The sequence below is a fragment of the Cajanus cajan genome, chromosome 10 (assembly GCF_000230855.2).
Source record: "Cajanus cajan strain Asha chromosome 10, NIPB_CcT2T_4, whole genome shotgun sequence".
In the NCBI taxonomy this organism is placed as follows: domain Eukaryota; kingdom Viridiplantae; phylum Streptophyta; class Magnoliopsida; order Fabales; family Fabaceae; genus Cajanus; species Cajanus cajan.
Window position 1 is genome coordinate 14,959,737 of NC_138526.1, and position 72,089 is coordinate 15,031,825.

General features: G+C 32.2%; 4 protein-coding genes and 1 long non-coding RNA gene across 6 annotated transcripts in view; 3 read left to right on the forward strand and 2 right to left on the reverse strand.

The window, feature by feature from the left end:
• The window catches only part of LOC109806173 (protein ASYMMETRIC LEAVES 2), a 1,985-nt gene extending 1,459 nt beyond the window's left edge, over nt 1-526 (forward strand). The window contains exon 1 of the mRNA XM_020368553.3: nt 1-526. This exon is cut by the window's left edge and continues 1,459 nt beyond it. The gene's annotated coding sequence lies outside the window, so the exon portion shown is untranslated.
• A 1,964-nt stretch (nt 527-2,490) lies between these two features.
• LOC109806427 (uncharacterized) lies at nt 2,491-12,842 on the forward strand. The gene is given in 11 exon segments (XM_083064674.1): nt 2,491-2,538; nt 4,557-5,053; nt 5,055-7,846; nt 8,132-8,685; nt 8,800-9,538; nt 9,878-10,029; nt 10,134-10,262; nt 10,464-10,521; nt 10,603-10,931; nt 11,019-11,117; nt 11,990-12,842. Coding segments are annotated over 11 exon segments (6,165 nt in total). The 3' UTR covers nt 12,758-12,842.
• Nucleotides 12,843-16,806: 3,964 nt separating this feature from the next.
• Nucleotides 16,807-31,098, forward strand: LOC109806119 (uncharacterized). Of its 2 annotated transcripts, XM_083065647.1 has the most exons (13): nt 16,807-16,937; nt 17,545-17,643; nt 18,641-18,784; nt 19,835-20,746; nt 21,629-21,716; nt 21,806-21,876; nt 23,424-24,516; nt 24,984-25,273; nt 26,040-26,146; nt 27,066-27,216; nt 27,582-27,734; nt 27,809-27,903; nt 30,683-30,821. In XM_083065647.1, exons 1-12 carry the CDS (start codon nt 16,881-16,883, stop codon nt 27,881-27,883), a joined length of 3,240 nt encoding a protein of 1,079 aa, XP_082921773.1. In that variant the 5' UTR covers nt 16,807-16,880; the 3' UTR covers nt 27,884-27,903; nt 30,683-30,821. The 2 variants fall into 2 exon arrangements, with proteins under 2 accessions (XP_082921773.1, XP_020224080.1); XM_020368491.3 differs by lacking the exon at nt 27,809-27,903 and having other exon boundaries at nt 30,683-31,098.
• Nucleotides 31,099-52,423: 21,325 nt separating this feature from the next.
• On the reverse strand, nt 52,424-53,587 carry LOC145952329 (uncharacterized). Its single transcript, XM_083064675.1, has 2 exons — nt 53,545-53,587; nt 52,424-52,809 (listed from the first exon to the last, which is right to left on the reverse strand). The coding sequence occupies exons 1-2, from the start codon at nt 53,585-53,587 to the stop codon at nt 52,424-52,426; spliced, it is 429 nt and encodes a 142-aa protein (XP_082920801.1).
• Nucleotides 53,588-69,265: 15,678 nt separating this feature from the next.
• On the reverse strand, nt 69,266-70,009 carry LOC109805405 (uncharacterized). Its single transcript, XR_002240288.2, has 2 exons — nt 69,722-70,009; nt 69,266-69,577 (listed from the first exon to the last, which is right to left on the reverse strand). It is a non-coding gene; the product is annotated as an uncharacterized LOC109805405 (long non-coding RNA).
• Nucleotides 70,010-72,089: the final 2,080 nt, after the last annotated feature.

The following is a 72,089-nucleotide window of genomic DNA, read 5'->3' on the forward strand; positions in this document are numbered from 1 at the left end:
ACCATTATTTCAAAATTTTTGTTATAGACTCTCTATTCTTAATTTTTTCGGTAATATAAAAAAGATTAAAAAAAGTAAGCTAAAATTTTATATTTTGAAAATAAAAATTAAATATATTTATAACTTTGAAAAACAATTTCAGACACTGGATTATGAGTGCGGTAGATGGAGTTAATAAAGCAACTGAAGGTGGTCCATTTCCCTATTGTTAATCATTAGTAAAGGTGGGATTTTGAATCTGCCAATAAAACATGCATTCTACGGATCCAGAGATGAAGCTTAAGTCTGAAAACTATTACAGTATCATAAAATAAAGGTTAAAAATCTATTTTGGTCCCTTATAATTTTTTTTTGTTTTAATTTAGTCCTTCATTAATTTTTGGTCTCAATTTGGTCCCAAATTAATTAATTGGTTTCAATTTAGTCCCAAATTAATTAATTGGTTTCAATATGGGACTTTCCGTCCAAATTACTTTAACGGTGTTAACTTTTGGCTACGTGGACGCCACGTAGATGCATACGTGGATGCCACGTGGATGAGAATTTTTTTGAAAACACTTGGACCTAGAACGGCCCGTTCTGAAACCGGAACGGGCCGTTCTAGGTGCACTTTTGGTGTGTTAATTTTGCATCCGGAACGGCCCGTTCCAGGTGCAAAATTAACACACCCAAAATGCAACCAGAACGGCCTGTTCCGGTTTCAGAACGGGCCGTTTCGATTTTATTTTATTTTATTATATATAAAATATTAATAATTTTATAAAATATATATTATTAATTATATTTTAATTATGTTATTATATCTAATAAAATAAATATATTAATATTTTTTTATATTTTATTTTATTATTTTTATCTTATTAATTTTTATCATTTTGTTCCTTTAATCTTAAATAAGTTGCAAAAAATTATAAAGTGATATTCCTTTTATCTTATTAATTATTATATTTTTTAATAAAATTAATCAAGAATATTGGTTAATTGCATTTTTTATCCCTCAAGTATTACAATTGTGCAATTTTGTGATCTCCAAGATTTTAATTGCATAATTTTAGTCTTTAAAGAATTGCAATTGCGCGATTTTGGTCCTTCAATTTTTAATTGAACAATTTTAGTCCCTCGAATATCATAATAATATAATTTTTGTTTCTCCCATCAAAAATTAATAATTTTAATATATATATATATATAATGTTTTAAAATTAAATAATTATTTATCTATTCAAATTAACGTATATTATAATTTTCGATATTATATCAATAATATTATTAATATATTTATAGATAAACTAATAATTTGATAAATATAACTTGTTATATATTAATATACTTTTACAAAAATATAAGTATATTAATTAGAAATATATATCTGATCTTATATATTTATATCTTTGTAAAAGTATATTAATATATATTAAGTTATATTTATCAAATTATTAGTTTATTTATAAATATAGTAAAAATATTATTAATATTAATTTATCAATAATATTAAAATACTAATAATATATAAAGTTTATTTATTTAGTAATAATAAATATATATCATTTGATACATTAAAAAAAAATAATATACGTTAATTTAAATAAACAAATAATTATATAGTTTTAAAACATTATATATATATATATATATATATATATATATAAAATTTTTAAAATTATTAAATTTGTAATGAGAAAGACTAAAATTGCACAATTATGATATTTGAGAGATTAAAATTATTTAATTAAAAATTATGAGACTAAAATTACACAACTATAATCTTTTAAGGACTGAAATTACTCAATTAAAACCTTAGAGATCAAAATTGCATAATTATAATATCAAAAACACAATTAAATAAAGAATATTTTATTCACAGTTTTAGAACGGCCCGTTCTGAAAGCAGAACGGTCCGTTCTGGTTTCAAAACGGCCCATTCTGCTTCACTGGTAGTGTTTTAATTTTGCAACCAGAACGGCCCGTTCCGGTTTCAGAACGGGCCGTTCCGGGTCCAGGGGTATTCAAAAAAATTTCTCATCCACGTGGATGCCACGTAGATGCATACGTGGCATCCACGTAGCCAAAAATTAACTCCGTTTAAATAATTTGGACGGAAGTCCCACATTGAAATTAATTAATTAATTTAGAACTAAATTGAAACCAATTAATTAGTTTGTGATTAAATTGAGACCAAAAATTAATGAGAGACTAAATTAAAATAAAAAAAAATTATAAAAGATCAAAATAAGTTTTTAACCTAAAATAAAAAACAGAATCATGACATTAAATGTATATCTACTATCGTGAACAAATCATATTACCATTATAGGAAATCTTAGCTACTCACAGTCACATGTCAAAAAGCTTAGATCTTGTCCACCAGTTACCTGCATTAATTGAATATAAGAATATCAGAATCATTGGGAATCTCATCATGACTCAACCAACCAGGGAGAACTAGGAAATGCATATAAATAAGTCCGAGAAAGGACCAAGAGGGAGAATATGGAAGAACCAATTGTGACCAACCCATTAAAGGAACCAAAGATCCAGGTACTGTTGTCACCCTTAACAACTTTGTGACCATATATAACTTTTACACCGACTATTACCATTAGTCATTAATAACTTTAAATCGTTCAAAATCTTTCTAATAATACCTTGTTTATTAGATAATTAAAATATATATTTTTTGGTTTTCAAGATATTAAATATAATTACTTTTATATTTAATATCTTCATAAATTTATAAGAAAAACCAAAATATTATTCATTAGTCATTTGTTAGAGGAGTGTTAACATGACACTATACACAGTTAAAATTCATCACGAGTTCGATGAATTTGATTTTTTTTAATTTTTTTTTTGCTGAATGGGTTTGGCAAAATGAATTTGATAATGAATCTATATTCAGTTAGATTCACATAAATTTTAGTGGATAAAAAAAAAATCAAACATAAAATATTAAAAATGTATAGCTCGCAGTTTTATTAATTGTTGTCCCAACATAATAGTCCAAGTCAATTCACTACAGTCTACGTTGTAGATAATACCACAAAATAAAAAAATAAAAAAAGACGAAGACTTCAGCATTCTTACAATGAATAAGACAAGAACCGAAGACTTTGTAATGAAAGTCTTCAGAGTTTCGAATGAATAAGAAGACGAAGGCCCATGGCTTTATTATTTTAGGATGAATGATGAGTTATTTTATAATTTTTGGAGATTCTAGCTATGGAATTCACCTCTGAAGGTGGTCTCAAGCTTGTATGCAAAATATGAAAAATAGTTGCCTTAGTTTGCAATTTCCCTTTCTGTGTGCTAACATCACTTACTTTTTAATTCTGCAGATCATATGTTAATATGCTGTAACTGTTTTTCATTTCTCTGCCTATTCAGGAATTCAGCAATTTCTGCACAAATAACAACATTATTTCGAAGAGGTAAGCTTACGTATTTTGGCTTGTTTCCTAGTTGCCATTTTTTTTCTTCTAATGTTTTCTTAATTGCTCACAGCTCAAGCATTAGAGAGGGTTATCAATTTTTTTTTCTTTTGTAATTATTTTAGAAAATCTTATTCTTTTCATTTCAAAATAAAAAACATTTTAACACACAAAATTTCCATATTAAATAATTTTTGAGTTTTTTGAACTAGTTTCTAATCTTTTCTAAATTTTGTAATTAGATATGTAGGTATAAGTTAACAGTATGTAAACACACCATTGGCCTCATAATCTAATTAAAAGAAACAATTGAAAAGATTAAGGATTGAATTACAAAATTTTACAATTTAGGGACATTTAGAAAAAAGAATCCAAAAAGTTATTGGACCAATAGATATATTAAAACTTTTATTTTTACTTAACCCCATAATTCTATAAAAATGCATGTTTTTGATTCTTGTTGTTAGATTTAAATTATGATGTGACATCATTAGATTGTATTACATGTAACCATCTATTTATCAAGTTATCATTTAACAAATTAAAACTAATCATAGTGACTAAAAACATTTTTTTTTCCATAAAATCACATGTCGAGTGGAAAATTTTTTGGAACCAAAAACGAAATTATTCATTTGATCTTTATAGTTGGTTAAGCTTTATCTTTTAATTTCCTTTTGGTCTGTTATTAAAAAAAAAATTAACAGTGATAATGATGAATGGAGTGATCCTAACGTCACACATTAACATGTTTTGCGTTTGGCTATTTCCTATTTGCTACGACTAAAATGTAAGAACTAAAATATAAGACACGTAAGTGCTGCATCATCCACTGCTAACGTGGGTTAACTTTTTTTTTTTTTTTTAAGGTATGGACGAAAAGAGAACTAAAAGTGTTTGTAAAGGAATTCCAAAGGATGGTTTTCAAGTGCATTGGGACTAAAAAGTAAAGTTTATACAATTTTAGGGATAGAATGAGAAATTAAAACTAGAACTTATTTTCATGGTTCTGACTCTGAGTTCCATTGCTATTGTTCTAAAACATTATACGTTTTTCATAATTGATTATAAAACCTACTGTATAGAAAGTTCATCTCATTTTTTTCAGGTTAATTGAGTTGCATTTAGTGGAGTAAATTAATGGATTACCTTTACGGTTTTGCGTCTTCTATTTCAAAAGATTTGTTATGTGGAGCTGTAAATCAATTACGTTATCCTTGTTGCTTTAACAATTTTGTCGAACAACTTGCAAAAGAAGAAGGTAATTTGATTGCAACAAGAGATAGTGTCCAAAACCGTGTTGCACATGCCAAGAAACAAACGAGAAAGACTTCTGAAGTTGGTGACAAGTGGCTAAAAGATGCTAACATTGAAGCAAGCAATGTGAATCAGTTGCTGAAAGAGGCAAGAATTGAAAAAAGTTTTTGTTTTGGGCACTGTCCAAATTGGTTTTGGAGATACCGCATAGGAAAGAAGTTAGCAAATAGAAAAGGGGACATTGAAAAGCGCATTAAAGAAGGTAGAAACTACATAGAATTTGAGAGTGTTGCTACACTTCCTTCAGGCACACATGGTTTTCTTTCAGAAAGGTGTTTGAATTTTGAGAGTAGACAACCTGCTTATGAATTTTGAGGTCACCATGATTGGATTGTATGGGATGGGGGGTTGTGGAAAAACCACATTAGCAATGGAAATTAGGAAGAAAGCAGAAGCAGAACAGCTATTTGATGAAGTGATTTTTGTGCCTGTGTCTAGTACAGTAGAAGTTCGAAGGATCCAAGAAAAAATTGCAAGTTCAATACAATATACATTTCCAGAAAATGAAGAACTGGAGAGAGCTCAACGCTTGTACATGAGGCTAACCCAAGAAAATAAGATTCTTGTGGTCTTGGATGATGTGTGGGAGAAGCTTGATTTTGGTGCTATAGGGATTCCCTCCGTTGAACATCATAAGGGTTGCAAGGTTCTCATTACTACTCGATCAGAAGAAGTTTGTACTCTCATGGACTGCCAAAAGAAAATCCAATTGCCAATCTTAACGGATGAAGAAGCTTGGACTCTTTTTCAAAAGCAAGCACACATATTTGAAGGAACCTCTGATACCTTGAAGCATTTGGGAAGAAAAATTTCAGATGAATGCAAAGGATTGCCGGTTGCCATTGCAGCTGTTGCTAGTAGCTTGAAGGGCAAAGCTGAGGTGGTATGGAGGGTTGCATTGAATAGGTTCACAGGTTTGAAGCCACTGAATATTGGAAGGGGTTTGCAAAATCCTTACACGTGCCTACAGTTGAGCTATGATAATTTGGATACTGAAGAAGCTAAATCACTCTTTTTATTGTGTTCTGTGTTCCCTGAAGATTCTGAAATACCAGTAGAACTTTTAACAAGGTTTGCAATAGGGTTAGGTGTAGTTGGAGACGTTCATTCATATGAAGAGGCAAGGAATGAAGTGATTGAAGCCAAAATTAAGCTCTTAAGTTCTTGTTTGTTGTTGGGTGTGGATGATAAAAGTGTCCAAATGCATGATTTAGTTCGCCATGTAGCTCGCAGGATTGCAAAGGATGAGAATAAAATAATTGAGTGTGCATTGGAACAAAATGTAACTTTGGAGCACAATTCGATGAGATATTTATGTTGTGAAAAAATTCCAAATGAATTGGATTGTACCAAGCTTGAGTTTCTATACTTGTATACAAATTTGGATGTGCCAAATGGAATTTTCAAAGGAATGAGAATGCTCAGAGTTTTGTTTCTTTACAATAAGGGTAGGCGTAGAAGGCCATTGTCGGCAATGTCATTCAAATCATTGACAAATCTTCGCTGCATACTCCTACGTAACTGGGAATTAGGCGACATCTCATTTCTGGGTGATGTGAAGAAACTTGAAAGTCTTACATTGCACAATTGTTTATTTCTTGAGTTACCAGACGTTGTGGTTACACAATTGAAAAATTTGAGATTGTTGGATTTGTCCGAATGTGACATGAAACATAGTCCTTTTGAAGTGATTGGAAGACACCCACAATTAGAAGAATTGTACTTTGTTGATCATAGATCAAAATGGGATTTTTACAATGAACACACTGCTGAATTCTTCCAAAAGTTTAGAGTCCCCCAAGTACTGCAAAGGTATCATATACATTTAGGAATTATGTTTGCTGGTTTCCAAGAAGAGTTTCCTAATCGTCACAGAACCTTATTTCTTAGTTATTTGGATCCATCTAATGCAGCAGTTAAGGATTTGGCCAAAAAGGCTGAGGTTTTGTGTCTAGCAAATATTGAGGGAAGCGCAAAAAATATTCTCCCTGACATATTTCAAATAGGAGGAGGTATGGATCCTTTGATTGAACTTCTCATACGTGACTCTAAGATAGAGTGTTTGATTGACACCAACCATCATTTGAGCGAGGTAGGAGCACAATTCTCCAACTTGCATTGGCTTAGAATCGAGCACATGAAGAATTTGGGAGCCTTGTACCATGGTTCTCTGCCTCCTATTGGCCATTTTGAGAAATTACAGAACCTGCATTTAAGCCATTGTCCAAAACTGACATGGCTTTTCACACATGCGGTTGCTCAAAACATGGTACAGTTGGAAAAATTAGAAATAGCATCTTGTCTTGAATTGAAGCATTTAGTGACTAACTATGATGACAGAGAGGAGATAAGTACAAATGATAAAAGGTTGTTGTTTCCAAAGTTAAAAAGGCTCCATGTCAGAGAGTGTGACAATTTAGAATATTTAATCCCAATCACTTATGCTCAGGGTCTTGTACAATTAGAGTGTTTGGAAATTGTATGCAATAATGAGTTGAAATACTTGTTTGGCCAATGCACAAATGGAGATCATTTGGTTGGTCAGGATCAAAATGAACTCAATATTGAGCTTACTTCCCTAAAAGAGCTTACTCTCATTATGTTGCCAGAGATGATTAGCATTTGCCCTGAAGTTTATCTAACATGGCCATCTCTTCGTCAGTTTAGTCTGCAAAATTGTCCAGGCTTCTACATTGTGTCAATCAATACTTGCTTGGCTTTACATAACAATCACATAATTAATGAAGCTTCACAACTAACAGTGCAAAATATAAAAGAAGTTCGGGTCAATAATTGTGAGTTAGAAGTTATATTTCAATTGGCAGAACTAAACATTGATGGAAAACAAGATCCGCTAACATCTTGTTTAGAAATGTTGTATTTGGAGAATCTGCCTCAACTGAGGTTTATATGTAAAGGCGATTTACAATCCAGAAAACTCCTCCAAAATCTTCAACAAATGGAGGTAACTGGATGCAAAAAATTAAAAGCCATCTTTTCAGCCTGTATCTCAGGTGGCTTGCCTCAATTGAAAGAGCTGAAGATAGAAAATTGCTATCAGCTACAACAAATCATTGAGGATACGGAGCTTCAAAACTCAGGTAAACATTGAACTATATATGTGTGTTAGAATGAGAAGTTGTTTGTTAAATCATTGTACAAGACCCAAATAAAATATGCTTCGGAATATTGGCATAGTATTGTAAATTCCCTGAAAGAAGTTGTACGTTTTGAATTGAAGAATTAATCCACTTTTTCTTGCTCTTGTTAACTGTCAATAAAAACACATAAAAATCCATTTGAAACTTGCTTAAATAACATATCTAGTACATGTGGTGTTTATACATTGTCTAACATGCATGGACATCTATTCAACTATTTTCCAGGACCATTCAATTTGCCAAACCTTACAAGGCTAACTCTAAAATCATGTCCAATTTTGGGTTCATTGTTCACAACTTCCACTGCTAAAACCATGACTTCATTGGAAGAATTGATGATAGAAGATTGTCGTGGTTTGGTCCATATACTAACTTATGGAAGAGCTCATACGAATAAAAAAGAGGAAATGATTCAAGATGATCATGGCTTTCAGAGTTATGTGCCAATGTTTCCAAGTTTGAAAAAGTTGAGTATTTTGAGATGTAACTTGTTGGAGAAAATATTCCCCATCTCATTTCCTAGAGGCCTAGGGCAATTGGAAACCATCGAAATTAGAGATACTCCTGAGTTGAGACATGTATTTGGTCAAATCATTCATTCTTCCCATCAATACCAAAACAAGTTCCAAATTGAGTTTCCTGTATTGGAAAATGTTGCACTTCGTAGTACACAAGAAATAATCGACATTTATCCAGAAAATTATTCTACAACACAGTCACCTATCGATAATTTGATGGTTGATTCAGAAGAAACAGATTCTGATCATAGTTCTAAAATGGTACCACTCTTTTTCTTCCTTATAAGCATGCTGCGATTTCTATTCAGCCATTTCTCTTAAAATGTAGAATATTTAATATTTTTATCAAACTTGATGGTTAGCATGCTTTTGCAGGATTCAAGGGCAACATGTATGATGATTAAGCCAAAGTTAGTATCTGTTATTATTGACAACAGCTCCAAAGTCAAAGATATTTTCCATCTAGAGGGATTTCCTACCAATGGACAAGAAGTGACTTCGTGCTTAGATACCCTAAAGTTATTTAATTTACCTGAGCTAACGTATGTATGGACTATTTCAAAACATTTTGTGAGCCCTCAAGTTCAACATCTTCGTGAACTACACATTTGCAACTGTCCAAAACTAAAGGCTATCTTCTCTGTCTCTATCTCAAGAGTGCTACCTTTATTGAAGATCCTAGTTGTAGAACATTGTGAAGAATTGGAGCACATCATCGAAGATGAAAAAGAAAATGAAAATGTCTCAAATCCTCAAGCTCCAAAAGTATGCTTTTCTCAACTTAAATTTCTTCTTGTCACACACTGCAACAACTTGAAGCATTTGTTCTTTATTTCCATTTCCCATGAGTTTCCAGAACTAGAGTATCTGATCCTAAATCAAAATTCTCGACTAGTGCAAGTGTTTGAAAGTGAAGCAGGTGTGAGAGAAGGGAGGGTGGAGATTTTGCTTCCAAAACTGAAACATGTAGTATTAATGCAACAACCAGACCTCATTAACTTCTGTCAAGGGATTGAATTTCAGATTGTGATTAATCTTCTTGTGCATAATTGTCCAAAGTTCTCACTGACTTCAACAACCACTGTTGAGGACATGCTGCAAATCTCTAATTCGGGTAAGCATTATACAGAATTATACTATCAAAGATGTAAGTAATTTTTCGCTTTTGTTTTTTTACGTGATTGGTCTAAGAAACATGTAACAAGGCTCACACATTACCCTAAAAAAGGATATTCACGCAGCTAGAAACACAAATCCAAACTACTCTTTGAAAAAAAATAGTTACATTTAATCCTAGATTCTTTTAGAAACTAGCTGTCACCTTTCACTTTATACCTTCAAATTGCTCGAGATTTGTAATAGATATTATCTCCATTTTTTAACCGCGAATATATTATATTTTGGTTTTCCATTTTTTTTTTCTGATTTAGCCTTCTTAAATTTTCTGTTTCAGATAAGGAAATTCACTTCTACCTCCGTCCTCACTTACTTGACATACGTGGTATCCTAACAAAAGGAAAAGAGGTCCTTACATTGAAGAAAGAAAGCAAAGGGACACAAGATTTGCAATCATTGGACCAGAAACTACCACCAAACTTGATAGATGTAAGGAATAACTCTTTTTTTTTTTTTATATGAAACTCGACATATTAGATGGAGAACAATTTGATAAAACTAATAGACCAAACCAAACTTTTGGAATTATGCAGCACATTGAAGAAACAAAAACAAACATCATTGGCAAAGTTTCGGCATTAGCAATACCAACTCCTGCTTCAATACTTAGTAGGCGATCTTTCACTTCTTCTGCAACTCATCTGTATAAAATACCTTTGGATGTAAGTTTTTATTTATTTAGAGCTTCAAAAAAAAATTTCAGAATAGTGAGTCTAATTCCTTCTTGATTCTTTAGTATTTGAAATAGAAGTTGGGCGATCAAGAATACCATTGTTAACTTGAAAAGTTTTAGAGTACAATGTGGCCTTTCAAGGTCATAATTTAAAACAACTCAAACGTATTCTTCCTTTTGTGACATACAGGATATTGAGGACATAGTGAAAGACATCATTCAGGATGATGAGGCTTCATCTGATGAAGGTATGAAAGTAACTTTGTTAGCTAGTGTAAAAGCCACTAGCTTGGATGTTGTTGCAACTTACACCAAGTTTGATTGTGCAGACACGGTACCAGATTCCCAGGTGATTGAACAAGGTTATAGGCCAAATGAACATAGGAGACAAATTTCACCATGTCAGAAGATCCAAAATGTTGATGACAACGTCCACGAAGGAACTAACTTCGTTGATAAAGAAGGTGAAATAGGTGTTGTTTATAATGATAACATTATGACTCAGAGAAATGAAGAACCAAAGAAGGAGTTTGTTACAGAAGTTTCAACTTCAGATATACCAGGAATTGAAGCTTCGTTAAGCAACTTGGAACTGGTTGAAAGGCCATCTCCGAGTTATTTGGATGTTATTCTATATAAAACTCACCCAAAGACAAATGTGAGTTTACAAAATCTTTTTCTACGTATTAAATGAAATAAAAGGATTGATACCAATGCTTTTTCACTTGTTCATTACTTTGTGTAGGGGTTGATGGATGGAAAATCGATGAGCAAACCATGTTTGGTGAACCATTACCAACAAAAGCCACTTGGAGAAATTGAAAGTACCGTTGAAATTCCTAAGGTAAATTTTTGATACCTGATACCACCTACGACCTTACTGTACACACTGTAAGAATTTGACAGAAAAAAATAGTTGTATAAATAATAGACCAAACCAAACCATACCAAGCACGTGTATCAAAGAGTCCATGGTTGTTTAATCTTAATAAATGATCTTGAGTTTGAATCCTAGTATGTAATTGAATCAAATTCTTATATTAAATTCTTACAGGAAGAATTTTGTCGTTCATAATAGTCTTATCTAATTTGAATAAAATTATCTCTTGTAAAAAATATTTGTGTTGTCTATACCAAAATAAAAAACAAGGGATCAAGAAAATTAAAAACATTAACAATAATTTATTAAATTAATGTTGTATAGATAAGGTAAAGTACTTAATTATCACGAAGGCACAGACAAAAATAAGATAAATATTTTAAATTAATATGCTTGTCCACTAATTGGCATCATGTGGCTAGTACATTTTAGAATTAGACTTCAAGTCTACAACTTATTTTCCTTTTTGTGCTACATAGTTTCTCAAAGAAATCGAAGATTTTAAGTATTCACGAATTTTGTTACCATCACACAACACACTTGTAGTTTAACTTCTTTCTCTTCTATCCAAATTATGGTAAAAACAACCAACGCCGGCCCAATAATAAGTAAAAACTAAAACAAATTTTGAAAGAAACTACTGTACTTTAAATAATAGTTTTATATGTTGGACCTTTTTGTTTTATAAAAACTAACAACAAATAATTTTTTTCTTTATTTTGAACCTAAAGCTTAGAGTCTTATCCTTGGACTAACCTTTAATAAACTAGTTACTTTGTAACTGTTGAGGCTTAATGCTAATGTTTTTCTATTATGTTTTCTTTGATTCTTCCCAGAGTGAAATTAGTGGGCACAGCCAAACTGACACAAACAGTGCTAAAGAAAGTGAAGGCCACCCTATAAATATTCTAGAATTTATGGCCAATGATCTCAAGAGTTTATTTCAACCTGTGGAGGAAAATGGTGAAGGTCTAGTAAATTCATCTTCTATTACTGAAGATAACCATGTTGTGCATGCCCTTGCTGACCTTGAAAGGTGTCTAAAGATGCCTCTGAAGGACATAGCTACCTCTGAGACTAACAGCATTCTTCTTTTGACTGCTCTTAACTTCTTGTCCAACCTTCCTCTAGAAGATGTAACTCTACCAAATGGACTTAAAGATATTATAGACTTTATGCACAAAGAGTTCCCAAGCATTCTATGTTCCTTCAGGCAAGCCTTTGCCACCACTGACAAGTTGGTAGTGCTTGAAGCTCGTGGGAAGGAAGAAGCCATTACTCTTGCTTGCAAAATTTCAGATGCAAAGAATTTTATGGATGAAGCTCTAAAGAAGGAAGCGGTTTTGAAGGAAAGAGTCATCAGACTGAAGAAAGAAATAAAAGATTGTGAGGCTGACTTATCTTCTCTTCAAGAGGAAAAGAAGAAATGCATAGCAGAAACTATGGGGTACCAAGAGGAGTTTGAAAACATGAGGAAAGACAAATCTCAAATGGTGGAAGATCAAAGAAAAGTTCGACAAGAATTATTTGAGCTTGGTTACAAATGGTCAACTTTGTGCAGCCGATTTGAGCACAATCGCATTGTTGCTGGAAATCTCTCTTGAGCATTGTTCTTGTATTGTTTGAATTGAAATAAAGATTAAAAGATGTTGGATGTTAATCAATAAAAAATATTACTTTTTTGAAGAATATTTTTTAAAAAAATGTTTTGTTTGAAGAAAAATTCTTGACAAATATTCTTATTCAAAATTCTTATTCTTGAATAATATATATATAGATAGATAGATTATTTTATCATTAATTATATTTGTACTTTATACTTATGAGTTATTATATTTTATAACAATATCTTCTCTATTTAATTTTAAAAGATATAATTTAATATATTTTATATTTTTAGTTTAATCTTACTTTATTTTGTATGGAAAATTAATTTAATAGCATAATGCATTGGTAATATTTAATTTTAAAAGATATAATTTAATATATTTTATATTTTTAGTTTAATCTTACTTTATTTTGTATGGAAAATTAATTTAATAGCATAATGCATTGGTAATATACTAAGTTATCATTTTAAGACCAGTATTGTGTTTTCAAGAATAATTTGATTCATTTATAAGTTTTGCCAATTTGTTATTTATTTGGTTAATTGTAAATTGTGTAAAACAAGTTAATAGAAATTTTTTTGACACATAACATAAATATTTTAAAAATAAGCGGAAAAAAAAAACATATACTACTAAAAAAAATTTCTGTACACTACAATTTAAAATTCCATGCAGATTTTGCATGTGGATTTTTATCCACGCATAATTTCTTTCTAGATAATATATTTTTGTAAATTTTAAAATTTGCAAGAAATTTTTTGTGAAATTTTCTAAAAAAAATACCTACAAAGAAGTTTCTTGTGAACTTTTTCTCAAGAAATTTTACAAGAAAAATTCTTGCGAAAAAAATCATTGAAATTACAATTGAAAATGTTTTGTGAATTTGTTATTTGTAGATATCTTTCTTGCAAATTTAAATTCCGCAAAAATTACAAGTAATTTTGGTAATTATAAGCAACTTCAATTAATTTACAGACCCTAAAATAAGCTCTAGGGTCATTTTGGATAATCTTTTCCAAAATTACTTCTAAGAGAAAAAAAAAAATATATTGAAACTTCAATAAAAAATAAACTTTTTTAAAAGTTAAAACTAGCTTGTACTCAAGTTAAAAGTATAGTTATGCATAACCCAATTTTAAAAGTAGTCATTTCAGCTTGTGTATAAAGACATTTGCAGGATTTGTTACTATGTTTGGCTTTGTTGGAGGAAGAAAGAAGTGAAGATATATGGTGTCTATTTGGATTGTAGTGACATGGAGTATTTAGTTGCATAGGAATAATATTGTTTTCAATAACGTTGTGTTAGATTGTGAGGAAATATTAAATGTTATCAAATACAAGTTTTGGAAATGATTGTTTGTAAGGTTGAAACATGGGCACTTATTGTTTGTAAATTGACATGCTAAGCCTCTAATGAGTATTGAGCAATTGCCTTAAATGTGTATATATGTTGGAGTACCCTTTGTTCTTTAATTGATTTTTAATAATACATTTTTTGCTTATAAAAAACACTTATAAAAAATTATTTTCTTTTTTCTTTTTCACTCTTATAAGTGTTTATAGAGGAGTTTATCCAAATATATCTCTGGTACCAAACAAACTTAATTATCTAGGTCAAACTAATTTATAAACTAGATAAAAAAAAAACTTATAAGTTCCATAAATGACTTACCAAGAATGCCCTCAATTGCATAAACTTTATACAATACTCGGAGCTCTTTTTAATTTGTAAAAAAAAAAAGAGAGAGAGAGATAAAGATACATAGGGTGTAATGGATAGTTTAGAAAGTGATTAAACGTAAAATAATAAATAGTTGGCGAGTAATTAAAGAAATACTAGGCTAATAAAAATGGAGATAAAAAAGAGTATTTTTTTTATATGTTATAATTATAAATTGTAGATAAAAGTTTAGGAATTTATCAAGACAAAGTTTAAGAAATTTTAAGATATTTACTTGTAAATGGTATAAACAATAAAGTTTAAGGAAATACTACTACCAAAATATAATAAATGTCTAATTATTGAACTTTCAAGTCTTCTCAAATGGATAATCTTAATGAAATGGTTCACTTGCAAAGTGGACTTCAACAATCAAGTTAATTTTTCATTTTTTTAAGTATTAAAATATATATCTTGCCTTTCCCTTTGTCTTTAGTAACAACTCAACTTCTTAGTTTTTCTTAGTAATTGTGATCAACGTAGTTGTACAATTTTATGATCAAGCATAAATCGTCTAACCTTAGTATTGCCTACATAGTACATACAAGTACATCTTTAGGGTTGATTTGTTCAATCTCTATGTTAGTATGTCCAAACTAGCTTGAGCTTGGTTAGTACATAAGTCCCCAAGTGCCAAACTTACAAGGAAATGAGGGAACTTTATGCTAATGTTTCAACCTCAACAATTTACTAATATTATTAGGGTTGCTACATTCAAGATATTGTTCATTTTGTCACTTGTTAGACCATCACTATTTTGTTTTCAAAATAGCATCTCGTTGGGTTATGAAAGGATGATGTTTATAAACGACAAGTTGTCTTGATTCCTAAGTTATATGTGAGACTTAATTTTAGGTGTATTGATACATGCTTCTCAATTGAGATTAATTTTAGGTGTATTTATAAACGACAAGTTGTCTTGATTCCTAAGTTATATGTGAGACTTAATTTTAGGTGTATTGATACATGCTTCTCAATTGAGATTAATGAGAAAAAGTGACCTAGACCCTCTTTCTAGTTCTAATGTTTTGATCGGAAATGTACTAACATAATTAGGGTCACAATATTCTAGATAATGTTCGCTTTAGTATTAATTGAATCGTTATGATTTCATTCTTAAAAAGACGTTTCAATAAGTTAAAGGAGGAGAATGTTTACACATTTCGCTTTGATTTCTAAACAATGTGAGACTTTTAGACGTATTAGAACAATACATTTTTTTCTTAAAAAAAATTAAAATTATTTACTTTTAATAACTTAACTATAAGTTAGCATAAAATATTTTCTTAATAAAATTTAATCCATGTGAAAATAAAAATCATTAATATAAGTGATTTGACACTAATATTTCTCAACTAATAACTCAAGTTCTTAAAAATGAAATTGTAACAAAATTTTCATTTTATCTTTAGCATCCTCGCGTTATAGAGTTATACTTATTAATTATATGTTGTGTTTTTTACAAAATTAAATTGATCATTGAATTAATCTAAATACTAGTTTAAAGCTCAACCGTGATTGAACCATGATCAAATTGATATTAATATATAAAATAATAATTATTATTAATATAAAAGTATATTAAATTATCATAATTTTACATCACTAAAAATTTAATTAAAAATTATTTTTATGTTATTAATATTCAATATATATGTAAATTTCTCAATTAAATATAATATAATATTTAAATTTAAATTTAATAAAATATAATTGATTCTTGATTAGATTGATCTCACTGGTTAGTCCAGTCCAATTTTGATAACTATGATTATATGTGTATATCTATAAAATGAGATGATTCTTTTTTCTTTTTTTTTTTTTAATTTTTTTTAATTTTTATAAATTTGAGTAATTATTTTAGAGTGCAAGATTTTTACTATTTCAACTGTGTTAGTTAGTTGAATTTATTTTTATATTTTTCTTCTTTCCGCTTTGCAATAATAATCTCCACGCATAAGTTATATTATGAGCGTGTCAATGATTTTTTTACAAAATTTTATAATATAATATTTTCAAATTAAATTATTATCATTATGAATTTGTTATTAACTTTAATTTTAAATTATTTTTATGTTAAATTCTAATGAATATTCTTGTTATAATCATATTATTATTTTAAAATTTAAATCAAATTAATTGTTATTTATATTCATTTTCTTTGTTAAAAAATAAAATAAAGTAATTTCAATTTATGTAATTAAATAATTATATGTAAAAAATATTTATTCCGTACATATACAAATAATATGTCATGCAAAGAAAAAAAAACCGTAATATTTAATTTAAGTCAAATGTTAAAGAGAAAAAGAAATTTCGTTTCTCAATAATAAGCCCCATAACTTGTGTTTGGTGTCCTTTGGCGCCAAAAAAAATTTCCTTGGTTCCTGCGGAGACATGAGAGAAGGTTCTTCCATGGCTACCCAAGCTCTTCGTCCTCCTCACTTCTCCGAGGTTAGTTACGCTTCTACACTTTCTTTCCTTCAATTAATATATGTTTTTTTTTATTCATTTGTATGCTGACTGTGACCCATAGGAGAAAAGACAAATCGATACAAAAAAAAAAAATAATAATAATAATAATAAAAGAAGATACGTGAAAATTTAAATCTGAATTTAAGTGTGTTGTAGGAGGTAGACAGAAATTGTATTTCCAATTTTTCGTGGGTGTTCCTGTTCTTTAGTTTTCTAATGGTATTAGGGATATTGTTTTAACTTCTTTATGATGCACTGATTTGTGTTTTTTAATGTCGAATGTTTGCAAATAAATTTTTTTAGTTTTTGGGGAATTTGCATGTGTATGTATGTTTAAAATTGTATGTAGGCATAGTTTCAAATTGTGGTTCGCAGCTCAGGTGCAGTAGCTGTGGTTTGGGATGTCTTCACAATCTCATCACGGTTGCAATTGCAGCTGCATTAGCCACATTTGTTAACAACTGATCACTGTGATTGTAAATGTTATGTGTGTGCGGGTTATGGGTGCACATTTAAGACTGTTTCTGTGATTAAGCTTTTTATATCTTCTATTTGCAAGGCTATGTGACATATGTTCATTTTGCAGGATGTAGCTTGGCTTCCATGCTGGCTTCAGAGTCTTGGAACAAATGGGTCTATTGAATTTGTTAAGGAGTCTCAAGCCCCTTCCAACCATGAAGCACAGGTACTGAATTTCTCTTTTTGAGTTTATCCTTTTATTTTTCTTGTGTGGGTACAATGGAGTCAAGTCGTGTTTGCTTTTGAAGTTGCTGTCTTATATTCTTTTGTGCTTGTGCTTCTATGTTAGTTTGAATTTTTCAATAAAACTTGTTTCTCAATTAAGAAATCTGATCTCATGTATCATATTTATCAGCCATGAATGATGTGTTTCATATATTACTGGATCATAGTTGCATTTGCCTGAATTTATAACACCATTATAGATTCGGATTAGGAATGGAAGCATACTTCTTAAAGACATGATTCTTGACTTTGTTTGAGAGCCTTGATCTCTCTTGCAAGCATCTAATTATCTCCAAATGAATGTATACATACACATTCGAGGGAAGGGATAGGATCTTTGGGTAATAGGGAATTATGAAGAAGTTTATAATCAAGTGTGTCCAGGCACATATTTATAAAGTGTCATGGGACATACCCTTCATGACAAGTTTCAATGGTTCATACCATACTTGTTCATGAAAAATTCTAATAGTTCCACTCATTATGAATTCAATACAACTACAGGCTATATTCTATTCTGGTACACTTTACGGATGATATCCAATATCTATAGATCGGAATATGAATATTCTAGGATACATTAAGATACTATCAATGAATGGTTTTATTTTAAATCAACAGAAGCCCAAATCAGAGAAAATAATTTTTTTCTATTATCTAGTAACTGAAGGATTGATGATTGATTTTGTATTTATAAATTCTAGTTATACCTGAGTAAATATAGTTGATCCTTTACATGGATATAGTATAGTCATGATAATGAATATTTAATTGTACAAAGCTGTTTTTCTTGTTTACATTTTGTTAAGTCATGTATTGTTTCATAGTTAATTCAATTTCCACTCTACATTTATGTTTGTCATTCAACTTTGAAAGTCAATTGGGAATGTTAGATTGGTCAAATTCTTTGTTGATGCATTCTCTTTTAAATGAACAAGGATCTAGGACCTTATCAAGAAAATGGTAATGATGGCAAAGACTTCAATGCTATATCAAGTGAAGAAGGTAGATATAAAAGTTGTCATTTATTCTTATCTGGAGATAGTGGTTCACCTGTGAGTGTTGCTCCATCTCCTGAAAATGTGAGTTTCTTTTTTCCTTTTTCACTTGTCTAACTTTCGCATATATTTTCATTCAACATATGGTCCTAAACCAATGGTATCGTTTTGGTTCATTTTCCAAATATGTGTTTTAAGTGTGACTGTTGGCCTAATATATATAACACTATAACTGTCACACACATCCACAATTTCCTAAAAATACTAGTCAGATACTAATAATTTAAATCCATAACTGCCTAAAGACTAATCTCATAACTGTCCTATCAATGCTACTTGGTACAGCAGCAAACATGTCCTCAAAGGTGAATTGAGTGAACTACTTTATCATTAACTAGTTTAGTTTACACCAACGGGTCCACCAATTTAGAACGACAATTGGCTACACCCTTGTAATGTAATACATGATCATTGTCTTCAAAATTTATATTCTTCTTTTTCCAATCCATGGTAGCTCTACAGTAGGTCTCCAACTATTCCACTCCTAGAATGAGATCTACCCCATTCAAGTCCAACACAAAAACATAAACTACTATTGTATACCTTCCCACTTTCACCTCTAAAGCCTTGCAAACCCCTTGAGATGTACATTTACTTCCAAAACCCAAGAAATTTTAACATTGACCTCTGACCTTTCACCATTGAAGTGACTTGATGTTAAATTGACAGTAGAATCAAACTTTTATATTTTTAAAATTAGGAGATTAAATGTCTCTATTTTAAAAGAGTGATGCTACATGGTACGAATGTATTTTAGACGAAAAACTACGAATCCACGTTTTAACATATTATTGGATAAATATTAAATTAAAAAAAAAACTAAGAAAAACAAGGAGTCTGGCAGAATTCATGGATAGTTATCTTTTATTCAGTTTTCTTATGATATGAATTCGTACTACATAGCATTTTTTATTTTAAAATACGGGGACAAAAATTGCAGACTGAAACAATAGGGAGACCAAAAGTACTATTTAGCCTAAATTTTGTTTCTCAACAACTAAGTAAATTACTTAGACTGTTTATATCATTTAAAATTATGTGTTCATTTGATCTAATTATATTTCACTGAAGCAGGTGTTTCACTTTAGTCTACATCTTTCTTCAGATGTTGATTCACTCTTTTGCCCAATCCAAGATTTGAGTGAATCTCATGATGTAGTTATACCAAGTAAAGTTTTGTCATTGCAACCTGTTCAACCGTCTATCGATTTTAGAGAAAACAAGCATTCCATGATGGATCCTCTTTCCTGTGAACCAGATGTATCGGTTGCTTTCATCCCTGAAACTGTGAAAAAGGATGCTTCAAAATCTCTCATTGATACAATTGATTCTATTGGACAACAGAAAGAAGGATCTGAGGTTAAATGTTCTGAAGATGCTGATGTCAGTAATGCAGTTGAACTCTCTATTGCTGCATCTGAGGCATTGGTCATAAATGATCTAGTGAAGATGGACTCAGTTTCAGAAACAATGCATACAGAAGCTGTACTTGAAGTTGCACTTCGTGTGAAGCAGGCACGGCTCAAGGGGTTAGAGGATGACTTCCAATTCTCTAATGAGGAATCTGACTATAGTGATTCTCTTTCTGATTTGAATGATATCATTATGGAAGATGCGTATGAAGATATAGGCTTATCTATTGGTGTTCCTATTGAAAATAATCTTTGCAATTCAACTATATTTCAAGCAAAAGGTGTGTCCAATGTTGAAAAGGGTAGTGGATGCAATAATAAACAAAGTGATGATGAGCTTACATATCAGCTTGCCATTTTTGATGATAAATCTAAACAAAAGCAGTTAGAGGTTAATGTGGAGAGGGAGATGCAGCAAAATACAGACTCACCTCGTCATTCTTTACATTGTGAGAAGGAGATGCATTCTGATGATCCTGGTTTGGGTGAAAACACTCTCAATCCCTTTGATAATAGTCTTCCTATATCTCATCAATGCATAGAGAATAGTACAGATGTTTTGGCCCGCAACCAGGTAAATTAGCTTCTTTTCCTTATTGGGGAATTTTACTCTGTATTTTACTGAATTTTCTCTTGTAAAAATGACTGTTGTCACTGTTAGTGGATTGCTGTCTGTTAGTTTGTTAGGTTGGTGACAGGTATCCCGTATTCCTTTTGTTGTACTCTTTATCATCTGTATGAATAGTTGCACCTCCTTTTGTGCATCTAGGAATATCAATATATTTCACATTCTATTATGGTATCAAGGCAATTTGCAGATATTTTGACTAAAGCTATCTCTCCCACTTGGTTTCAGTATTTCTGGTCCAAGCTCAGAGTGATGGATGTTCATTCATCTCACCCCTGCTGAGCTTAAAGGGGGGGGGGGGGGGGGGTAATTAGAGTATAGAATTTTACTCTATTGACTGTTGTCTCTGTTAGTGGATAGCTGTCTGTTAGTTTGTTAGCTTGCTGACAGGTGTCCCATATTCCTCCTGGTGTACTCTAGAGTACCTTCCTTTATACTCCTTAGCATCTATATAAATAGTTGCACCTCGTTTTGTACGTTTAGGAATATCATTATATTTCACATTCTATTATTCCTTTCCCTTTTTGTTTCACTTGTCTAGAGAAACATCCACATTTTGGAGGCTTTGATACCTTAAAAAAAACCAATTATCCCAAAATCTTAAGTTGTATGGTGAAGATATATGAATGGTTTATATGTTTTATATCTTTACCATATTCAGTGCAACTGAAATTGAAAAGAATGAATAGATGGACAATATAAAATTTTAGCGGTCTCATTCTTCGGTATTGTTTGGCTCCATTATTTCTGATCAACATTGAGTATGTCATCAGTATTACTGGATTTTTCTTTAAAGTAATTGACACTACCTTGATTTCTGCTTTCCAGACAGTTGGGTTGACTATGATTGATTTGAATTCAATCAGACCTCCAAACAGTGTCAACTCGTCACTTGATGAGAATTCTGGAAATTTCAGTAAGTTTTAAGAGCTTTCTCATCTTTTTTATTGCCTTTCTTTCTCCAGTATTTAAAGCTTATCTGTGTTCCTTTGTTAAATTATTCAGAGGAGAATTGGGCAACTTACCCAGCTCAAAAAAGATTTAGAAGCCGCTGGTTAGGGGGCTGGACATGTAAGGTGTGTTTCTTCGTTTTCCTTCACCTATCATTTCTTTAATCATACTAATTTTATCCCCGTCTTTTGATATTCTAGGTAACATATGAATTCATTTGAGTCATGTTTATTTAAGAAATGGTGAGATCTTGTTGAATCCAAAAGGCTATTGCTTATTTTGGAGAAGAGGGGAGATGTGGGGATATTAGCTATTATATTTAGACTTTATAATTGTTAAACACAGCACATGTTTTAATCTGTATTATTTGACAACAATTGGCATTTATTAGGGATTTCATTCTACAATTACTGTTGTCAATATAAGCATACATGTGTGTGGTCAATATTCGATACGCAATTACCAAACCTAATAATAATAATGCTTTAATCTTTGACAATTAACAGGTCACACTATGATGTAAAGAAAAAACAACCATGTAGTGAAGTTGAGGTTATTGTAACAATTTAATGCTGCGAACTGTTTTATATAAAACCAAGAGATTCATAATAACTGAATTCTGACTCAAGCATTGGTTTCTAATGTATTATAGTTATATACTATTGTGGATATATATATTTGATGATTCTAAAATCTTAAAAAATGGTGAAATATTACGAGTCTTAGAAGTTAACTGTTTCTTTAGAAGGAGCTTTCTGCTAATTTCTTTTTAGTAAAATCTAGAAGAAAAATATTATCTATCCTGAGTTTTTTCTTTGCCAAAAATCATGATGTTGGTTGTCATAATTTTGCATGTTGAAATGTTTTGCTGATTATTGGGTATAGTTGGTATGCGATGGAAAAGGGATTGTTCATAGAATTTTTCAATGTCTATATAGAACTTTCAGTAAATTACCACTGAGTAGGGATTGGCTAGCTATCTATTCATGGTTGTTGGTTGTATTCCTCCTTCAAGAATGCATTAGCGTTTTAGTTTGTTTTTTCTAGTTTACCATCACTGGATGAATGCTTTTGAATGAATACTTGGCTGATGGAACAAAAAGAATCTAAGCATAATTTGATTTTATGCATAATTTGATTTCCATCTATGTTAGTGGGGTACAATTCCATATCAACTGCTTGTGTGGCTGTGTAGAATGCTAATTTTTCATCTATGGTAGGTGAACTTTTATTCTGGTTGGAGGCAAATTCCCATCAGATCAAATTCTTTCTTTTTCCAAGTGCCTGCCCTTTGTTCCCTTTTGTTGGAAAGCTGTCTTAATTGTACCTCGAGCCCACCTTAGTTGTGGTCTTTTTGGGATCTGTCTTAATTGCCGCCTCCATAGAGGTGGTTTAGCCCCATGTCAACTAGAAAGCTTTAAAATCTTGGGCTATCTTTACCTTACAAGCCAGTTTTTGGGAGTTGAGTTAGGCCTTAAGACCAAATTCTAAGACTTTTTTACTTGCTGTCCATTGTCCCTACATTTTTATTTTGTTTGTTTTTCTCCTCAAATTTGCATTCCTTTTGTCAGATGATTTATATTGCAGTTATATATTCTATCGTGGATTTAAGCATCTTGATAAACTGTTTTATTTTTCATGGATATTAACTACTCTGTTTCCCTCTTGGAAGGAATTAAATTCACCCTCATTGAATCGGAATGATGCAAAATGTATTCCAAAGTTTTTTGTCAGAGAGACAAGCTTTCTTACAGAATCTGTAGATATTGTTCAAGATGAGAATTCTTGTGTGCTGAAACATGACCCCAACTGTGCCATTGGTTCGCAGCTAAGTATGCCTTCTGAAGACTCACACGACAAACCTGATGAGAGCATGTTGCAGTCTCAAGATGTGATCAGATGTTCTAGTCTATTGTCGACTGATCCTCTTTGTTCATTTGTTCCGTGTAGCCTTTCTTTAGAGCATGTCAATAACAATACTTTTATTGACAAAAAAAATGATACTGAGGATTTTGTGCCATCCAGCTCTGAATTTAAGGTGGACAATTTTCAATTAAACTTGGATAATAATGTTAAATTTAGCTGTAGTGATGAAAAAATTATGTCTCTACTAGATGGGATTCAGGGGAATGATATTCGAATCACCGAAACAAAGATGGTTGAACAAATCACTGGGAATTTAAAAAGGGCTGAACATGCTTGTCTCAAGAATTATAGCATGATTGTTCAAAACCAAGATCTCAGCCTAAACTATAATTTGACAGAACTTCCGACTGATCAGAGTATGGGTAGTGCTGCCTCTTTTGGCACAAAGATTTCTGAGAGCCTATTGGCATCCAAGCATGCAGATGGAAACAAAACTGAAAAAAATAATCAGCATTTGGTTGATCACAAGTCAATTATTGAAATAACAGATGACAAGAGTGGTGATGAATTAAAAGCAGCAGATGCAAGTAATATTTCAGCAGAATCATTATCTGACAGGAGATCGCCTCTTATTCTAAACCATAGGATACGCCGGTGCTTGCCGGGCCCTGTGAATGTTGCAAATGATATCAGTGTAGAGAAAAATATGAAGGAGCATATAGTACCAGAAACTGTTGATCAAAATCAACAGAACAAGAATCCTAATAAAATGCTGGTTGAGTGCAATAAATTCCACAGTGGACGTGTTAGAGTCAGAAAGCAAGTACGTTTCTCAGAAAAAGTGGAGGAACCTCATCCGAAAAGGAAGTTATCAAAGTTGGAATCCTCACATAAAAGAAGTAAGTCTTTAGTTCAATTGTCTAATTGCCAAGACCTAACCATCTATCTCAAAAGCTTAAGTTGTCAGGTGAGCTTGTGCTCCAAGTGCCTTTGGGCTTATCGTGTGAATAATGCATAAATCCACCTAGATTGTGCCTATATTTTGATTCTATTAGAAGAATATAGGACCACTTGGTCATAGATAATCTAATATAGAAATACTTGTGGGTAGAGGATTTGTCCCTTAAGGCCTTAACTGCTACTCACTCTACTTCTCTGGGATTAATCTCATGCCTTTCAGCTGTGAGGATACCTTGCATTCAGCAATAAAACAAAAGACTAATATCATATCATGAACCAACTATCCAGAAACCTTATGTTGTTAAGTGAAGACACATGAATTGTTTTATATTACATCTCTATTCTCCAATAGGAATGTATTTTTCAGTTTTATCTATTGGGCTTTACTTATTTTCTGATAATGTAGGTTCATCTGTTAGAGCAAAAAGGCGACGAGTTTCAAAGTCATTGACCACTTCTGTTCCGCGAATGAAACATTCTTCGACAAATTATTGCAGAAGTGTGGTAAATGACTTTATGTTTCTAGGTATAGAGTTCCTTCTCACTGGATTATCCAGTCAGAAAGAAAGGGACATGGAAGCACTTATAAGGAATTCTGGTGGGGTGGTTCTTTATGATATTCCCTCTTGCCGAGACCCAGGGGGCAAGAGAAGTTCAACCTCATCTCACTTTCCCATTATTCTATGTATGAGAAAGGTTTGTTTCTAATGATCAATATAACTTTTTGTCGTTTATCATGATATTGATGCTTACAACTTCTGCTAATTGTTTCATTGCTTTTTCTTTGTTTCTCTCTTCATTATTTATTAATCTCTTGCATCCCACTTTATGCAACTCATGCTTAATTTCAACAATTAAAATGCATCCGACAGGTAAAATTACACACAAGATGAGTATCTAGTAATAAAGGCTTGTTTGGTCTTTATATCTGCAAATTATCAATTATCATTAATAATTATGATCATAATTGTTGTAAAAAATTCGTAATTTACCCATTATACACCCATTATTAGAGGCATTATCTCTGCTTACAGAATTGCTCTCTTTTCTACTCCTTATCCAGATATAACTGTTTTTAATTTTTCATTATTTTCTTCTATGAATCTTCTGTATAATGAGGTCTTTCCACGTATAGAAATTTGAACACGCTGATGTCTTATAATTTCTTTTGCTGGTGAAGCAGAGTTTTGAATTAATTTAAAAAACCATTTGACCTAAAGGCTTATGCTGTTTAGTGTAGTGCAAACTTTAGCAAAAACATGTGGAACAATAAAATCACTTGATCAACCAAGGCTTAAATTCAATGTCAAAGAACACTTCACCTTGAAGCTGAATATTTTATGCCAGCCTCGAAGAATATTTTCTTTTTCCTTAATTTAATTAATGGACAATATACAACATTAATTATTATATTTCTGTCATAATGATTGCATTGTTTAATGAAGTCTGTTATTTGTCTCAGCTGCAAACCACCAAATTCTTGTATGGTTGTGCTGTTGGTGCCTCGATATTAAAAGTGGATTGGCTAACTGATTGTCTTGCATCCGGAACCATTTTGCAACCTGAAAAGTAAGTTGTATTATCACTGATTTAACTTCTGCTTCTCTTAAAATATATTTACCATGTTCTTTGACGATAAGTATGAACAAAGTGGTTCACTCCCTCTCACCGAAACAATATTAATCTGAATATGAATAAGTTTGAATAATTGAACAGTAAATGGATGATTCTCAGATTTTGAATATGCACCCCAAGCATATGCTTTATAAAGAGGCACTCCTTGGTCACAAGGAAAGTTCCTTTGATCACTAAGACATTCTATACCCTTTTTCTTTAACTGAATTCTCTCTCTATATTCCCCCTTACCTATGCTCTCCTTTGGGTCAGCGGGTGCCTAAGTGACCACACCCACGTGCAAAGGTCATTGGAGACACTAGTGAGAAGAGTAAATGTTTTTAATTTAACTTGGAAAATGGGTAAAGGAAGACTAAACTTGACATTGGAAGAAATTTCTAAATAAGATCTCATGATGAATAATATGCCTGAGAATTTGGCTTTTGACAGTGTGCGTCATGTGATCTATGTAGTGGTCCTCACATGGTGAAATAAGGCTATTGTTATGGTTGTTGTTTTTGGTTTCTCCTGATAGCTCTTTAGAGTGCATATGCCAATCGTTGCAGAAATAATTTTACATTTTTAGCCACTCTAAATACAGATTTTGTAAGTTTGACTTATTTGCAATATAATTTCATTTGGTGTTTACATTAATTGTTTATATTGCTTTCTAATCACACCTTTAGTATTCTTTTACAATGGTTTAGCTGTTGCTAAGGAGATGATTTTGTTAATTTATAGATCTTTTGTTTACAATGTTTTTCGAATATGTGGATGTATTTGACATTGTCTCCAATTTTAATGATGACTGTTGTTATGATGATCTTGAAATCCTTCTTCATAGTTTAATGATTCTGGTTTTCCACTGTATTAGATACATGATTTTTCCAAATCGACATGACATGAAGTGGACGAGGATTGGGACGGCTATTCATCAAAGAATCCAAAACCTTATTTTTGAAAGAGTTGGAATTCTGCTTCATGGGAAGCCTAGTTTCTGTACCAAATTGGCATGTATCATCAAGGTAAGATCCTTTTACCTTTTCTTTTCTTCACTCATCTTGTGTTGACCCTTGATATGTCCTAAAGTTCCATTTTTTACCAATTCTTATTCATATTTTATGTTTTAATTTATTTTAAAAAAACGAAGACGAGAGTTTTTCTTTTGGTTCAGTTGACCACAATTTAAGTTTGAATTGCTGAGTTTCTAAAACTAATCTGTATTTTATGATATTCGACATTAATCTGAAGTTATCTTAATGTACGACTTGAATTTGAATTTAGCAATGCAATGTAGGTGTGTAGGTACTAATACAGATTACACTAATGGTCCTTTCATACAATATCTCTAACATTTTTATTAAACTTCTCTGTGCGTGCGTGTTTATAGCATGGAGGTGGACAAGTGTTCAAAACTCTTCAATGGTTGGGACGGAGTAGTGATGAGAAAAGTACTTTGGTTGGGGCTATTGTAGTTGAAGACAAGGCTACAACATCACGCCACCTGAAGCACTGCGCCAAGGAGCAGAATATTCCTATGATGGTAAGTAGTGATTACATATTTCATATTTACGGTGCCCGATATTTGTAAAATGAAGTTACTGTTTGTGAAAACAGGTTCATGAGTTCTCTCTCTCTCTATGTATATATATATATGAGGAGTCCACTTACTCCAAGAGTATATATATATGAGGAGTCCACTTACTCCAAGAGTAAGTTTACTTATACTTATTTTATTCAATAATTCATGTTTTACATCAAATTTCAATGATTTAATCGTTGAACTTTTAATACATAGATCAAGTTTGCAAAATTTAAATAAAGTTAAAAATTATTTGATATTTCATTACATTAGTTTTAATTGACAGATAATCATAAAAATATTTTATACATTAATTTTAAGTGGATCCCTTATATATATATATATATATATATATATTTTAGTACCATGGTATAGGCAAGATTATCCTTTGATTCTGTCGAAAATTAGTCTCCCTCAGGACCTTAATTGCAATAAGGCTACCTCTCTCAAGGTTGCCTTTTTATCAAATTCAAAACTCGAACTTAAGACTTTAAGAGCCAACCATAATACCAGTCTGATCAACAAACCTTTGAGTGTATGTATATATATAGATATATAAGGAGGGATCCACTTATTTCATTCAATAATTCATAATTTATATTAAATTTTAGGCTAAAAACCTATTTTGGTCCTTTATAATAATTGTTTGTTTCAATTTAGTCCCACTTTTAATTTTTGGTCTCAATTTGGTCCCTAATAAATTAATTGGTTTCAATGTGGGACATCCGTCAAAATTATTTAAACGGAGTTAACTGTTGGCCACATGGATGTCACGTAGATGCACAGGTGGATGCCACGTGGATGTCAGATTTATTGAAAACACCTGGAACCAGAACAACCAGAACGGGCCGTTCTGGGTGCACACTTGTGTGTAAATTTTGCATCTGAAACGGGCCGTTCCAAATACAAAATTAACACGCCACGAGTTCAAAAGAACGGCCTGTTCTAAAACCAGAACGCCCTGTTATGGTTTCAAAACGGCCGTTCTGGATGAAGAATAGCCTGTTCCAGAATTATAATAATTTTGAAAAATATTTTTTTATGATAAAAATTTTAAAATTATTTATTTTTATAAAATACAATAGTGATAACTTTTCGTTTTTCTCTTTCTGTCTGAAGAAATATTTAAGTGTTACTTAATAATTTTTTGCAACTTATTTAAAATTAGAGGAATAAAATGATAAAAATTAATAGGATAAACATAATAAAATTATTAATTTGTTTTCTTTTAGTGTCTTCTAAATTTTTACACTCATTTAAAACAAAAATATTTTATATGTTATTTTGAATTAATTTAATGAAATATCATATGATTTTTAATTTTTTAAAAAAATTTATAAATTTGATCTATATATGAAAAGCTTTTTAATTTAACAATTAAATTTTTAAAAATTTGATATAGAACATTAATTATTAAGTAAAATAAATTTATCAAGACTTAATCTTGAAGTAAGTAAATTTTTTCTTTATTAAAAATGGAGATAATTTTACCACAAAATAAAAAATAATTAAACAATAAAATAAAATATAAAAAAAATATATTAATGTATTTATTATATTAGATATAACAAGATAATTAAAATATAATTAATAATATATATTTTATTAAATTATTAATATTTTATATATAAAAAAAGAATGAACACAATTTTAGTGGGGGCAAGTGCCCCCACTATGATTAACTTAGATCCGTCCCTGCATGTGGTTGTGTGGTGAAATGTTAGTCCTGTGTATCCTCTTTCTTTACTTCAAGTTCTACCTCTTCAAGAGCAGGTTGTTGTTGTTGGGGTACATCGTTAATGACTTCAATAAAAAATACCATGTCATTTCATCCTTTACTGTATAGTGTCAATTTGGTAGTAAGTGGTTCACTCTAGTTTGACTAATAATGAAATAAAATCTATTACCATTGTCTTTAGTGATACACTGCATTGTCCTTAATGATACACTGTATAGCCCAACTGTTTAGCAATTGAAGTTATCAATTTCCATTGACAATATTACCAAATCCAGTGTTTGAAATATTTTGTACCTTGGGTCTTTTTCCTTCTACGATTCACAACCGTGAACTATAATTATTGACAGTTTGTGTTTAATAGTCTGGAACCAGAACGACTCGTTCTGAAACCAGAACGACCCTTTTTGGTTGCACTTTTAGTGTGTTAATTTTGCAGATGGAACGGGTCGTTCCTGATGCAAAATTAACACACCAAGAATGCACTCAGAACGGCCCGTTCTGGTTCCAGGTGTTTTCAAAAAAAAATTGGCATCCACGTGGCATCCACCTATACATCTACGTGGCATCCACGTGCATGTCACGTGACCAACAGTTAACTCTGTTTAAATAATTTAGACGGAAGTCCTACATTGCAACCAATTAATTTATTAGGAACCAAATTGAGACAAAAAATAAAAGTGGGACTAAATTAAAACAAACAATTATTATAAGGGACCAAAATAGGTTTTTAGCCTAAATTTTAATAATCTAACCGTTGAATTAAGAGTTCTTAAAAAATAAGTCTGCAAATTTTTTAGAAAATCGAAAATCATATGATATTTTATTATATAGATTAAAATCAATGTATAAAATATTTTTATGTTTATCTTTCAATTTGAATTTATAAAACAAACTATCATATAATTTTGAAATTTTTTAATTTGATCTATGCATTATGAATTTGTTATTCAATGATTAGATTGTTAAAATTCAATATAGAACATAAATTAAGTATAGTAAATTTATCTAAACTTACTTTTAGAATAAGTGGATTCCTTATATATATATATATATGTTTGTGTGTGCTTTCTCAAGTTAATCCATCTCAATTATCATGCTCACCCGTTGTATACTTCATATATATGTTTGAGGTGTGGGTGTTTCTGAATTTTCTGTTGATTTTCTGTTGCAGCCTTCTAGTTGGATCATTAAGAGCTTATATTCTGGAAAGTTACTTCCTTTCACGGAAGAAAAAAATACACTTCCTTTGCCATTTATCAAAGTCTCGGACGTCCCAAATTCTTCGGATATGAGTGAAGAAATATAAACTATCATTTCAGCAGATTTATTAACCCAGATTATCAATGATGGCTTGGAGAGCGATTGGAACATTCTTTATACATCTCAAATTTTGAATTTTTTTTAAATAAACATCAATAATATTAAAAAAAAAATTGTGGGAGAAGCACACCGTTAAACAAGTGTTGTTGAAAAAGAAACTTGAAAAGAAAAAAAGAAACGTGGTCGTGGTCCCAATTAGCACGGTCAAGCATGCTTTTTGACCTTTTGAGTTCTTGATATATAACACGACAATATGCTTATACACAAGGGATATATTTTCTAGGAATTATAATATTAAAAAATTTTAATTTGGTTCTACTTTAATTTTTTTATTTCAATTTAATCTTAATTTATTTAAAATATTTCAACGTGGGACTTCAGTTTAAATTTCATAGTGTTAAATATTCTTGAGAATTATGCCCATAATTTCAAATTAGGACTGTAATTTTCACGTTTAGTGTTAAATTTTGGTGAGAGAGAGCTTTCTTGTTCTTGTTCTTGTTCTTTGTTCTTTGATCACCATTAACGTAGGAAACTATGGCACGTTCACCTCTACTAGATATCGTGAGCATCATCGGAGGCTCGCTCTTCATTACGACCTTCATCCAAAGCTATGAGAACAGTAGCAGCAACTTCCAGGGGGTGTGAAGCCGACCACCTCCTCTCCAACTACCCCTGATCTCCGGGCCCACATTGTCCGCTACCACACGTAGCTTTGTGAGGTCGACCACCTCCTCTTTAGCTACCGCTCCAAGCCTGCCTGCTTGCCGGCCTTTGCCACGCTTTACGGAAACGAGCATTGCCGGCTAGCGCTGCACAACCTCCCTAACGAGGTCTACACCACGAAGTGGGACCTTGTCATGATCGACATGCCCAAGGGGTACTTCGCGGAGACTCGGGAGGATGGCAATGATCTTCTCCGCCGCGATCATGGCCTGGGACAGGAACTCTCTCACCAAGAACCACGGGCGTGATTCTTACGAATATTTAACACTATTTGTAAAATTTGGACAAAAATTCTATATTGAAATATTTTAAGTTAATCGGTTAATAATATTAACATATAATTAACTATATAAAAATTCATATAAATTGAAAAATCTCATGTTTAATCTGATCATTCATCATGAAATTTAATTATCAATATTTATTCTTTTAACTCTCAGATTACAAAATCCTCACTAAAAATTATATATTAAAATGAAAATAAAAAATATATATATATATATATATATATATATTATTAAAGATAATATATCTTTTTTACATACACATTATTTTTTTTACAATTTTATCTCTATAACTATCTCTGAAATTACTTTTCCTGTTTTCATAATTTTTTTACTTAGTTTTCGTTCTTTCTTCTTTTGCTTTTTAAAACCACTCATACAACTACCGAAAACTTGTTCATCATTCACTCTCTTTTTTAACTACTTATTCATGGAGTACTTTTTTACGCCAGTATATATAATAACTTTTGTTGAAAAAACTTTTTAAATATATTCCCTAATTAAAAATTATAATTAGTTAATGCAATATTTAACAGGATTGTTTCAGTCAACTACATATTGAATTTGGTAAATATTACATTTAATATTAATGTTAAAAGATAATAACAATGAGTTAAAAATATTTAATATATATATATATATATATATATATATATATATATTTAATATCTAATTAAAAATATAGTAATTATGTGCTTAATTATATTTTTAGTCCTCCAAATTTGAAGTATATATTTTTTGGTCTTCCAAATTTAAAATTTGTATTTTTTAGTCTCCAAATTATAAAAATAAATATTATTTTATTCTCTCAAATTTAAGTTAAATATTTTTTTCTCTCAAATTTAAAACTTATATTTTAAGTCCTTGTAATTTCAAAGATACTATTTTAATAATCTCTCAAGAATACTAATAACATAATTATAAGTGATTAATTTTCTATAAATTTTAAATGAATAATTAAATATATACTCGTTTAATAATGAAATAGAGACAAGTGATAACATAATTAGTATCCACGGTACCTGCACTTTAAAAATGTTAAACATACACTTAATTATATATAAAATAATTTAATTTAATTTACTTTTACACTAAATATATGTATCATAATTATTTATTTTTAGTACAAATATATATTATAGAATTATTTTTAATATAAATATGTATTTTAAGATTATTTATTTTTACTTTTATTTTAGTTCTTACCTTTTTTATTTAAAATTTTGTTTTTATCAAATATTCACATATACGTATAGATATATATATTAAAAAATTATAGATATCTGCACTAAATAGGGTGGGTGATTGGGATTACCACCAACTCTACTCATTATCATCCGTAATTGAGATAATTATATAATATAAATTAGTTTAATATAATATTTTTTATTAATAAATATATTAATAGAAGAATTTTGTGCATCTAATTTAATAATAAATAAATTTTATATTTGACACATTTTCTTACAAAGTGATTAAAATAATATTTTTTAATATTTTGAGAATTAATAACAAATTTTAAATTCAAGGATCAAGAAAATATATAATATAAATTATAAAACCTAAATTATAAGTTTTTTTATTTAATTTTCGGGAATGTTGCCGCATCTTTTTAATACGGTTTGTGCAGAACATTCAAATTTTTTTTTTTTTTTTTTTAAAAGTAAATCAACTTTAAGCATCAATCAACAAAATAAAAAAGGAAAAAGTAATGCCTAAACTTTAATTTTTATTCACATCCATGATGTAATGTTTGAATACACAGAGATGCAACATTGATCACAAGATGACACTCAATTTGGTGGTGCTCCATTAAGAATAGTATTGTCGGAAGTTGGTTGACACCTACACATGTGGTCAATACATACTAATCTGCAACAAGATGGATTTGTGCATTGACAATCTGAGTCTCTGTCACAGTAAGTTCGCCCAATGGGTCCTCTTGCATTTGATTCCATGCACAAATCTGCATTCCCAGATAGCAAAATTTCATATATATGTATGTAACATGTGAAAGATTTGTTTTGAGAAAAAAAAAATCGAAATGTAGTAGTATACAAGAAAATGATTCATTTGAGTTGAGTGATGAGAGAGGGAATGAAAATAAAACATGATTTCTAACCTGAAGCTATGATGAGAAAAACTAATAAGAATGCTAGTTTTCCCATTGAATACCTTGAGGTGTTCATCTTGTTGTGAAAGACTTTGTTCTTTGAGAACATTTGTGTATATATACTCAAAGAGTCAAATGCTTACGTGCACCAAATTGATTAAAATGCAAGATAACAAGAATATTTTTATTCCATTAGTAATTGTGTTGACTGATGCAATAAATGCAAATATAATTCACGTGTCAAGAAATACCAGGTCTAGTGAATTTTAAATTTGACCTTTACTTTAACATAAATTATTTATTTATATCTTACTCTTCTAACTTTTAAAACTGTAAAATTATTTAAATTAAATTTATTAATTAAGTTATTTCAAAATTTTCAATTATTATCTCGTAATATATATAGTTGATACTAAATAAAATATTAAAAAAAATTAATTTTAAAATCGTTTATTTGATTATACCAACAATTATAATTATCAATAATAATATTTTATAAGCATGACAACAATTTATAAAGAAATATAGTTTAACAATTTATCAATTTTTAATACCTTCAATTTAGGAAAATTTTAAGATCACTAATATCAATGGTGTAAAAAAAATCACTGATATCAAATTATTACTCATTAAAGCTTAAATTTTTTCTAAAACTAATACAATTTTTTTTGTCTCATATCATTCTCCTTTAAAGTTATTAATTTTCGGGATTCAAATAATTTTTTAACGTAATTTTATATATATTTTTTTAAATGAGTTGTGAATAAAAAATAAATTAATTTGATATGTATACAAAAGAATCCAAAATAAAAAGAATTAATCTTTAATTAAATATGTACGCTTATCATTATCATTTTCCTTAAAAAATTTATTTTATATTTTAAACTATTTTAATAAAAGTTAATCTGTATTTCATTTTAATGAATTTTTTTTGTTTGAAGTTAAAACAAATATAAACTAATTTTTTCTATCACATGTTAAATGAGTAATAAAAATTTCAAATGATTTATAATAATAATAACTATGCATATATATATATATATATATATATATATATATATGTATATATATATATTTATATTATATAACATTACTAATATATTAATTATGGATAACATAATAAATATATTATTTAAGAAAACAAATTAAAAATATATGTAAAAAGAATTAAAATTTGGGGCCTAAGGCTATCGCCTTATTTATCTTACGACAATCAGGACTATGATAATGTAATTTATTTATTGATATATTATTGGTGGAAAGATAATTTAAATTTCTAAATTCAAATTTATAAGATATTGTTGATATTTTAAAAGATATTTTTTTTAAAGATATTGTTTAAAATTGAAATATATTGAATTTACTTTAAGTATTTATTTCTTCATTAAAATTTATTATGATGATTGGTTGATAAATTAAAATAATCACTCAATTTGTAGAAGGAGTCATATGAAGAAGTGTCTTCCAAGTTTCATCCTTAAAGTTAAATAAATTTTTTATGATTTTATATTTCTTCATAGTGTTATCTTATTTGTGTTCTCTTATCTTTATACGTAAAATTAAAAAATTCTTTTTTGTTCTTAACAATCATTATGTGAGTGATGTATATAGATTGAATCATTGAGGATGTATATATACTTTAATAATAAAGTATTATTGGTTATTATTAGCTTTTGGCTCTTTAGAACTCATTTTTGAGCTTCTAACGCTTCATTTTTTTCTAAAGAAAAATGTTAGTAACATACTCCCTAACACACTCTTTAAAACACACTCTCTTTTATAATTTGAAATTCATTGAAACCACAAAATTGGGTGGGTCTCAATGAGAGTAATGAGAGCAAGTGTGTTAGGTGGAACATGTTACTAACACTCCTCTTTCCTAAAAGTTCTTGTATTTCTTGGCCCAATAAATAATGCTTTTTAATGGATGGAACATGATAACAATTATTTAGTTCCATAAACAAACTTAAAGGATAAAATCAAAAGTCATTATAACTAATTGTTGGGATACAAATAAGTCTCATATCGATAAAATAAGAGAAGAAATAATAATTTATAAAGCACATTCATATGACTATATACAATTTTAGTGTTAATTTTGAATGAGATTCAAAAATATATACTGTGTGTCACTATAACCTATATCTACACTTTTTAACATCATACCAACATATATTGTATCTATTGTATAGTAAAAGTAGGTTTTAGTGACAAGTATTATGTTACTGTAAGAACCAAGGATACAAATCTTATGAATACCATAAAATCTCCTTTGTTGAGATTTTATGGCAAGTGTACCAAGTTTTCTACAATATAGAAATGTAAGAACAACTTGTCAAACCTCAGGAACTTGAAAAATATTTTTAATGTCTATTATCCTAATGAAATCTTGAAAAAGAAAGATTCACAAATTATAAACATGTTATTGTCCATTTTAGTACTAGATATATAAAAAGGATAGTGCAAAGCAAAGGTGAAACTGAAACCCTTATGTTCTCCTATGGATATATATATATATAAGATTTCTATCATTCAATGTTATTGAGTTTTATAAATTTATTCCAAATCAATTTCTTGTATTTAAAAATTCTAAGGAGTCCAACTAAATAAATGATTCCTCTATTTATCAAATTAGAAACCTTGCATTAAGTTTAAGAATTTTTCAACTAAAAACTCCAAATCTATTCCTGGTCTTTATAGTTATTAGGTGATTCAATTCAAAACTAGATTTAGAAAATGTTTTACAACCGAAATCCAAATCAAAGATAAAAGATAAGTGATCAAGTCACCTTAACATTAAGAATAGAACCAAAATCACTAACACTGAATAATTGATCATATATATATATATATATATATATATATATATATTTGTGTGGGTGTGTGTGTAAATCAAGAGGAGCACATGAGAGTTTGATGGATTATATTCAACCCCAACAAAAAAGAAAGATCAGCTGCTCATAGTGATGAGAGCCAATTCAAAATACATGGAGAAGGTGTAGAAGAAAGAGAAAGTAATTCTAGAATCCCCATTCCTAGTTGATTCTTGGAGTACTTGGTTGCTTTTCTATTTTCACTTGTTCTCCTTGATATCCCTCATCTTTTCTATCCCCCAAGTACTTATATATGAGTAGCAAATAAAACAGCGCATGGAGGAGAGAGAGTAAATCGCTCAACCCTTTACAAATGATTGAGTGGTTTGGAGAATTTTTCATAGTGAAGAAACTCCATCAGTTGAACCCTTGTGAGAAAATTTTCTACACCCCTCTGGAGCCAATATGCTCAACCTTTTTCCAAACAACTTAGTGGTTTGGAATCTACTCCAAGTCTTGCTCTCTGCCTTTGATTCACACAACCGTTTCATAAGGGCTGAGTCGTTTGGAGGTTTTGAGACTTCAAATCTTCTTTTAATCCTTGAAGACCTAAAACAAGGGTTAATAAGCAAAAATTCTATCAACTCTTTATAAACTAAGTTAATTACACATTCTTTTGTTTTTTCTAATATTTAAGGGATTAATTTACCAATTGTTTTTAAATCTAGTTAGATAAGTGTCAAAACTAATCAAACATTTTAAGTAAAAATGGACACTTATCAACTCCCCCAACTTAATACTTTGTTTGTCCACAAACAAAAGTTCTAATATCTTAACAACTTAAAACTACTTACCAAAACATCCCTTCCATCACATGTATCTTGAGGCCAATCATTGCCCCAACTAGGATACAAGCTTCATTTCATTACATGAACAAGGGAATCATATGTATTTTATACAATTTGTTGCCCATAACACAAAAATATTAAAGTCACACAAAAGACAAGACAATAATAATCGATGAAATCGGCAATCTAGTTAAGCAACCAATTGAGTAAAATCCTTACCTAAGTCTATCTCTCAATAAGTTGAGTGCTTCACTCAATCGATACACTACATCAATGGAAGGAAACATTGATTATCATCTCTTCATGTCACATAAGCAAGAATTAACCATGAATCATTAAGGTCTTTTATAAGATTGTAACTTAGCTTGGCTTACAAACGAATATTTGTTTTTTGTTCTAGATATTCAATCAAATGACTTAGAGGTTTGGAGAGAAAAAATGATGCTTCAATTCAAGAAACTCCGAACTCTTCTTTCACTATGCCAATTTCCCAATATCTTCCTTTAAAAACCACTTTACTTATACATCAAAGGGAAATTTCTCTCTTACTCAAATAAGAACACAGATATGTACCACATATCACTTGTTTTCTTCTTCTTATTTTTGTATTCTTTTTCTTTGTAGACAAGATAATATAGACAAGACAAATATATATTTACAACTACACAAGAGAAAAATTTTTCTAAATATTTTGAATTCAACATTCCCTATCATTTTCATTATACCAACCCTCACAACCTCTAAAATACTTCCCCAACTTAAGAATTTGCTTGCCCTTAATTAATATTTACAACTACACACGAGAATATTTTTCTAAATATTATGAATTTATGCTTTTCTAATCTCTAAGTGTTAATTAATATTTACAACTACACACGAGAATATTTTTCTAAATATTATGAATTTACGCTTTTCTAATCTCTAAGTGAGGGAGAACGATATTGGTTTTTCTTTTTAAGGCTAAAGGGATTGAAAAAAAGAATTGTAGGCTCAAATAAGGTTCAAGTGGATTTAAACATTCAAAGGTTGGTTATTTGTCCCTTGGTTAGATTTTTCAAAGAAAAATTGCCTTGATCATGTCCATGCTTCATCATACCATGAAACAATAAGAGAATCAAGCAATATTAACCATAAAAAGACAATAACAACTCTCGAAAGGTATTTGCAAGATGTATTTTACTCACTGGCTTAAGTTTACTTACTAACCAATCACTTGACCTTTATTCCAAAAACATTAACTTTATATTAATGTATCCTAAATGTGACCATGCTATTATAGTGTGAGTACAACCAAATTAATTTATTCCATATTTTTAGATTCCTTGTTCAAATTCTTCAAAAATAATAATCCACTAAAACATTAATCCTAATTGAGCATTGATAGTCAAAATTCATGCATATGATTCCAAAAAATAAAGACTCTTAAAACAAAGTCACCAATTGGATGAAAGATAAAAGAAGAGTCACAAAATATACCAATTGGTTATTGAAACAAAGGATACAAGAGACAACTTACCTTTATGTTGAACTGAAGAGAAGAGAAGAATAAACTTGTTATCTTTTAAGTGTACAAAGAGAAAATGAAAGAAAACATGGGAGAGTTACGGGGATTTAGAGGTTATATTATTTTTTTAAAAAAGTAACTACTCTAGAAATAAAAAAGGTTTAATTTTCAAAATCACGCATAATCTGTTTAACTCTTTAGAAATGGTTGAGCGAATTTGTTACTTCAAAAGACAATATTAGATCCCTCTTATCTTAAGGTTTCTTGTTAACAAACATATAGAGGTTTTTGATCAGTAGTATAAAGTTTTCAAAATGACGAAGATGAATCTTCCACTTAGACATAATTCATTAGTGAGACGAATCTCGTATAAGACGATTCTGTTAATTAAAATGAACCCTTAGTCATAAAAAGAGATACGCATTAAGTCTTTATCATTTAAGATATCTAAATAAGAAACTGACTATGTATGAATGTTTTCTTAATAGATCATATTTAAAAACACTTCCTCGACACCAACGTTTTACAAAAAGGGAAAAAAGACATGTTTTGCATCAGAAAAGGACAAGAAAATCTCTACAAATATGGAAAGCTATAGTCAAATTTTTTTTAATCACTACAACATCTTGACACACGCATGGTTTTATCTACTCAGTGTCAAAAGGTGATAAGTAACTTCTTTAATCAGATAAGAAGTGATAACATGGTAAAAGCATTTAATGCAAACATTTATTATACCAACAAACACTTCTCTCCTTAAGAAGCAAATTGTGAAGACAGACAAAGCAAGTCACGAGAGAAATGCTCAAGGATTTGCAATGATTATCTTCATTGAAGCCTTATAAAAAGGAAGTTTCAAGTTCAGAAAGAGAGTGATGCTAATCTAAAATGAAATATTGTTTCTTAACTCTTTCTGTAATCATCTTTGTACTTAACCTATTGTATCACATTTTGAAAGAAAGACAAAACAAATTTGTAAACTTTAGTAACTTTAAGTTATTGAGTTTGAGCTTGAAGAGGCTTTGTAACACCCCATTTTTTTATAAAATATAATATAAATATTTTATTATTAATTTTGATATTTTTATTTTTATTAATATGAGTTGTTTAATATTTATTTAAATATTCAATATGTTTTCATATATGATATAATGTATTTATTAAAAGGTTATAATTTATTAAAAGGAAAATAATTTTTAACTTTGGTTAATTCTTTTAACTATGAGATTAAAGGGAGGTTAAGGTTTTAAAAAGAAAGATTTCTAATCAATTTTTATGTTCCTTTACTTTTTTCATGAATTTGTTCATGCTTTAGAGCTTGAAGAATAGGAACAAAAAGGAAATTACCCCAAAGTCATGTACTCGTGGTCTAGTTCTTATCCAGGTAATGGGAGGAGTAAGAAACCTCACTTTGGGTGTGAGATTGTATACTAGATAGTAGGATTGACCCCCAAACCTATTTTTGTGGTATGTTTATGTTTGAGGTTTTTTTTTTCTTTTTCCAAATGTGTCTTTATCTTCTCTATTTCTCCATGTTAGCTTTCAAATTCCATTCAAATCACCTAAAAAGGAGATCTAGAAATGAAGTTATGATCAAATTAGTAAACAAAGGTCAGACTGTTAGATTTGGGCTAAAATGTTGCGGTTTTGTATTTATTTAAAATATTAGATGGCATAATTAACTCTTGAGTTCAACTTAGAAGTTAAAGATAATTGTATTATCTTTCTAATAAAATTAAGATAAACTTAATAACATATTGATAGCTCTAGCTAAGGTGTTTGGACCATGCAATATCGTAGAAGATTAAGTTATTAAAATGTAGTACGTAAGTATGCTATTGATATACTAGTGAGCTATGGATGGGATGTAGGGATGAGATTCCTTATGCCATTGATTGGTAATCTTTAATTGATTTAGTTGAATTGTTAATTGCTATATTGAGAATGGTTGATGATTTTATGATATGGGATCAATTGACAGTGAATTAATGAGATAATATGAAATGTTATGCATAGAGTCTATTTGACATGCATCATGTGCATAAAAATGTTTTTTGAAGGATACAATATGAAATACACCGCCAAGGGATATCCCTTATGTAAAAGCTTAAGAGCCAACCTTGAGGATAGCTCAGTTTGGAAGTCCCGGTCCTGCCCTCATGAGCAAAGGATGTATCTTGCGCGACTTAGCTATACTAACCAAACCCTAGTAGTTTGTCCTTCTAGTGAGAGTGCACAGAAGGTGTGACCCAACATGTACTCCTAGACTACTCTAGTGTGTTGCTAGTGACAATAAACAAGTGTGATATGTGATGTTTTTACTAGCGCCACATGCATGATAACATGTAGTTCGTGTCATTGCATGTGCGTTATAATTTTATCTATTGTTGCTTACTATGCTATGGATAAGTTAAATATGATTATGTGTAGTTGTGTATGTTATATTTTATTATGTGTTGTTTGTATTTGGCTAGCCAATTTGCATTCCTACATCGTGAGCCAAAATGAGATCTTTCTCACTCTTTTTCCTTTTGTGTATGTTATATGGTGTTAAGGATGTTTGTGATGAGACCTATATCTCAATGTTGAATTTTGCTCTAATAAGATAAGTGACATTGGGATTAGTTAGGATTAGCTAGTATTTGATTTATGTTATTTAATTTGAGTAGTTCAATTTTAATCCCTTTATAATTTTAATATTTTTTCATGTTTAGTTTATGTTACTAATGTGATACTTTTTACCTAGATGGATTTTGAGTTCATTTATTATATTGAGGTTTTTCAGTTTTATATTATTCATAGGTTATTGGATGCATGTCATGTAACAATCTGCCATGGTCTCTACACTTAGTGGAATCGCACTACTGCTAGTGAATTAAGAGAAATATTAAGTTGGATAACTTATACATACATGTATAAATAAGAATGAAAATAACTAAGTTTCTGGTTATAAAATAAAACACCATATATATACAGTCATCCCAAAAATAATATTCCCTAGTGCCGGTAAAGCACAGACAAAATCGTTACCCAAAATGGTAACTCTAACACGAGGATAAAACTTCCCGTCTCGCAGCGGTCACCTCAACTCCAAGCTAGCCTTGACCTGCTCCCATACCAAGTATGGTCATCGCAGTCCCACCACATGGAAACAGAAGGGTAAGCTAGAGTTCAAAAACCAATCATACAAGTACAGAATAAAATCTATACTACACATCATCCAACTATCAATCATGTTCATTGAGTCACACCATACACTCTATCCAATACTACTCATGCATAAAATACAATCCACCAATCATGAAGTCAAACACCACGCTTCATCATATTAGTAATCATGCAATAAATGCATCTCATGACAGATATCAATGCATATCAATCATCTAATGCATCGTCATGCATACACCTAGGAGATCTCCCTAACAACAGAGTTGTATAAGTGACATCCCATCCTACCGAAATCACCCCAACCATTTTCACGCCCAATGCGCCCGCTCGGTCACAGCTAAACAGGATATAATCCTCACTCGGGTTTACTCGGATGATGTCACTTACACACTTGGAAGTCCAGATCCACCGTCAGGTATAACACAACTAGGTACGGGCTTACCACGACCTTGGCATGCATAACCAAGTCAATTGTGGAGTTCGCCCACCGAATATCCGCAAGGATCCACGCACCTTCCCGAGTACTTGGTTAAGGGAATAACCCTCGACCTCATACCCCGCTCCAACACTAGCTAAGGACTTAGAGGAGACTCACCCAACCTAGTGGCCTACCTGAGCACCACTCCCAAATCCAGTGGCCTACCTGAGCACCACTCCCATATATTAGTGGCCTATAAAAGCACCACTTTCAAGAGACTCTATGTGAGCTCTTCCAGTTCGAAAATATTTTTCCTCCCCTCAAGTCCTATGCTACACTCATGCCATAAGGCATCACATGCAATTATGCATCATACATCATACATGGTCTAACCACCATCATGATCAACAATCATACACATGTCATGAGACATCACATGTAATAATGCATCATACATCATACATGGTCTAACCACCATTATGATCAATAATCATACACATATGAACATATACTCATGCCATATCATATTTAAACATTCATACGTATCATCACAAAGTATACATATGAATCACACCGCACCATACATCATATATCATACATACATGATCTAAAACTTCAACTTTAAACATGCATAAGCATCGATTTAAATCAATTATTTATAAATATATTCAAGCACAGCACAGTCAGCTCGTGCCTGGCTTAACACCAACCCAAGAGCTCTAAGCTTTTCCACGCTCGGCGCGCTCAACCTGCGCCCAACCTAATCCCAGTCAGAGAGTTTCAAAACTCTCATCCAAACCAACAAATCCAGCCACATGCAAACACAAAACACAATGCATAGGCTCCATACAACTCAAAATAAACTTAAATCTCACATGCATCCAACCTATGCATCAAAATCATCAAAATCCTCCTTTTTCTCAGAACCCCAAAAAAATGAGATTTTCTTCAATTCATCTATGGATTCTCAACATTCATGCATCAATTGAGTTTCTAAACTCACATGCAACCTAAACAACAAACACTCTAGCTTCCCTCACCTAAAGATTGGCTCAAAATAGCCAAAAATTGAGAAGAAATAGAATTCCCTTCCAAAGCTCAACCCGGAACTTCAATCCTCCCAAAGCAAGCTTTCTAATATGAATTTCAAGAAAAGACAGAAGACATTAGTGATCTAGAGGAGAAAAGGAATCATACAGAGAAATTTGGGAGAGAAAGGAGCTCACAGACCCAGAGTCCTTCTCTCTAAAACTTCTCTCTAAAAACTTCACTTTCTCCTCAACCACCAACCCCTATTTATAGAAGTTCCGGAGTGGCCAGAATGGCCTGTTCTGAATCTGGAACAGCCCGTTCTACACCCTCTCATCACGTACAAAAATCACATGCAGTACGGCCCGTTCTGAAATCAAAACGGCCCGTTCTGAGACTCATCCAGAATGGCCCGTTCTCCATCCAGAACGACCCGTACTCCCTCCAGAACGGCCCGTTTTGGGGTTTGGAACGACCCATTCTCCCTCCAGAACGACCCGTTCTCAACTACGTTTTACAAGTCAATTTAGTAGTTTGGAAGGGCCTGTTCCAGTTTGGGAATGGCCCGTTCTAGGCTACTAAATAACCCATATTAGGCTTTTGGGCCTTCTGAAACAACTTGCTATGTTACAATACCCCCTAACAAACAAGAATTTTTGTCCCCGAAAATAGGCTTACCTGAAAAGAGAAATAGATACCGTTCCTTGAATTGACTCTCCACCTCCCAGGTAGCCTCACCAGTAGCTGCATCCCAAAGAATCTTCACCAAGCTGATGGACTTGCCACGAAACTCCTTCAACTTGTGATCAACCACAGCTACCGGTCTCTTCTCATAGGTCAAGTTCTCTCTAACTTGCACCTCATCCATCTCTAACACGTGACTCGGGTCTCTGATGTAGTTCCTCAATTGTGAAACGTGAAACACATGCTCTCCCTCTTCAAATTCTAGAGGTTTCCTCATCCTATCAACATAGGACTTTTATCGACTCTAGGTAGCCCTCAACCTTTCCTGAATCTATCTCAGCATCTCAGTAGTCTAAAGAACTAACTCTGGACTAACCACTACTGACTCACCCTCCTAATACCAACATAATGGAGTCCTACGCCTCCTACCATACAAAGCCTAAAAAGGCACCATGTCAATACTCGAGTGATAACTGTTGTTGTAGGTAAACTCCACTAATGGTAACACCTCCTCCCAGCTACCCAGATGATCCAACACACAAGCTCTCAAGAGATCCTCCAGTGACTGAATTGTCCTCTCCGATTGACCATCTATCTGTGAATGATGAGTGAAGCTCAACCTCAACCTCGTCCCCAAAGCCTGATGTAGAGTCTGCCAACCTGGAAATAAACCTTGGATCTCTGTTAAAGATAATACTGGAAGACACTCCATGCACCGTACTATCTCTCTGATATACAACTGTGCAAGCCTCTCCAAGGACCACCTCTTGACAGGAAGAAAGTGCGCACACTTTGTCAACCTATCAACAATCACCCAGATAGAGTCACTGTTCCTAGTTGTCCTAGGCAACCCAACCACAAAGTCCTTAGTGACACTTTCACACTTTCACTTAGGAATCTCCATCAGCACTAAGCTCAAAACCAGCCGCCCTCTCGGTACCAAGCAATCCCAAGATCCTCAACAACTCTGGATCCTGTAATTGCTTAGTTCCCTTCTGTCTCAAGAACTCATTAGTTATGGTGATCATACCACAACTAATGTGATCTTGAACAACCTCCACCTCTAGTCTCAAATCTCTTAATTGCTCAATCAGCTCCAACTCCCTAATCATCATAGCCGACATATGAATGGATTTCCTAATCAATGCATCTGCTACCACACTCGCCTTCCCAGGATGATATATCAACTGGAAATCAAAGTCTTTTAGGAATTTCATCCACCTCCTCTACCTCATTCAACTCCTTCTGATCAAACAGGTACTTCAAACTCTTGTGATCACTGAATCTCGCACCATACAGATAGTGCCTCCACAACTTCAAGGTAAACACCACTGCTGTAAGCTCCAAATCATGAGTGGGATAATTCCTCTCATGAATCTTAAGTTGCCTTGAAACATATGTCCCTACTCTCCCTCCCTACATCAACACACCGCCCAACCCCTGGTGAGAAGCATCACAGAACACTTCAAAATACTCACCAGTGTCAGGTAACACCAAAACCGAAGAAGTAGTCAATCACCCCTTTAATTCCTGAAAACTCTGCTCACAAACGTCCATCCAAACAAAAAGCTGATCCTTCCGAGTCAGTTAAGTCAAAGGCATTACTATTCAAGAGAAACCCTTTATGAATCTCTGATAGTAACCCGTTAACCCAATAAAACTCCTAATCACCGTAACAATCCTCGGACGCTCCCGCTGAATCACAGCCCCCACCTTGGCTGGATCCACTACAATCCCCTCTGCCGATATCACATGCCCCAAAAACCTCACATTAGACAACCAAAACTCACACTTGGACAACTTGGCATACAACTACCTCTCCCTCAGCACCTCTAAAACCAACCTTAGATGGTCACGGTGATCCTTCAAAGATCTAGAATACACCAATATATCATCAATGAAGACCACCAAAAACCTGTCCAAGAATGACCTAAAAATCCTATTCATGTAATCCATGAACACTGTTGGAGCATTAGTGACACCGAAACGCATCACTACATACTCACAGTGACCATACCTAGTCTTGAAAGCAGTCTTCGGTATGTCACTCTCTTTTACCCTGATCTGATGGTATCTGGATCACAAATCAATCTTCAAAAATACCAAAGCTCCCCTCAACTGATCCATCAAATCATCAATCCTCGGAAGTGGATACTTATTCTTCATTGTCAACTTATTCAGTTGCCGATAATCAACACACAAATGGGTCCCACCATCATTCTTCTTCACTAATAGTACCGGGGCACCCCAAGGAGAAACACTAGGCCTCACCATCTGTTTCTCCAACAAATCCTCAATCTGTCTCTTCAGCTCTACCAACTTAGCTGGAGCCATCCTATAAGGAGCCACTGATACCGGTCTTGCACCCAGTACTAGATCAATGCTAAACATAACATCACGCATACGTGGCAATCCCGGCACAACATCTGGGAACACCTCACTCACTGACAATCCCAATCCCAATGATGGCCCTCTTCGTCTCAACACTCAAAATGGCAAACAACATGAAGCACTCAGCTCCATCTCTCATCAACACTCAGCCTGACCCGCTAACAACACCTCATTCTCCAGCTGAGGAAATACCAACTCTCTTCAAGCACAATCTATAAGGATGTGATCGAAAAATAACCAATCCATCCCTAAGATTATGTCAATATCTACCATGAGCAACACAATCAGGTTCACTCAGAACCTCCTACCAAACACCTCTATTGGTCATCTCACACATATCTCCAATGTCACCAAAGAAATTGAAATCGGAGTAGATACATACAAATCAACGTACAATGCATACACCGACAACCCAATCTCCCCACACAATCAACAGAAATAAATGAATGTGTGGCACTAGAATCAAACAGGAAAAAAACATCCTCACGCCTTCCCCTTCCTCTTCACCAAATCTGATAAAGTTGAAGCCTCTACACCTGATAAAGCGAAAACTCTCCCTACAGCTGAAGGCCTAGATGGCCTCAAAGCACTCCCAGATGGAGTCAATGGCATCTAACAATCTCTGGAAAGGTGGCTTGGCCTGCCACATCTGAAACAAACATTCCCTGGATGGAAATAATCTCTAACTACATGTGCTCCTCCACATCTATAGCATCGCACGGATGGTGCTCCACTCAGAGGAGTAGCAGGACGAGGTCCCCTACTGAAAGTACCTCTCTAAGACTGAACAGGCCTATCATAGGGTCCCCTTTGCTGGTCTCCCCTCTTGGATCTAGATGATCCCTCTTGAACTCTAGCAATCTTGCCGCTGCTACTACCACCCTCCAATCTCTTAACAGTCTTTGTCTTCTCAACCAAGGCAGGAAACTCCTCTATGGACATAGGGATTATGACCCTCTTCAGCTCATGCCTCAACCCCTCTGCAAACTTCCTACATCTCCAAGCCTCAGACATGGCCTGAGAGTAGAAACGAACCAAATGCTCAAACCTCATAGCATACTCTGATACCGACAGGCTCCCCTGCTGCAATCTCATAAACACTGCCTCCTTAGCGTATCTAACGCTGTCCAGGAAATACTTCTCCAAGAAAACTCTCTTGAAGAAATCCCAATCTACATCCACACCTCTACTCCTCATCATCTTCCTGGTGCCTCTCCACCAGTACTCAGCCTCGCCCAACAGTATACATACTGTATAGGCCAACTTCTTCTCCTTAGAAGATCCCAAAATACTTAAGATCCTTTCCATCTCACACAACCACTAATCTGCCACATCAGGATCTGAATCCCCCTTGAACTGAGGAAGCTAACATCTCCTGAACTCTACTAAATCTCTTCCATCCTGAGAGACCACCGGTCTAGCTGCCTCAATCGCAGCTCTACCCGCCTCCATCTGAGCAAAGTGAGCACTTTGTTGCTGCATCACCATGGCCATCATCTCCATGGCCCTAGCGATCTGATCACACTGAGGCTTCACCATACTAAAAGAATTCAAACATTCTTTTACTAACACTTCACCACCATAACTCACCAATACTAACACATATCAGAGATATGACACAACAGAAACCTAGAAGGATCACTCCCCACAGAGTATCCCAAAAGACTCGATCGGTTCTGATACCATAAAAGTGTAACGACCCGCCATGGTCTCTACACTTAGTGGAATCGCACTACTGCTAGTGAACTAAGAGAAATATTAAGTTAGATAACACATACATACAGGCATAAATAAGAATGAAAATAACTAAGTTTATGGTTATAAAATAAAACAACATATATATACGGTCATCCCAAAAATAATATTCTCTAGTGCCGGTCAAGCACAGACAAAATCATTACCCAAAATGGTAACTCTAACACGAGGATAAAACTTCCTGTCTCGCAGCGGTCACCTCAACTCCAAGCTAGCCCTGACCTGCTCCCATACCAAGTATGATCATCGCAGTCCCACCACATGGAAACAGAAGGGTAAGCTAGAGTTCAAAAACCAATCATACAAGTACAGAATAAAATCTATACTACACATCATCCAACTATCAATCATGATCATTGAGTCACACCATACACTCTATCCAATACTACTCATGCATAAAATACAATCCACCAATCATGAAGTCAAACACCACGCTTCATCATATTAATAATCATGCAATAAATGCATCTCATGACAGATATCAATGCATATCAATCATCTAATGCGTCGTCACACATACACCTAGGAGATCTCCCTAACAACAGAGCTGTATAAGTGACATCCCATCCTACCGAAACCACCCCAACCGTTTTCACGCCCAATGCGCCCGCTCGGTCACAGCTAAACAGGATATAATCCTCACTCGGGTTTACTCGGATGATGTCACTTACACACTTGGAAGTCCAGATCCACCGTCAGGTATAACATAGCTGGGTAAGGGCTTACCACGACCTTGGCATGCATAACCAAGTCAATTGTGAAGTTCGCCCACCGACTATCTGCAAGGATCCACGCACCTTCCCGAGTACTTGGTTAAGGGAATAACCCTCGACCTCATACCCCGCTCCAACACTAGCTAAGGACTTAGAGGAGACTCACCCAACCTAGTGCCTACCTGAGCACCACTCCCATATATTAGTGGCCTATCCAAGCACCACTCTCAAGAGAATCTATGTGAGCTCTTCCAGTTCGAAAATATTTTTCCTCTCCTCAAGTCCTAGGCTACACTCATGCCATAAGGCATCACATGCAATTATGCATCATATATCATACATGGTCTAACCACCATCATGATCAGCAATCATACACATGTCATGAGACATCACATGCAATAATGCATCATACATCATACATGGTCTAACCAGCATTATGATCAATAATCATACACATATGAACATATACTCATGCCATATCATATTTAAACATTCATACGTATCATCACAAAGTATACATATGAATCACACCGCACCACACATCATATATCATACATACCTGATCTAAAACTTCAACTTTAAACATGCATAAACATCAATTTAAATCAATTATTTATAAACATATTCAAGCACAGCGCAGTCAGCTCGCGCCTGGCCTAACACCAACCCAAGAGCTCTAAGCTCTTCCACGCTTGGCGCGCTCAACCTGCGTCCGGCCTAATCCTAGTCAGAGAGTTTCAAAACTCTCATCCAAACCAACAAATCCAGCCACATGCAAACACAAAACACAATGCATAGGCTCCATACAACTCAAAATAAACTTAAATCTCACATGCATCCAACCTATGCATCAAAATCATCAAAATCCTCCTTTTTCTCAAAACCCAAAAAAAATGAGATTTTCTTCAATCCATCTATGGATTCTCAACATTCATGCATCAATTGAGTTTCTAAACTCACATGCAACCTAAACAACAAATATTCTAGCTTCCATCACCTGAAGATTGGCTCAAAATAGCCAACAACTAAGAAGAAATAGAATTCTCTTCCAAAGCTCAACCCGGAACTTCAATCCTCTCAAAGCAAGCTTTATAATCTGAATTTCAAGAAAAGACAGAAGGCATTAGTGATCTAGAGGAGAAAAGGAATCATACAAAGAAATTTGGGAGAGAAAGGAGCTCACATACCCAGAGTCCTTCTCTCTAAAAATTTCACTTTCTCCTCAACCACCAACCCCTATTCATAGAAGTTCCACAGTGGCCAGAACGGCCCGTTCTAAAATTAGAACGGCCCGTTTTGGGACTCATCCAGAACGACCAGTTCTCCATCCAGAACGGCCCGTACTCCCTCCGGAACGGCCCGTTTTGGGGTTTGGAACGGCCCGTTCTCCCTCCAGAACGGCCCGTTCTCAACTACGTTTTACAAGTCAATTTAGTAATTTGGAACGGCCTGTTCCAGTTTGGGACCGGCCCGTTCTGGGCTACTAAATCACCCATATTGGGTTTTTGAGCCTTCTGAAACAACTTGCTACGTTACATGTCAAAGGGTGTCACATGCTTGACTGTAAAAGAATACTCATTATTGAAACTTGGAGAGGCTTGACCTAAAAGAATACTCAGTGTTAAAGCTTGGAGAGGCTTTGTGTAAAAAGAATACTTGGATAGATTGCTTGAAGAGGTAATTTAAAGATACTTTGGGTTGAGCCAAAAGTGACTTGGTAAATAATACTTGTATCTTTGATAAGACAGTAGAACTTGATTTAGTTGGACCAAGAATTAGACGTAATCTTGGTTGTTGAGATGAACTAGTATAAATATCTAAGTTTATTTTTTGCTTTGTTTTCCCTCTAATACCTATTACATTACTACTTCATTGCTTTGCGAAAAGTGGGAGTTTTTGAATAAAACTATTCAACTCCCTTTCTAGTGTTTCTCTTTTCTCCACAGGATTGTTGTCAAAAAGCATCCTAAATGTTACACTCAAAAGCGTTTAGCCCCTCAAAACGTGTTGAGCCATTTTGCTCTAGAGAGCAGCTCCTGTCCTAGAGCAAAAAATGCTAAGCCCTATCAAAATAGTTGAGCCCATAATGTAGATAATGGATTTTTTCTTTTAAAAAATTATGATATAATATGCTCAACCCTTTGAAAACAGTTCAACCCTTTCAAAATGGCTCTGCCCTTTTAGTAGGGCACAACCATTTTCCCCTTCGAACAATTTTTTTTCCAAGTGTTAAGTGCAAGGGAAAATCCACTCAACCATTTACAATCGGTTGAGCGATTTGCTTCTAGAGAGCAAACCTTCCAAAATTGGTTGAAATTTCTCTAAGTTCTCTACTTGCATTTTCTTAATTCATATGACTTTCTTTTCCTACAAAACATCAGATAAACTCAAGGGAAACCAAATAAAATTACAAACAACCAAATCATAAAGGAAACATGCAAACTAAATTATCCAAAACTAAATAGCAAAAACCAACAAGCATGCGAACTAAATGACTGAGTTGTTTTCCAATAAGCGCTTGTTTAACGTTATTAACTTGACCCAAGATCTTTAGTGATCTTCAAATGTGGCCATAGTGGTATGCCTTTTAACTTCACCACCCTCACATAACTTTAATTTTTGGCAATTCACAATCCAACTCCTTTTTGACAATGGATCTTGAATTTCAACTACTCCATCAAGCCAACATTTTTCATGATGAATGGACATGACCATTTGAACTTTAATTTTGTAGGGAACATTCTCTATCTAAAATTACACAGTAGTACTAAAGAGCCAAGTCTAAACTTCCTTTTTAAGATATTTTCATCATGATGTCTCATCCCTTCAAATTCATAGAGTTGTGATACCTTATTCTTCTTACTTATTTTGGGCACAAATTTATTGACAATCTTAAAGGCCCAAGATTTCTTAGGCTTTTGTTTGAAATGACTATAAGTGTGAACCTCGTCAAGTGTGTCTATTCTACAACATATTTCTCTTCTTTATGAACTTGGTTGTTGTTGATCCTCAAACACACTAAAGTTTAGTTCTTCATGTTGTGCTCTCACTTTTTACCCCTATCCACATCTATAACTACCTTGACTATTTTCATGAATGGTCTTCCCAAGATCAAAGGAATTTCCACGTCTTTAGCCATGTGTCCATCACCACAAAGTCAATAGGAAATTTGAATTATCTACCTTGACCAGAACATCCTCAAACACACAATGTGAAAGTTTGATATATCTATCAGCTAATTGCATGGTCATTATGGTAGGTCTAACATCCAAATCTCCGATTCTTTTAAGCACTGGCAATGGCAAGAGATTGATTTTAGCACCAAGATCCATCAAGGCTTTATCAATAGAGAGACCTCCAATAGTGAAATGTATAATGAAACTACCCAAATCTTTGGAATTTGGTGGAAGTGGCTTTTGGATAATTACACTACACCCAACGTCTAATTCAATGGTCTCCTTATCAGTAAATTTTCTCTTCTTGGTCAGAAGCTCCTTTATAAATCTAACATATGTTGATATTTGTTCCAATACTTTTGAAAATGGAATATTGATCTAAAGCTTTTTGAAAATGTCTAGAAAGCGATGAAACTATCTTTCCCTGTTAGTTTTAGAGGGAGCATATGGATAGGGCAAATCTTCTACTAGTATGGCCTACCTTTCTTCCTCTTCCTCACTTGACTATTTCTTTTTCTTCAATTTCTTCTTGTCATCTTGCACTTTCTATATTTACAAATTCATTTTTATTTTTCTGAACTTTCTCTTTCATCTCCTCACTAAACTCTTCGTCACTCATTTTTTTTCTCCTTAACACCCTCGGTACTTTTCAAAATTTCACCAATTCCAATCCCAATCTCCTAGCCTTTCCTTGTTGTAATTGAATTACAATGCTCCTTAGGATTAGTTTCAGTATTGGTAGAAAATGGACCTCTAAGTTGATCAGCTATTTGTTTTGCATGATGCCCTACCTATATCTTTAAGTTTTTAATTGAAGTTTCAGTGTTCTTTTGGTTTGCAAGTGCATTGCATGAAGTAGGTCAAATTATCTTCTAATTTAGTTGTTTTTCATGTATAGAAGAATAGCGACCTTATTGTTGGTGTTGAGGTGGGTGTCTATTGGAGGGACTTGTGTTATTTTTCCATCCATAGCTTTGATTGGTGTTGTTCCTCTATCCCTGAATAAAATTGTTATAAAAATTATGATTATCATTCCATAGTCCCCTAGACTTCTTTTGTAGTTTCCTTGGTTAGCATGATTCTAGGATTACCATTATTTCCTAGATTTCCATGATTCCCTCCTATATCAGCCATGTTTGATTCGAAGTTTGATTTACTTAAGGAAGAAGCTGAGTCAAAGTATTCCTTTTATTGCTTTCTTTGTTTTTCCAGTTCTTTCCTTCTTCTTTTATTAGTGATGTTCTTCTTAATTGGTTTCTCTATTTCAAGATCAAAGAGTAATTTCTCAGCTGGAGGTTTACCTCGCATACAAGATTGAACTAAACAAAAAGATTAGCAAAGAAAGAAATAATAATCAATCTAATTACTTAAAAATAAAAAAACTTAAATACAAACAAGTTTTAACAAAGATAAACTAAAATTACCGAATATCATGACACAAGTCCCCGTTAACAACGCCAAGAGACTTGTTGAGATTTTATGGCAAGTGTACCAAGTCTACTGTAATATAGAAATATAAGTATGAGTTGTCGATCCTCAAGGACTTGAAAGATATTTGTAATTTCTATTATCCTAATGAAAGGTTGAAAAAGAAATATTCATAAATATTATAAACATGTTTTTGTCCATTTTATTATTTGATTTATAAAAAGATAACAAACAAAGCAAAGGTGAAATTGAAAGATAACATTATAGAAAGTTGTTGGGATTGAGTTTCACTTATTTCACGCTTATGTTCTCGTAGGAATATCTATATATGATTTCTACCATTCAATGTTATTGTGTTTTGTAAATTCATTACAAATTAATTCCTTGTATTAAGAAATTCTAAGGAGTCCAACTCAATAAATGATTCCTCTATTTATTAAATTAGAAACCTTACATTAAATTATTTAAGAACTTATTCAAGAACTCCAAATTTATTGCCAGTCTTTAGAGTTATTAGTTGATTTGATTCAAAACCAAATTTAGAAAATATTTTCCAACCAAAATCCAAATCAATGATAAAAATATGAGTGATCAAGTCACCTTAACATTAAGAATAAAATCACAATCACTAACACTGAATAATATATCATGTATATATATATATATATATACACATACATACATATATTAGAAGGAGTACATGAGAGTTTGATGGATTACATTCAACCTCAACAAAAAAGAAAGATCAACCACTCATAGTGATGAGAGCCAATTCAAAAATACATGGAAGAGGTGTAGAAGAAAGAGAAAATCCTAAAATCACTATTGCTAGTTGATTCTTGGAGTCCTTGGCTACTCTACTATTTTCGCTTATATATGAGAAACAAATAAAACAAAGCATGGAGGAGAGAGAGTAAACTGCTCAGCCTTTTTCAAATGGTTGAGTGGTTTGGAGAATTCTTCATGGCTAAGGAACTACATCTACAGAGCCCTCATGAATCCGTTGAGCCCCTAGGAGGTAAATTTTCTCCACCTCCTTGGAACCAATTGGCTCAGCCTTTTCTAAACAACTAAAAGGTTTGGACTCTACTATAAGTTTTGCTTTTTGTCTTTGATCTACTCATCTATTTCAGAAGGCTTGAGTCATTTGGATGTTTTAAGACTCCAAATATTCTCTTAATCTTGCAAGACCTAAAACAAGGGATTATAAGTAAAAATCCAATCAACTCTTTAAATAATAACTTAATTACACATCCTTTTGATTTTTCTAATATTTAAGGGGTTAAGTTATCTATTTGTTTTAAACCTAGTTAGATAAGTATCAAATTAATCAAAATATTAAGTAAAAAAAGACACTTATCATAATTTAGTCATCTAAGAATTCACGCAAGGCTTACAAGTTTTAGACATAATTTTTCGTGCATAGAATGTGATGCTTATCTTGTGACTCGCATAACTCGGTCATTTCTTAATATTTTTACAAATTCTTAAGTCTAGACTATAGCCCTAAATTTCTAATTTCCATCCTAACAAATAGAACTCTATTTGGGTAATTGCATAGAGAGAAATCATCTAAATACTAACACGTGTTCTATAACAGCCCAATTTTCACAGATTGTACGAAGGCCCAAAGCCCAATAAGGGTGATTTAGTAGCCCAGAACGGGCCGTTTCCCAAACTGGAACGGGCCGTTTCAAACTACTAAAATTGCCTACAAATCTTAGTTGAGAACCGGGCGTTCCCAACTGTAACGGGGCGTTCCAAATTACCAAAAAGGCTTGTAACCCTAGTTGGGAACGGGCCATTCTAGTTTAAGAACGGGTCGTTCCAAGCATGGCCGTTATGAGTTAAAATGTAACCCCAGAATGGGCCGTTCTAGTTTTAGAACAGGTCGTTCTGTATGTGAAATTTTACACATGATGAAATGTCCAGAACGGGCCATTCTGGATTTGAAACGGATCGTTCCGGCCACTCCTGATGCCTATAAATAGCACGCTCTAGCACTCCCAAAAACACACTTTTCAGTTCTAACTTCTTTTAGTTCTAACATCTTTTCCTTCTACATTCTCTAAAGACCGAGGGGAACCTAGAGGAGGAGACCAACCAGATCCTGCTTTAGTTTCAACTATTGTTTATCGAGGTACGGGGGAAAAGAGAAGATTTATGTGTAGAGTTACATGAGAGAATGGGTAGAGAAGAGTTCTTGCGGAATTTTTTAATAATTATATAATTGTTTCTGTTTGGAGAATTATTGGTATTATGAGATTCTGTATGTGTTTAAGGTTAGGAATATGTAAATAATTTGTAAAAATGATGAACTGGGAGAGAGAACGAAATTGTAGAAAAGTGCCTGTGAGTTAGGTTTTGGAAAAATTGGGAGTTTTACTGTTTAAGTTAAGATTCTATTAAATTGGTGATTCAATTGAGTGTTATATTAATTTATAAATATTATTTTTATATTATATGGTAAAAATTGATAATCTAGATGAGGATTCATGGTGAATTACTTGAGGAGTATGTGAATCACTATTTTGTGTGGGTTTTGTGTATATGTTGGGGAATTGAGTTATGGAATGTGAATGTGAATGTGATTGTGGTTCCTCACACTTATGACTAGCGATGGCACGACCTTGGGTAAGTGATGCTATAGGGGTGGTGTTGTGACACCCTCTACCCCAACATAAATATATAGTAATTATAAAACAAAACATTTTATTGGGTTAAAAATCTTTAGAATTAAAACAACAATTCTAATAGCATGAGAGTAGAGAATTCACATTCATCAACTTAAAACATGAGTTCTTATAAACATAATACAATAATGAAATCCTAACCATGCCTAGCTATGCCCCGATGTCACATATCCTATCAGAGCATGCCCAATTAAAGCCTAAGTCTCATCACCAACATTCTCATGCTGATGATCACCTGCAACACAATTTAAACACATACAAAGAACAACAAGAGAGTGAGATGTTTCTCACTCAGGTTCAAGTGCAGAGATAAAGGTTAGATAGCACACACACACACAACAAACATAAGTCACAAGTACAAATCACATGTAAACAATACGCATACACAATCAATATCACTTGCACACTCATTTATCATGTAATGATGTCATGGATTCGACTCATAAATGCATGCATGTGGCGCCATACGGAAGTTTCACATTTTTCATCACTAGTGACCCAAGGTATACCTAGAATAACTTGTTACATCACAGGTATGCGGCCTAAGCGGCACACCTAGAATAAGTCATTATGCGGCTTAAGCTACACACCTGGCGTAAGTCATTTCATCACATAGTCTGTTACATCACTGGTATGCGGCCTAAGCAACACACCTAGCATATGTCATTTCATCACATTGCCTGTTACATCACTGGTATGCGGCCTAAGCAACACACCGTCATTTCATCACATAGCCTATTACATCATTGGTATGCGGCCTAAGCAGCACACCTGGCATAAGTCATTTCATCACATAGCTTGTTACATCACTAGTATGCGGCCTAAGCGGCACACCTGGAATAAGTCATATATGCATATGATGCATGTCTCACATTCACAATTACATTGACTCAACACTTCACATTTCACTTCACATTTCACATCTCACCATATCTCATGTCACATTATGTCACAATGTCATATCACAGATCATATGTTCACCTTTCACATTCTCACATCATATTCCCACAGTCTCATAAAGAAACTTCTCGTCATCATATACATCAAAATAATACATAAATCATACCAAGAACTTATCTAAAACATGAAGCTATCATCAACATTACATATACTGCCTCAAATCATCCATAGATCATATTCCTCATTTTACTTCATAGGGTTTCCCAAAAGAACCCACAGAGCACTCTAATTCATATTAAAACTTATCTAATTTTGAAATCAAATACATATTCATACATCACATCCAATAAGGAACATAATGAAAGAATCAGAAAGCAAAACAGGAAACATTCCTATTTTGCCTGTTTCTCATAGGTTTCCCGTAGGAACCCATAGAGCACTCTAATACATATCAAAACATGATCATTCTCAAAATCAATCACATATCTACATATCACATCCAACAAGAAGCCCAACAGAACGATCAGAAGGCAAAACAGAAGACGTTCATATTTTGCCTGTTCCTAGAAACATGCATCAGGCAAGGGATTGGGGGCCAATCCTACTACCCAACAATTATTCCCGCACCCTGAGCGAGGTTTCTCACACCCCCTTACTTGGATAAGCAGAAGACAAAGCTAGAGCGAAATCTGGTTGATCTCCTTCTCTTGGTTCACCTTGGTCTCTAGAAAGTGTGTCCAGAAACTATGCATGGGTGCTCTATTTATAGGTTTCCGGAGAGGCCAGAACGGCCCGTTCTGGATCCTTGCAGCATATGTAAACTTGACATCTAGAATGGCCCGTTCTAAAACTAGAACGGCCCATTCTAGGTCTGCGTGTTAGCACACAACGACCATATTTGGAACGGCCTATATTCCCAACTTTGGAACGACCCGTTCTCAACTAGGGTTATAGGCCATTTTAGTAGTTTGGAATGGCCCGTTCCAATTTGGGAACGGCCCGTTCTGGACTACTAAATATCCAACCTTTTGATAGCTTGGAACGACCCATTCTGGGCTACTAAAACACGAAAATTACTAAATCACCCTCAATACAAAGTGTGAAAATTGGGGTGTTACAGGTGTGACCTTGGCATAGTGTGGGATGTGTGAGGCAATAAATACGTATCACTTATGTCAGGGGTGGCACAACCTTGGGCAAGAAATGCTACATGAGTGACGTGACCTTAGATAACATGTCAGGGATGGCACGACCTTGGGCTGCTATAGGGGTGGCGTGACCTTGGCATAGTGTTAATTGCAAGATTTGTGATGAATTAGTGTGATTGTGGAATTATGATATGTAGAAATGATTGTAAATATTTCATTATGTAATGAGCTATGATGAGATTACATTATGGTGTGTTTGTATGTGCTTTACATATAGATGTTTTCTTTTCTCACCGTATAATTTGTGGATGTTTTAGGTAAGGAAGATCCAACTTTAAGTGACATCTAGAATGCCAATAATTGAATTGTGGGTGTGCTATGGTATTGTGACTTCGGGGCAGAGGATTCTAGGATATAAATTTTTATATGTATTTGGTGTTGTACCTTTTCTTTTGAAAACAATTTGTAAAAACAATTTGTAAACTCTTAAGTTTTACTTTCCAAGTTTTATTTTCAATTATTTTGGATATTGAAGAAAAATCATAAAGGTTTTATGTAAACCCTTTTACCAACGTTGAAAATTTTATTCTTTAATTTATTTACATTGTTACAATATATATGTGTTGGGGTAGTAAGGGTGTCACATGTTCATACCAAAATTTTTAAAATTATACAAATCACACCAAATCCCTAAAATCATACATCCAATAAACTCAAAATCCCCGACTCTCATATTCTTAACCCACAAAGTTTGCAATTCATCATTAGAAATTACAAGGACAATACAATAATTCAACCTTAGAGTATACACATAATCATTCATAAAAGTCAAATCAATAACCTAAGAGGCTTAAGGATCGTCTCTCTATCCTTATCCCTCATATATGCTCATGGATGTGATAATATCATTCTCCCTACGTGGAATGATGATCTCACGGTTCAATGTGTTTCTTGCAACTCTAATCGTTACTCTACACCTTCCCCAATGATCTCCTTTAGGTTCCCTTTTGCGAGTACTCTAAGTTTTTAGAAGATGCATAATAAACTTAATCCCTTCTATTTTACTTCTTTAGTTAGCCTCTGGGTTGGACCTAGAATTTACACTACAAGAAAAATGCCAATTTCTGACAGAAATTTCCGACGAAAATAAGTAAATTTCTGACCAAATTTGGTATTTTCGACGGATTTCTGACGGATTTAAATCCGTTGAAAAAAGTGTCGTCAGAAAAACCAAATTTCGTCAAAAATTTCCGATGGACATTTCCATCGTAAAATTCCGTCAGAAATTTCTGACGGAAGTATCTGTCATAAATTTCTGACGGAAATTTCTGTCAAAAATGTCCCTTAGAAATTTTTGACGGAATTTTTCGTCGAAAAATTGTGAGGGACATTTCTGACGAAAATTTTTGTCAGAAATTTCTGAAGGACATTTCTGACGGAAATTTCCGTCAGAAATTTGTGAGGGACATTTCCGATAGAAAATTCCGTCAGAAAATTCTGAGGTGAATTTCTGATGGAAATTTCTGTAAAAAATTTCTGAGGGTCGTTCCCGATGAAAATTTCTGTAAAAAATTTTTAAATTTTATTTTTGAATAATTTTTTTAATATAACTAATTGACATTATTTTCACCTGTTTAAATATATAGATTGTTGAAGCTTCATCAAAATAAATTTAAAAGATAATTGTAATGTTTATATCATAATAATAATCCAACACTAACATATGTTAAACAATTCATAATACAAACATATATAGTTAATTCAAATAGATTAATATTTTTCTAATGCTAACTAATAATCTTCATAATTAGGAGAGTCTTCTTGATTTTTTTCTTGTTCATCTTCTTGTTGTTGGTTTTGATGTTGTTCCCCATTTTGTTGATCTAGGTTGGTATTTTGTTGTTGACAAATATTTTGAATGGAAGTTTGTGCTTCTGTGGGTAAGAACTGTAAGACAATTGATTGAAACTGTTGCGACTGACGAATAACGACATCATTTTCTGCAAGTCGTTGTTTCAATTGAACTATGTCTTCTATGTCATGTGAACTGCTACAAGATACTTTCCTTTTAAGATTGACGTCGACGCGATTGCTCTGTGTATCTTTTAAATAACGAGCAAGGTCTCCAGCTCCATACAGTCGCCCCTTAGTGGTCATGCCACAAACTGCATCAGACCAACACTTAGACCTAATTTTATCCTCCAAACTAGGGTCCATAGGATGTGATTCATCAACAAATGATGTAGCCTCAGACATAGCTTGAGAAAATTTATTGAGAAAATCTTCTTGTTATTCAACAAAGGCATTGTTTTACTAATCTTGTAAATATGATTAAAAATAACATCAATAATTATTTAAATAACTTACATATGTTTTGTTAGATCTCTCATCAACAAACTGTCCAGTTTCTTTTCTTATATGGGTCTGTTGAAAGACCTCATCAATATGCACTGAGCGACCAAATTCTTTTGCTTGCAAATAATACATTGATGCGAAATAAATTAATTTGTTGGAAAGTTGTAAAAATAGAAAAGAAAATTTTAATCCATACATACCATGCGCTTGGCATGATCATGAACTGTAATTGAGCCACCTGTATGAAGAGTCCCACCCTTTTCAGACGCTCGATTTAGTGAGGCTTGTGTAGACTTTAATCGAAAAGCAGCTGAATTCCAATGTGCTACCAATTGGTTCCACACATCTTCTCCAACCCAAAGTGGCCTTTTACCTGCTTTCCGAGCTTCATTAAACATATTAAACAATCTATGAGAGGCTTTTGAGTGAAAAATTATCTTTATTTTTTCCTCATCCTCAGGTCTCCATGCCACCTTACGCTATATGAAGAAAAAACCAATGAATTATAATAATTGTAACACATCAAAATGTCAAAGGAAATCAAATTCAAAACATTTTCAACAATTAATAGAATTGAACCTTTATAATATATCATGTAGGTGAAGCTACAAACAAATATAACATGAGGATAGAAATAAATAAATTAAACCAAACCAAAAGCAATAACACAAGCATTTCAACTCAGATGTTTTTTACAACCTGTGTTTAAAAGCAAATGTTTGTAACGAAACTACAATAACAAGTAAGTTCAAGTGTTTGTAAACATGTAATTTAAGCATCAAAGTTCCAAGTAAAGAAATGAGATGAACAATATATCACTAAGAAATTGATACAATTTAGATGAACATATCATTGTTCACAAACAAGCAATTCATATGAATGTTCACAAACAAGAATTAAACAAGCAATTCATACCTTAAAACGTTGGAAGAGGGCATCCTTATCACTATCTTCCATCGCTCCCCATGTAGGCCATGGATGAAGAAAATGTTGCTTAATGGTCTGTGTGATAGCATGTGTAGCAATAAGGGATGGTTCAAACCTAAATACAAAAAAAAGGTTAGAAAAATTAAAAAGACAGTGAATGATGAAAAATAAATTCTAATTTATTCTTACCCTGTCCCAATAGGTTCAATTGCTGGGCGATCATTGAGTGGGGGGTCTTCTGCTCCCAAGTCTAAATCATCTCCATTTATAGATCTAGAAGATGATGGAACCCTTGTAGCAGTTGGGGATGGTGTGACTGAAATAAATGGAGATGGTGATCGTGTGGGTTCAACAACTAGCGAAGGTGCTTGTGTGGGTGCAACAAATGAAGTTGGTGATCGAGTGGTTGTAGCAACTGGGGATGGTGTGGTTGCAGCAATAGACGATGGTGCATGTATGGGTGCAACAAGTGGAGATAGTGATTGGGTGGGTTCAATAACTGGGGATGGTGTGGTGCAACAATTGAGGAAGGTGATGGTGATGGAGATGGTAAGTTTGATGGGGTTCGAGTAGATGATCCGGGGGTATTTGTTCCTGGAAATAATTTAATTACATAACGTGACTTCTTCGACTTTCCTTTCTCCTTTCCCTTATTACCAAGAGAGGAACCTTCTCCAGTCATATCTATATAGGAATAATAATATTGTGAATAATAAATCAAAATTAACATGTATAAATAATATATATTATGATTAAGTGATTCAAATGCATCATAAAAATAGAGAACTAAATAGAGGGATAAAACCAATATAATCATTGTGATAAATGAATATAGTTGTACCAAAAAATACATAAAAATAAATTATAGAATCCCGTCCTAGTAACTTTTTAAGACATTTATCCTTATTGTGTAATCCTCTTCAGAGCTATATTCATCAAAGTCTTCTTCTAATTCCCCTTCATTTGATTCCTCTTCTTCTTCCTCCTCATCCTCTTGTACTTCAACATGTTGTAGGGGTTCTTCAGGCTCATCAACTTCTTCAAGATCACCTTGTACATCTTGTAGTCCATTCAACTTCAATGACTTCATTAGTATGTGTCATTTCATCTACCTGGTAACCCACTTCATCTTCCACATCATCAAATTCTATACGACCCCTTGGCTTTGTTTTGATTGCAACAAACCAACCATGTTTATCCATTCGTGTTGTTGGATATGGGACATAATACATTTGCCTTACATTATGTGCAATGATAAATGGATCAAACTCTTTATATCTTGCATCAATCCGAATATCCATTATATTATATTTTGGATCCACTCTTGTACCTTTTCTTGACGGATCAAACCAATCACAATAAAATACAACCACTTTCATAGGATAACTTAAAGTATTGTACTGAAGTTCATATATGTGTTGAATGACCCCATAGAAATCATCTTCACCTCCTTATGTAATGCCCTTTACATAAACTCCACTATTAATGGTTTTTTTCTCATTGCACCAAGCTAAAGTTTGAAACTTGTACCCATTAATAAAATATGTGTGCACCATTCTTTAACACATCTAAATGGCTTATTTGACAAATCCCTTAAGTGTTGGTTTGTCCCATTTAAAGGCTCGTTGTGAACCTGTTTGCATGAATAAACTGCCCAAATATATCACTTAAAGGGTGAGAGAAAGAGAAAGAGTGGTGATTTTGAGCTTTCTAAAAGTGTCGCTGCCCAAATGAACCCTCGTGCCTTTTTTCTCTATATATTTAGGATTTAAACTCGTGCCTCTCTTCTATGTATATTTAGGGTTTAAACTCGTGCCTCTCTTCTCTGTGACGTTTTGCGTTTTAAAAATATTTTTATTTTGAAAAAAAAAAAACTATCATTTTAACTCCTATAAATAATACGAAATAAATATCTTTAAAATACAATTATTTTAAAATTACTATATTATATTTTTTATTAATTAAATTATATATAAATAATATTTTAATTTAAACTTGAAAATAATGATTAATATAATTTAATTTAAATGCAAAATAATAGTATTTCAAATTTAAAATAATAATGTAACACCCAACTTTTATTTTATTATTTTATTATTATTATTATATTATTAAAGGTATTTTCGTAAATTTATTAAAGTTATAGGGGTAATTTGGTAACTTGGAACGGGCTGTTCCAAAAATGGAATGGGCCGTTCCAAGCATTAAAAATGTGTTATTTTTGTTGTTGCAGAACGGCCTTGGAACGGGCCGTTCTGGTATGGAGAACGGGTCGTTCCGGAGGGAGAACGGGCCGTTCTGCTGAGATTGAGAACGGGTCGTTCTGGTTTCAGAACGGGTCGTTCTGCTTTTTGGGAACGGGCCGTTTTAGCTGAAAAATTTGCCCATGTTTGAAGGATCCGGAACGGGCCGTTCCGAAATCAGTACGGGTCGTTCCAGGTGCGTCAGATTGCCTATAAATAGGGGCAGGGGTGAAAATTTTATACAGAGTAAGAAAGTGAAATCCTAAAGAGAGAAAGAGAAGAGAGAGAGAGAGAGAGAGAGAGAGAAAGAAAGAAAGAAAGAGAGAGAGAGGGAAAGAAAAAGAGGGAATCCAGAGGAGGAAGCCCTGCCCAAGTTTCAACTCCTGGTTATCCAGGTAAGGGGGGAGTGAGAACCTCGCTCAGGGGTGTGGGGATAATTGTTGGATAGTTTATTTGTCGGATTGTCCCCCAATCCCTTGCCGTTGTTCTGTCTTATTATTTATTTACTCTACTTTGCTCTTTGTTGAAGGTGCCGTTGTTCTGTTTGATTTTCTATTTACTCTACTTTGTTCTTTGTTGAAGGTGTCGTTGTTCTGTTTGATTTTTTATTTACTCTACTTTATTCTTTGTTGAAAGTAATAAATGAATATGAAATTAATGTTAATAATAAATAAGTTTTAATATGAACAAGAATGCTCTCTGGATCTTTGTGAATTCCTGTGCGGACCTTATGAGGAGTATTTATGACATGACCATGTGAAATATGGACAAATGACATGAGACCTAAGAATGGACTATTGAGACAAACTATGATTATGAGACTATGACAAATGCGGACATGATGTACTAAATGAAATTCTGTAATAAGTTAAATGTTGAGTCAATGAAATTATAAATGTATGACATGCATCATATGCATATATGACTCCAGGTGTGCCGCTGAGGCCGCATACCCACGACTAACAAGGTGTACCTTATGGTCACCCACGACTAACAAGGTGTATTTTATGGTCACCCACGACTAACAAGGTGTACCTTAGGGTCACCCACGATGTAACATGCTAACAAGGTGTACCTTAGGGTCACCAGTGATGATATGTGAAACTTCCTTATGGTGCCACATGCATGCATTTATGAGTCGAGTCCATGACATCATAGCATGATAAATGAATATATATGTGATATTGATTATTTATGTATGTTATTTACATGTGACTTATATTTGTTGTGTGTGTGTGGGCTATTTAACCTTTATTTCTACACCTGAAACTGAGTGAGATGTTTCTCACTCCCTTGTTGTTCTTGTATATGTTTAAATTATGATGCAGGTGATCAGCATCATGAAGATGTTGGTGATGAGGATTAAAGGCTTCAATTGGGCATGCTCTGATAGGATATGACATCGGGGCATAGTTAGCTTAGTTTAATATGTTATTGTTTTAATAACTTTAGTTTCTCTTCTTTTGTAATTTTTAACGAAGAGATAACGTAGATAAAGTTTATAATCCAAGAAAAATGTATGTTAAGAATTGTAATTTGAACGTTCTTGATAAAAGACCAGAATGAATATCTTTGTTATATTTTTATTACATGATTTGGAAAATATAAATTAATTCCTAACCAGGAGGCACTGCCACCTTTACTAGAGTTAATTTATATTTCCTGTATTATTATTATTATTATATATATATATATATATATGATTTCTTGTTGTCACTAAATTGTATTGAAAATCTTAACTTCTTTTCTTTTGTAATTTTTACATTGGAGTTATGATTTATGAGTTATGAATGTGAATCTTCTACCTTGTGATATTTGAGACATTTGTCAACTATGAAAGATTTTATTTACTCAAAAAGAAAGAAAAAAATTTTATTATTGCATTTGTTGTATATTAATGTTGGGGTAGAAGGGTGTTACAAATAATATATTTATAATAACAATAATAATAGTTCAATTTTAAAATTTTAACAAAATCTTAAAACATCATTCTCACTTAAGTTTTATGTATAAAACTTTTTCTTATTTTTTGGCATTTTTTTAAGTACTCATGCGTGATGCTTATATGTATTATTTTTTAATGTATGTGTTCATAATTTATTTAATCAAAATATCTAAAATTATTAATATTTATTAAATATATTAGTATTATATTTAATTCTTAAATCGATTTTAAATTTTATCTATACCTATTATAAAAAGGATACTAAGATTATGTAATTATTTTTTATCTCTACTTTTTAGTGGACCATTATATTCTTTGGATATAAAAAAAATTATATTCTCTCTAAATAACTACATAAAATCTTCTAATATTCTATCTACCTATCATTATTAGTGGCACAAAGTGATTCAACACCTCTAGTATTTATAAAAATATTTAATTTTTAATATTATTTTTATTTTAAAAAAAATTTATAGATAAAATAATTTAATATATATGTATGTATATATATATATATATAATGAAAAGACTACTAATTTTTTTTATTATCATTTTAATATTATTGTGATATAGAATGTCATTTTTGAAAGTTATTTAGTTACTTTTTATATTTTTATTTTACTTTCAATCAAAATTTAATTATAATAATTTTTCTTTATTTTTAAAATGAAATAACATCCTATAAGTATTTAAATAATTATACAAATACAAAGATTTATCAAATTTTAAACACTTATAATATTATAAGATTTTGTCATATAAAAACTTATTATATAAGATCTTAAAGAAGTTATTTCTTAAAACATATCATTATTTGAATTCATTGAATGTTTAATGTTAATTATAAATTAAGATCTTATTAAATAAAAACTTATTATATAATATCTTAAATAAGTTATTTCTTAAAATATATCCTTATTCATCGAATGTTTAATAATAATGTAATTTGTTAAAATCTTAAATATTAATATGATTCGTTGAATCTCTAATTAAAACTTATATGGTATAAAATCCAAAAACATTAATAGTGGCGGTTAAAAATGGACATTAAGTGTAAATTAAAATCACTAGAAATTATAGAGTTAATGATGCTAACTTAATTGGATGGAAACGATGACTATTTATGTACAAATATATATCTTAGAAAACATATTTAGTTATATTGAAAAAATAGCATTTTAACAAATATAAAAAAAATATAATTATATTTTTCATTCAAAATACTTTTATATTATCATCTATCATCAATAAAATATTTTAATTTGCTCTTAAATATGTCACTTATTCCTTATAAAACAAAATATATATAGAAATTATCACAAAGTGAAATTTCTTTATAGCGTTCTAGAAGCAAAGCGATTAATAATAATATTACTAACATCAATATTTTTCAACATTTTTTTTATCCAGGTATAGATAAAATTGTTAAAGCTAGCTAGCATCAACATTGATGATTTCAAATATAATTCAGCAAATAGATTTTATTAATTTTCTTGTAATGTTGATGATTTTAAATAAATTTTATTAATTTTAGCTTTAAAAAATTAGTCAATCCTTTTAAACACTTTTTTAAGCCTTTCACAATCTTTAGTTTTCTCTTAACTATATGAATCTAAGTTTAATTTAATCATATATATATATATATATATATATATATATATATATATATATATATATATAAGTGATTTGTAATGTACGAATTTTTATTATTTATATACTTTATTTTAGTTATATCATTATTCAATATAAAATTTTTAACACACTTCGTCACATTTTGAGTGTAAAATTTATAAAAATCTAAATAAATGCACTTAATACGAGAAAATTTTGATAAAGGGTAATACAATAAATCCAACAATAAAATATGAATACAAACTTTAATATAAATCTTAATTAAGAATACTTAAAAGTCACTCTCCCTCTTTGTATGGTACTCTATAGTTAACTTGGCCGGTTCCCTCTAGCATTTAATATTACATTTAAGTTTTATCTAAAAATAAATATATTATCGATTATCTTGTCAACACATTTCTAAAAAGATGTTATATAACTAATATTATTGTAATTCATAATGTATGAAGAGTTGCTATGGTACAAGGCTCTCTAAATTTGATGCATGCTTTTGTGGCTACAAATGAGCAGTTAGGGAATAATGTTCCGTTATTAGTGGTTCTAATTAATCAACATGAGCATTCACTATTAATTAATATAGTTTAATATTAATTAATATAAATAGAGCATGATTTTTGACAAAAATTTCCGACAAAAATTTTGACGAAAATTTTTTACAAAAATTTTGACAGAAATTTCTGACAAAATTTCTGTCGAAAATTTCTGACGGAAAAATTCCGTCAAAAATTTCATCGGAAATTGTCAGAAATTTCTGACAGAATTTATGTCAAAAATTTCTAACGGATATAAATCTGTCGGAAATTTCTGACGGATTTTGATCCATCAGAAATTGACATTTTTCTTGTAATGTAGCTCAATACTTTCTAATTTACCACTTCTGTTATTTTATTTATAAATAAAATACTATTTACATCATAAAATTAATTATGTCTATAATATAACTTTAGTACGAAAAGTAATTTTTTTTTTTATGAAAAATCAGGATGTGTTACAAGTTTGATCCTCTTCTTGGGCATGGAGTCCTACTCGAGGTACCATTTTATCATCTTAGCGGTAACGTCTCAAGTTTGAATTTTATATATAGATAAAAAAATGCAGTTGAGAAAAGAGACCAACTAAATGTAATCATTTAATTATATTCTCTAACGGCAAAATTAGTTATCAATAAAATGAGTAGATTTTTTACATTAATAACATAATTAAAAAATTAATTTTTATTATGTTTTGTACCTCAAAACTAAATCAAAGACAAATACCCTTTATGTCCCAAAATGACTCCAATTTTAACACTTAAAAATGTGAAGAAAAAAAAAATACCAATGTTCTCTATTTTCAAAGTAACATTCATTTTTATTTTTTTATAATTTACCCTCTCCTAAACTCTTCAACGACTACAAAAAAAACTAATTAATGCCTTAAAAATTAAAACAGTGAGATTATTTTTATAAAATTATATAAAAAATGATGTATTTATTATTGTCTTTAATCTACGCATAAAAGCTTTAAATTTCTCAATGATTTTAAGATGGAGGAAGTATTAATTAATCAAGAAAAAAGCAAAGAGTAAGGCTAGAGTTTTATTAATATTGATGACGAAACAATTGGGTACAGAAAGAGATGCAATAATTTATTATGAAGAACATTGCATCGGAAGGAGCAGCCATTTTAGGGGTGTGGAGCTCTATTAGGAACATTATTAGTAGAAATTGGTGGCGGACACTGACACACATTGTTAATACATACGGATCCGCAACCACAAAACGGATTTCGACATCCAACTTGACACTCCTTGTCGTTGTCACAAGGTAGTCGCGCAATGGGTCCCCTTGCTTCTGATAATTTCATGCCCATTTCTGCATAATCAAAATTATACAAGATCATGACAATAACATTAATTATATATATATCATATGCCAAAATCAAAATATAATGCACAGAAAATTGATTCATTTGAATTGAGAGCTGAGATGGGATGAAATTGGGACATCATTTTTCACCTGAAGCCATGATGATAAAAGCTAATAAGAATGTCACTTTGGCAACGGAATACCTTGAAGACTCCATTTTGTTCTTATGAATTTACATGATTTGGTATACAAGTATATATAATCAAATGGTAGGATATCAACTTGAAAAAAAGTCAAACATCATGATAACTTATTTTGTTCTTTTATTGCATGAATAATAATTTTACCTGATGTATAATCTTTAAGATGGTACATACGTTACTTTGACTAGAAAAAAAGTTGTCCTGAGATATCTATTGTATTAAATTTTTTGGTCTTGTTCTTTTCTCTCTTTACTTTAGGTTTTTTAATTTATCTTTTAACTTTTATGTTAGTATCTTTATTTATATTTATAAGATTAAATTAGAACAATTACTTATTGTGACACCCTTACTACCCCAACATATATATTGTAATAATAAAAACTTATAAATAAATTTTTCAATTTTGGTAAAAGGGTTCACATGAGAATCTTAAAAATTATCCTTCAATAACCACAATAACAAAAAATGAAACGTAAGAGTTTTCAAATTATTTTCAAAATAACATTTACAATAAAAACCTATGTTCTAAAAATCCTTTTTGCCCCGATGTCACAATATCAGAGCATCCCGACAATTCAACCGTTGGCATTCTAGATACCACTCGTAGCCAGATCTTCCTCACCTAAAATATCCACAAATCGCACGGTGAGAAAAGAAAACATCTATATATATAGCACATAAGAAAACACAATATATTATTTAATATTCGTAAATATTTCAACATATCGTATTTCAATCAATCATGCATTGTCATCACGTCATAATTCTCAATCAAACCAATCATCACAAATCTTGCACTTCACACTATGCCAAGGTCACGCTACCCATTTAACAATCCCGGGCCGTGCTCACCCCTGATATAACACTGTGCCAAGGTCACGTTATCCCTATCCTAGGGCCGTGCTCACCCCTGACATGTTAACCAAGGTCACGATACCCACGTAACAATCCAGAGCCGTGCTCACCCCTGATATAACACTGTGCCAAGGTCACGTTACCCCTAATCTAGGGTCGTGCTCACCCCTGACATGTTAACCAAGGTCACGATACTCATGTAACAATTCAGAGCCGTGCTCACCCCTGATATAACACTATGCCAAGGTCACGTTACCCCTAACCTAGGGCCGTGCTCACCCCTGACATGTTAACCAAGGTCACGATACTCATGTAACAATCTCGGGCCGTGCTCACCCCTGGTCATAGGTGTGAAGAACCACAACCACATCTCATTCACATTCCACACAACATCTCATAATTCAAATTCATACATATATCAGATATGTCCAAAATAATGGGTTTCACACGTATCAAGTAATTCACATTTAAATCATCAATTTTTATCAAATAATATAATAAGAGGAGGGTACAAACGAAATCGGTGTAACTTTTACTAAGTGTTACACCGCTTAATAACTTTATATTAAATGTGAATTTTGAAAATCCAACCGTTAGATTGAAATTTCATATCTCTTAGATCATATATATCAAATTTTATATTAATCTAAGATGATTTGATACTTCATTCTCATAAAACAAAATTAATGTAATATATATATTTCAAAATATACTAAAATATGAACACTTTGATTACCTTCAAGTTGTTGTTCAAATTTAACAAAATTTGACATATATGATCTTAGAGATATGAATTTTCAATCTAACGGTTAGATTTTCAAAATTCATATTTAATATAAAGTTATTAAGTGGTGTAACACTCAGTAAAAGTTACATCGGTATCGTTTGAACCCTCCTCATATAATAATGATATTCATAAATTAATATAATAAACAACGGAATTACCAATTTAATATAATTTCAACATAAACAGTAAAACCCCTAATTGTTCCAAAACCTAGCTCACAGGCACTTTTCTATAATTTCGTTCTCTCTCCCAGATCATCATTCTTACGATTTAAATATATATTTCTAATCCTCAACACATACGGAATCTAATGGTATAATTAATTCCTCAAACAGAAATAATCCAATTTTTCCAAAACCTAACCTACAGGCACTTTTCTATAATTTCGTTCTCTCTCCTAGAGCATCATTTTTACAAACAAAATATATATTTATTGTCCTAAATATATACAGAATCAAATAATGCCAATAATTCTTCAAACAGAAATATTTCTAAAATTGCTCATAATTCTAAGGGGTTCTTCCTCTACCCAATTCCCTCATGTAACTCTATATATAAATAATTCCCTTTTCCCCCGTACCTGGATATGAAGAAGCTGAATCTAGACTAGATCTGGTTGATCTCCCTCGCTGGGTTCCCCTCGGTCTGAAGCAGAAAGTAGAGGAAAGAAGAG

Bases quoted from the DNA above. Each gene is read 5' to 3' on its own strand.
- LOC145952329 (XM_083064675.1), bottom strand. From the start codon at position 53,587: ATGGCTGATATAGGAGGGAATCATGGAAATCTAGGAAATAATG. The intron at 52,810-53,544 runs GTAATCCTAGAA...CATTTTCAAAAG, and splicing joins TGGAAATCTAGGAAATAATG to TATTGGAACAAATATCAACA.
- LOC109806119 (XM_020368491.3), top strand. From the start codon at position 16,881: ATGAGAGAAGGTTCTTCCATGGCTACCCAAGCTCTTCGTCCTCCTCAC. The intron at 16,938-17,544 runs GTTAGTTACGCT...TTCATTTTGCAG, and splicing joins GTCCTCCTCACTTCTCCGAG to GATGTAGCTTGGCTTCCATG. The intron at 20,747-21,628 runs GTAAATTAGCTT...TCTGCTTTCCAG, and splicing joins ATGTTTTGGCCCGCAACCAG to ACAGTTGGGTTGACTATGAT.